This window comes from Neoarius graeffei, chromosome 7 (genome assembly GCF_027579695.1).
Source record: "Neoarius graeffei isolate fNeoGra1 chromosome 7, fNeoGra1.pri, whole genome shotgun sequence".
NCBI lineage: Eukaryota > Metazoa > Chordata > Actinopteri > Siluriformes > Ariidae > Neoarius > Neoarius graeffei.
Window position 1 is genome coordinate 17,476,308 of NC_083575.1, and position 72,089 is coordinate 17,548,396.

The following is a 72,089-nucleotide window of genomic DNA, read 5'->3' on the forward strand; positions in this document are numbered from 1 at the left end:
TGATCGGGTGCGGGTGATTCTAGACACAGTGTGCCCTGCAACTAAACATGCACTGATGGCTTTCCTGGGTCTTATCAATTACTGCAGACAATGGATCCCTGACTGCTCTTTATATGACAAGATTCTCCGTTCTGCAATCTCTCATCACGATCCACTGCAACACCCTTTGACCTGGACTGACACTATGGTGGACGCTTATCACTCCCTCAAAAGCGCTCTTTGTTCCGCCCCGGCCCTGGGTTTACCTGATTACTCCAAGCCCTTCCATCTCTATGCCTGTGAACACCAAGGCACAGCCTCTGCGGTGTTGGCCCAGGAGCATGGGGGGGGGGTGTCCTTGTGTGTTTTTATCTAAAACATTAGACACTGTTGCTCAAGGCTAACATGTCGCCGCATGTGCTCTGATGGTTTTAGATGCGGAAAAATTGGTTTTGTCTCACTCACTGATCTTGCACTCGTCACATCAAGTTAAACAGGTGTTGCAAAATTTACAGACCCAACATATGACTGCGCAGCGCCGCTCCGGATACGAAACCATTCTCTGTTCTACTAACAATCTCGAAATTCATGCAACATCCTCTTTCGATACTGTAGGTCACGCTTTCGCACACCTCCTTAATTCTCAGGATGACACTTTAGATGACGTTGACCATGATTGTCTGTCTGAAATCGTACATACTACAAGTATCAGGTTCGATCTCTCCTCCAGCCCTCTAGGGATGGGGGAAGTACTTTTTTGTTGATGGCTCTTGTTCTAAACCCTCACACGGTGTTTTCCTCTGTGGTTACTCTGTGTGCTCACTGCCTGATATTGTGCATGAAGCATACGCTCTTCCTTTCTCCTCAGCTCAGGCAGCTGAGTTGTGTGCTCTCACGCGTGCCTGTAATTTGTTTCAGAGCAAGGATGTCACAATCTACACAGACTCTCGTTACGCCTTTGGTGTGGCTCATGATTTTGGGAAGATTTGGCAGTCTCAAGGCTTCCACACCACAGACGGGAAGCCCATTTCTCACTCTACCTTAGGACAAAATCTCATTGATTCTTGTCACCTCCCTAGGTCACTTGCCATAGTTAAAACTAAGGCGCATGCCTCGGGAAACACACCTGAAATCATGGGTAATTCTCTTGCTGATCGTATTGCAAAACTTGCTGCTGCCTCTGGTGTCATGTCTCCTGGCCTAGATCCTTCGCCGTGTAATACCTCTTGCCTCGCCAGCGCGCTGATTCCTGACTTAGATCTTTTTTCTTTACAGGCTTCAGCCTCTCCAAATAATTCTGCCTTTTGGCAGTTACAAGGTGCTTATGTTGCCCCTGATGGCCTATGGTACAGTCAGGATGGCTGCCTTTGTCTTCCATCTCATTGCCTTCCCTTCCTTGTGCACGAATTTCATGGCATGACACATCACACACGAAGGGGGGTGAAGGGGGACATGAACAAACTTTTTTGTATAGCCAATTTAAACAGCTCGGTGGACTCAATTCTCGAGAGATGCCTCATCTGTGCACAAAATCATCCCTCTAAAGCAGGCGCGGAACACAAGTGTTTACCCATACCTACGTCTCCGTTCCTAGAATGGCAAATTGACTTCACACACATGCCTCCCTGCGGGCCGTTTAAATATCTCCTGGTGATTGTGGACAAATTCTCTAAATGGGTAGAAGCCTTTCCCTGTTCTCGAGAAAACATGAAGGTAGTTACTCGTATTCTGGCAAAAGAAATAATACCTCGTTATGGGGTTCCAGACGCCATAGACTCAGACAAAGGTACCCCTTTTACTTCGAAAGTCACACAAAACCTTTGCAAGTATCTCTCACTAAACTGGCATTTTCACATTCCGTACCACCCTCAATCCTCTGGTATCGTAGAACGTACTAATCGAACATTGAAAGACAAACTAACTAAGGCCATGCAGGCCACAGGTTCGAAGAATTGGGTAGACTTATTGCCAGTCACTCTGGCTGAAATTCGTATGACACCAAGACCTAGCCTAGGGGGATACTACTCCTACGAAATTATTTTTGGAAGACCTTTCCCTCTCCCCTGGAAGAAGGGAACTCCGTCTCTGGGTACCTCTGATTTGAAAACACATATGGATGAGTATTCTGCAGCCCTTATAGATAAGTTGCATAAAATTTGTACCAAGGTCAATAGTACAATATCGTCTCCACCAGCAGCACCCACACACCCCTTTCACATGGGAGACAAGGTGCTGGTGCGACTTTTTAAATGATTTGGACAATTGGGAGAACCTAGATATAGTGGGCCTGCAGAAATAGTCGCCATTACTCGTACTCAGGGCTCTACAGTGCGCACGTTTCACTCGCATTTGCGAGCGAATTTTTCAGCATGCGAACGACGAAAAAAAACACGCGAATTCGTGCGAGGGCTTCTTGCGGCCAACAATTTAGGATGCACTGAGCACAGACGCGACGAGTTTAACATTCTAAAATGTATCAAACGTTAAACTGCAAAGTATGTAAATCCAGCACTGGATAGCCTACCTAATATAGTGTAACGAGTAACGGCCTGTATTGTTGTAAGTGTGTGTGTTCAGTGTTTTGTGTGTGTGTGTGTTCTGCCTGCGCCTTGCTCCCTGTCTGTAGTTGCGTGCATTGCCCCTGTCTTGCACCTGCGGTGGTTCCCATGGCAGCCGGGGGGGGAGTGAAAAAGTTAAATTTTTTTTTTGCCGTTCTGCCACATCTTTCTGTGATTGCCCCTCTTTCCCACGGTTGTATGTTGTGGGTGTGGCATTAGGTGGGAAAAGTGCTTTTTAGGGATTCATCAGATCATTCAACTGAGAGATAACTGAGAGCTGGTTCAGACCAAGCTGAGAAATATATTCGCTATGTAGAGAATAACGGCATTTTTTAAAAGCAATGATGGTGGAAACAAGAATAAAAGAACGGACGAGGAAGAAAGTGTAGTGAAGAAAGCTAGAATGACGGGAGAAGGTGCGAGAAAATTATATAATGAGATGGAAAGCACACACCCCAGTGCAAACATTTAGATGGGAACATACAACACAGCAGAAAAACAAATAATATACAGTATATACAAATGGTGCATGTCACAACACAGCAGAAAAACAAAGAATATATATATACAACTGGGCGTGTTGAGTTGCAGATGTTAATTGGACATTAGTTATAGAAACTCAGTTCAGCTACAAAACTCAGGATATTGCACTGTATTTGGTATTGCATTGTATTGGGTATGGATGTAAAAGTGTAGAAATATAAATATAAAATATACAAAAGCTATAAAAACTAAGAAGTTGCTCTGTGAGGTTGCACTGTAATAAGTATTGCACTGTATCAGGTAAGTGTGAGAATATTGTCCTTTTAGGTCCTTGTTGGTGCATTGTTGCACCTGCCAGAAGTGGCATCAGTCAGTGCATGTAATTAGCCTTTTTCACATTATGTCACTTGCAGAAGAACCTCACATCTGTTTTCAGCCTTTTGAATGGAAGAAGAGGCGGCATGCTAATCTGCTGGCTAACAAGTAGCAACCATAGAAAGTCAGTAAACTTCCTTTCCAAAACAAGGCAGATAGGTAACTGGAATGGTCGCTAACAATACGGAATGATAAACAACAATGCACAATATTATTATCAGTCTTATCTGTGAATGACACAGTTTTGTTAACATATGTTGCCGCCGTATACCTCTTCTTCCATTCAAAAGGCTGAAAACAGATATGAGTTCCCCTGCAAGTGACGTAATGTGAAAAAGGCTAATTGTTCAAGGTGGTTATGGCCTGTGGGAAAAAACTGTTTTTGAGTCTGTTGGTCCTTGTTTTGATGCACCTGTAACGCCTGCCTGAGGGCAGCAAGTCAAAGAACTCAGAGCCAGGGTGGGAGCTGTCCTTGATGATGTTGTTAGCTCTGCTGAGCTCTGCTCTCTGTTTAGCTACTGTTTGTTCATTCATTCAGTTGTTTGTTATTCATTTGTTTGTTCATTCATTCATTCGTTCATTCATTCTCAAGTGAATTTTGCGTTTTATGTGCTGGTGTGTCTAAGGTTTGCGCTGCAATAAACCTTTAAAATGAAAACCTACTTGTGCTTGTGCCCCCATTTTTTTCCCTGTGCTCCTAAAATTTTTAACTTAGGAGCACATGTGCTCCTGAAAAAAAAAGTTAGTGTAGAGCCCTGCTCGTACTGCTGTTTTAACTGACCTTTTTCCACAGTGGATCCATGCCACGCGATTGAAGAAGGCCCCATAACAAAGATGTGTTACAATGACAAGTTTGCCACTAGCGTTTTCTTTATGTCCCTCTCTAGTCTCTCTCCTCTCTAAACTCTGTACAGGGATCCTGCAGGAGCTGAGGATCTTCCGATCACTTCCTACAAGAAGCTGTGAACAAAGAGGGGAAGAGATCTCGCGCCCTGTCTGGGACCAGTCATCCTCACTACAACCATGAAAATCCTCATCACGAGCTTCGTGGCCATTCTACTGCTGCTCGGAGCAGGGTTACCCGCTCGAGCTGGACCTCAAGACAACATCTTTTGGCAATTCGCTAACTGGACTGCACGAGCGCACACAAATGAAAGTTATGTATGTCATCTGATGCCGTCTTCTACTATTATTACATGTCCACCTTTGCCTCTATGCTCTGAAGCGCTGTATTATGCGTTCTCAGAGAATCACAATCCAATTTTTACTGTTTGGGGCCTCTTCTGTAATTACTCTCTGCACCCCTCTGTGGCAGCAGTGTTAAACCAGACTTCTTCAGTATCTAGCACGGAAACCCCTGCCATTGTCTTACAGGACTCTGTTCTCACTACTCTGCAGGTCGATATGCCCTCTAATTTCATTTTCCCTCGCTGTTTTAGAACAAATTACTCTCAAGGAAGTAGCGTGTATTTGGGACAAATTCCTAATTCTCGATGTAATCACATATATGATCAGAATTCCACCATCTCTCCATGTCCTCGCTGGGTCCCAAATTCATGCCAATGTAACCCTCCGCTAACTAATTGCACACGCAACAGCATCAGGTATGTCAATAATACGTGTAGGGCTCATCCTGCTTGTGTTCCGCCGCACCTTAATAATTATCCTGGTGTTAAATTAGCATTGTACTGGTACTGTGGTAATAGATCTGACCTCTTTGTTTCGTTTCCCACCAATTGGTCAGGCGTTTTTGCTCCCATACAACTCAAGAACGCTATCACTGCTCTCCATCCCCTCTCTGCTCATCACCAGAAACAAGATGTCTATGGTACTTTCCCACCCTCGGCACATCAGCTTACTTCTAAATGGCACCATTTCTGGATGTCGCCGTTTCCTCAGTTTGGCGTATCTGATCTGTGGATAGGATATATAATATGATGAATGTTTTTACCTATACCCCCCCGCGCAATGTATATTATCCTGCTGTTACACAAGATACCGGGGTGTGATACTAGTTGTATCTAATCTAGTATCAAAGAGGGGAATTATAAGGATTTATTCTTAATTGTAAGGATTTATCCTTAATTGTAAAGGATTTATTCTGTGACCCTCTGTTCAGCTAGAAACAGTTAAAAATGACCTTCTGTTCAGCTAGACACAGTATTTTTTGTTTAAAAATTCCATTACTTTGGTAAGGACATATTGCTCTGTGTTATTGTTATCAAGAATATATTGTGCGTAATATTGATATCTTTTGAACATTCTGTCAGAACATTTGCTGATATGAAATGTGTAAGAACATTTGATTGATCCAAGGTTTCACTCACACATACAGAAGATTCAATATGATACTACCAGCATGCATTCCTTTCTCAGTCAACCTTGAGCAGAATTGCTGATAAGTGCTCACAGACTGACCCAGTTACAGATATCAACACACACACACCACATCAAACACACACACACACACACACACACACACAGCATAAAAACTTCTTTGTATTCTGTCGTCTTTGGCGAAGTTGTGAAATAAAGACGGGAAACTAATTTCTGGGTTCTTGTCTGTTTTCACGAATCGCCCCAGAATATTCTGGGTGACACAGAGGGACCTATTTGCGAGAGTGTGATCGCTCCGGTTGGGGGCAAGACCTAACAGTAAACAAAATATTTATTTGGTGGTTTTCCTTCTTTTATTGTTAGCCTGTTTTATTAGCTTGATGATTTGGACAATTACGCTTTCATACTGAACATGTATTTACTTTCTTGGATGAGTTAAAGGCAACTCAGGAGGGACGGTGGCAAGTGGTCAATCCATCCATTATCTGTAGCCACTTATCCTGTACAGGGTCACAGGCAAGTTGGAGCCTATCCCAGCTGACTATGGGCAAGAGGCAGGGTACATCCTGGACAAGTCGCCAGGTTATCGCAGGGCTGACACATAGAGACAAATAACCATTCACACTCATGGTCAATTTAGAGCCACCAATTAGCCTAACCTTTGGATTGTGGAGGAAACCAGAGCAAACCCATGCAGACACGGGAAAAACATGCAAACTCCACACAGAAAGGCCCTTGTCGGCCACTGGGTTTGAACCCAAAACCTTGCTGTGAGGCAACAGTGCTAACCACTACACCACCGTGACGCACACAAGTGCTCAATGAAGAAAAATGGGTCTACCCAGTTAATTCCGTTACTTATTATTTACAGGTCCCCGGGGCCATATTCTGAGTTTCTTTCTGGATTTGCAGATTTTATCTCAGATCTGGTTATTTCCTTAGACAAAGCTTTAGTTTTCAGAGATTTTAATATTCACTTTGATAACCCAGAAGACCCTTTGAAAACAGCGTTTGTGTCCATTTTCGATTCAGTAGGGATTAATCAGAATATCATAGGACTGATCCATAATGGTGGTCACACCCTTGATCTAATACTAATGTTCAGGTTAAACGTAGAAAATATAGTCATACTTCCACAGTCTGAAGTTATCTCAGATCATTATCTCATCTCATTCAAAATATATCTGAGTAATAATATATGCACCTCACCACGCTACTGTATTAAACGTACATTCACATCAACTACTGCACAAAGCTTTATAAATGATCTCCCAGAGTAATCAACTTTGATCTGGTCACTGTCAGCCCCTGCAGAACTTGATCAGGCAAATGAATGCTTAGAGTCAACATTCCACCATACTTTAGATAAGGTAGCTCCTCTTAAAAGGAAAATGGTTAGAGACAAAAAAAATTACCACCCTGGTATAATGATGATACTCGCACTTTAAAACTGACCACTCGAAAATTGGAATGTAAATAACATCAAACAAAATTGGTAGTGTTCAAATTAGCATGGAAGGAGAGCTTCCTGAAGTATAGAAAATTTCTTAGTGCTGCTAGATCAACATATCTCTCCTCCCTAATAGAAGATAACAAAAATAATCCTAGATTCCTATTTAATACTGTAGCAAATTTAACCAGGAATAAGTCCACTATAGACATATGCACACCTGTAGTATGCAGTAGCAATGACTTCATGAATTTTTTTAATGACAAAATTGAGAATATCCGACAAAAAATTCAAATTACTAATTTAAGGTCAGACAATGTAAGTGACCCTGTAGTTAACAATATAACTGTATCAGATCAGCAATTAGAATGTTTTACTCCCCTTAGAGAAATTGAATTACTTTCATTAATCTCCACATCAAAAGCCTCAACTTGTGTACTAGATCCCTTACCTACATGACTATTCAAAGAGATAATACCTGAAGTAATTGAACTGCTTCTAAAAAATAATAAATTCTTCTCTTAGGACTGGCTATGTACCCAAATCCTTTAAACTAGCAGTTATCAAACCCCTGCTTAAAAAACCTGACCTTGATCCCTGTCAGCTGTCCAATTATTATCAAACCTCCCCTTTATCTCCAAGATCCTTGAAAAAGCTGTGGCACAGCAGTTATGCTTATGTTTACATAAGAATAACATCCATGAAATGTATCAGTCAGGATTTAGACCTAATCATAGCACAGAGACAGCTTTGGTTAAAGTAGTAAATGACCTACTGTTGGCGTCTGATCAGGGCTGTGTCTCACTGCTTGTGTTGCTTGACCTGAGTGCAGCATTTGATATCATTGATCATTCCATTCTTCTGGATAGACTAGAAAATGTTGTGGGAGGTAAGGGAACGACCCTCTCCTGGCTCAGGTCTTATTTAACTGATCGCTATCAGTGTATTGATGTAAATGGTGATTTTTCTAGACATACTATGGTAAAGTTTGGTGTTCCACAAGGTTCTGTCTTGGGTCCACTGATTTTTTCTTTATATATGGTACCTCTGGGTGATATTATTCATAAACATTGCATTAGTTTCCACTGTTATGCTGATGACACACAGTTGTATGTTTCTGCAAAACCTGATGAGAGACACCAGCTTAATAGAATTGAGGAATGTGTGAAGGACATTAGACACTGGATGCTTATTAACTTCCTTCTGCTTAATTCTGACAAGACTGAAGTACTTGTACTAGGACCACATGCAGCTAGAAGTAAGTTTTCTGATTACATAGTAACTCTGGATGGCCTTTCTGTTTCTTCACGTGCAACAGTAAAAGACCTCAGAGTGATTATTGACACCAGTCTTTCATTCGAAACTCACATTGATAACATTCCCCAGATAGCTTTCTTTCATCTCAGAAATATTGCTAAGATAAGAAATTTAATGACACTACATGACGCAGAAAATTAATGCTTTCATTATTCCAGGTTGGATTATTGCAATGCCTTACTGTCTGGATGTTTCCAGTAAGTGCATAAACAAGCTCCAGTTATTTCAAAATGCAGCAGCAAGAGTCCTTATTAGAACTAAAAAATATGACATCACCCCTGTCTTATCCACACTGCATTGGCTCCCAATCAAATTTCGTATTGATTATAAAATACTACTATTGACCTTTTAAAGCACTGAATGGTCTCGCACCACAGTACCTGAGTGAACTTCTGGTCCTCTTTGACCCACCATGCCTACTTAGATCAAAAGGTGCAGGCTATCTGCTAGTACCTCGTATAGTGAAGGCTTTCCTTCCTTCAGATGGTCCTCCGCCAACTCGATGGCTCATTCTAATGACGCTGGGCGATGATACTGGACCCATTCTGCCATTCCTTCTGGAAGTCGAGAGGTGAACTGTTCCAGTGCCACCAGATCGATGATCCCATTGGCATCACGGTCTTTCGCCCTCAGCCACCACCAGCAGGCACCCCGGAGTTGCTGGCCAAATGCAAACAACCAGCCGGCCTCCTCTAACATAAGCATCCAGAAGCACTAGCGTTGTTGTTTCGGGTAGCAGCTGACACGCTGCAGGATGGCTTTCTTCAGGTCTGTGTACCTGAGCCAGCTGTCAGCAGGGAGCTGTAATGCTGCGAGCTGCGCCTCACCAGTCAGAACTGGGAGAAGGCGCACTGCATGCTGCTCGAGCGGTCACCCCCACTTTTTGGCCACTTGCTTGAAGAGAGCGAGGAAAGCTTCTGGATCATCCTGGAGGCCCATCTTCGTGAGGGTGATGTGAGGAGGGTCCGCCATGGTGACGGTTGAAGCCCTTGCCGACACGAGCAGATGCCAGAACACCTGGGTGATCTTCCTGCTGAGCCAGCATCAAGGCTGCAAAGCGTTGCTCTTGCTCCTTCCGGAGGGCAGTCAGCGCTTGATGCTGGTTCTGCTGGGCAGTAGTGAGGGCATGGATAAGCTCTTTGAATGGAGAGGACTCCATGTGGTGGTTCCCTTCTGTATCGTCCTGGGTTTCAGCACCACTGTAATACCTCCCTGATGTGGGTGGAGTACAGAAGCACAGCAGGTGGGAGTTGATGTTCACACACACACTTTATTTTACTTGTTTTCATAGCTTTTCAGCTTTACGCACTCACACTCTCACAGTCTGCTCTCTCCCTCCTTTTCTATCCTCTGTCACTGCAACACAGATACACAGCATTAATTAGCCACAGGTGCATTGACTTTGCCACTCTTCCCTGACCCTGCCCTCCATTCACAAACCGAAGCTCGGCCATGCCCCCGCTGCCACACACTGTATGTGGATTAAAGAATTGATGATTCATGATTTTTAGTAAGAGTTGCTCCGGTTTCTCAAGGAATCATTTTAGCTGTAGTTAAATACAGGGTGTGGTTAGGGTTGGATTACATGTTAGGTTAGATGCCTCAGACAGTCTAATGCAGTTAAAATAGAAGAAACTATTATATGTATAAGCTGTGTGACCTTATCTCTTGTCTATTAATTAACAGACACTGTTCTTCAGGAATTTCCACAGACAAGTGTCTCTGATGTGCAAGCAGCCCTCAGACGCAAGTGTAAGAATGAGCAGTTCAGCCAAAAAAGGGACATAATGTGTAGTACATGTGTTTATGTATAGAGGACCAGGGGTCGAAATTAACTTTTTTTCTTTGTGTCCCCCAGTGGTCCCGAATTCTGTGTTGTATTGTCCCGAATGGAAGCAATAGTGTCCCCATTTTTTTCCTCTCTGAAATAACCAGTGGTTAGTATTATCATATGAAGTTACTATTACATTTGTAACTATGCGATTTTGAACCCTTTATATTTTTACAATAAGTCACAAGACACAAGTGACACATGTCCTATACATCATCTACTTCAAAATTACAGTTATTGCATTTTCAGTTTATTAAACTTTGGCGATCTCACTGTATGAATAGATACCTGTTTATTTAAAGGGGCCAACTAGCTCATTCAGAAAATGTTTCAACTCCCTACATCTGCAGTACACTTTAGTTGAAAATAAGACCCCTTTTATGTTCATTTCATCTACTTATACCTTGAATATCTGTTGGCACTTATAAGGCCAACTTATAATTTTCACCATTACCGTTATCCATTTTTATGAACTTTCCGTTATCCATTACCGTTATCCATTTTTATGAACTTTCCGTTATCCATTTTTATGAACTTTCCGTTATCCATTTTATGAACTTTCCGTTATCCATTTTATGAACTTTCGCTGCCGAAACGTGGGTGCAAATGTTAGCAACATCAACATGGTGCCAGGTCCTAGCCTAGTTGTGCTGCTGACTGACTAAACTTTCTGAACGAGAAAGACACCAAGAAAACTCACTTATTCTGTTGAACGGTATCTTCCGTCAATATCATCCACATCATTCCTGTTGTATTTTATAACGTGTCTAACAGTGTTCATTAAGTTCATTCAGTTGCTAGCGTTGCCTGCAGACCAGGCGATGACACTTTGGATCCTGAAGGTCCCGGAGACGTTATGTCTGGGCTTTCAGTTTCTTCCCCGCGGTCGGTCCACTTCAGCCACTTAAGCATTTTTGTTCTGGCAAGAGTCGGCGCAGCGTGTGCGGTAGCAATTCCATTCCAAGTCCATATAATGCGGACTCCGGCCGAAGATTCTAGAACAGAATGCGCTGCTCTGTAGCCTACGGATGCAGGTGCATCGAAAGTGTAGCTACTATGTATTTTTCGCTGTTAATGTTTTAAAATTAAAATTGACAAATTAGGTGAATGTCTACGTATGTGTTACGGCTTTGTAAATAATATTAATGTAGAACTTTTTTCTAGCTCTATTTTTTTCCATTGTCCCGGGATTGTCCCAGACATGATAATTTTGTGTCCCGATGACATTTTTTATGGTCCCCGGGACGTCGGGACACCGTTAGTTTCGAGCGCTGTAGAGGACTAGTAATTATTGCCCGTAAACCTGATTTTCTCTGAATGGTGCTCTCCACAGACTCGGCCCTAGCAAAGTCTCTGGCAAGGAGCGCTGATTGTGAGGTCCCATACAATCAAAACTCTCAGGTGAGTCGGAGAGGGGATTCCCTGCCGAGGCTGCACACAGTGTGTTAGCGTGAGCGTGTAGCCTATGGGAAATTATGGTGTCTTGGATTAGCACAGTGTGTTAATGCAAGCATGCAGCCTATGGGAAATTAATGTGTTGGATTAGCACTAATCCCATGTTTTCAAAAGTTGAAAATTTTGTCTTGGGCCCCTCTGGGGTGTCACCAATCCATATGCAAAGTATAGAGCATTTGTGTCCAGCCATGTCAATCTGCATAGGTGATCAGACAGAGAGGCAGACAGCCTTTCTTTAGTAGTATAGATAGATATAGATAGATAGATAGATAGATAGATAGATAGATAGATAGATAGATAGATAGATAGATAGATGTTGCAATAATGTTGATGTTTGAAATGTTGATGAAACAAGCCTGTGTTTACATTTTTCCAGGCAAAGGTACAGTGAGTAGTGTGTTAGCCAGTTAAAAGGAGGCAGGGTTTTTTCTTTAGATCATTTTATTTTTCATCTCATCTCATTATCTCTAGCCGCTTTATCCTGTTCTACAGGGTCACAGGCAAGCTGGAGCCTATCCCAGCTGACTACGGGCGAAAGGCGGGGTACACCCTGGACAAGTCGCCAGGTCACCACAGGGCTGACACATAGACACAGACAACCATTCACACTCACATGAATGTGAGTGTGAATGGTTGTCTGTGTCTATGTGTCAGCCCTGTGGTGACCTGGCGACTTGTGTAAAATTTGTGTACAGGGTGTACTTTGTTTTTCTAATACTGAACCATGTTAATAAAAAATTATTTTCTCTGCATTAGTGATGGTGTTTGTCATTTATTTGAATGGCTTTTCTACAATTTTAATGACCTGTCACCTACGGTCAATTTAGAGTCACCAGTTAACCTAACCTGCATGTCTTTGGACTGTGGGGGAAACCGGAGCACCCGGAGGAAACCCACGCGGACACGGGGAGAACATGCAAACTCCGCACAGAAAGGCCCTTGCCGGCCACGGGGCTCGAACCCGGACCTTCTTGCTGTGAGGCGACAGCGCTAACCACTACACCACCGTGCCGCCCCCATTTTATTTTTGACCTTATATTTTGTGGTTATAGTGGCCTCCAGAATCAACAGAATATAAAAGTTCTTTGTACTTTGTTTTTCTAATACTGAACCATGTTAATAAAAAATTATTTTCTCTGCATTAGTGATGGTGTTTGTCATTTATTTGAATGGCTTTTCTACAATTTTAATGACCTTGAAAATACATGCAGTCTGCATTGGGAAATAGTCCCATAAGTAATTTAGCCTTTAGTATACTGGTAATGCATTTTCTTACTGTGTAAGAGTATGTAATGTATGAATTAGTACAATAAAATAATGAAGTATATTCATAATTAACTACAAAGTGTACTTTTTTAAAAATTAATTTGTGCAAGCCGAAAGTATAACTGAGTATACTATTACTACACTAAGAATATATTAATGATATATTACCTGTATTTTAGTAGGAGTCTCACAATAAATTGTAATGCACTTATAACACATAGAAAGTAAATTTAAATTTTTTTTATTAGTACATGCACAGCCGTATACTATGTACTAAGTATACTTTGTTGTTCCGCTTTAGCACATAAAAGTACACTAAAAACACTTGTGCTTTTCTACAATTTAATTACAACTTAAGTGTACTTCGTACAAAATTAGTTGTTCCAAAATAGCAAAATTCAAGGTAACTAATCATTAACACACTTGAATACTGATGATTAGTATGACTGCATGTACACTAAAATTTAATATATTTAGCATATTTATTTTTCACCAGGGTATCCCTGGTGTAAAGTAAAGCTTTGCATACTTTCAGGTCCACCTTTACTTAAATTGTAATGACTTCGGGGTTTTTTTTCCCCCTAGTGTGCGTCGGTTTGTGACTTTTATTTTGTAAGTTTTGTTTTCGTTTTGCCAGCCATTTCATTCACAACGCGCATACACGCATTTCCTCTTAATACGCTGCTTATATATATATCTCACGCCGTCTGGCAGACTACATGATATTCTTTACGTGTGCAATAAACATCAGAATCCTTTAAAAACCGATAAACAGTCCATGGATACTGTACGCATATATCAATTGGCTTCACGCACGCGGTAAGAGTAACCTATCACCAGACTATGTTAACATTGCATCAGTTGTTAATCCTAATTAAAGAATCCTGACGTTAATTATTAGTTTTGTTTATTTCTAGACATTGCCCGCAGTAGAGCTCCGTTTTGCTGTAACGAATTTCTCCAAGCAATTTTACTGAAACGCTTCATACAGAGCATCTTGTGCAGAGACTCCGAAAATTTCCAGTATTTTCAGAAACAAATGTATGGACGTATAACGTATTGGACACATTTATTTAATCTACAACATATTTCCTCTCAAGAGAAATGAGTAAAAGAGAAGGTAGGTTTTTAATTTTTCTATCACTCGTTAGCTAACTTGAATAGTCGACCCGTGCTTACCTTAAAATGTGTTTTAATAAACCATGATTTTGATTTCTGTCAGGCGAAGGATGCGCCCGTAAAAGGAAGACAGAATCAGCCCAGAAAACAGAGGAGTATGCGAATACAACGTCTCCTGTGATTGAGACATTCAGAGGTAAAGCTATTAGCACAACCCAACTTTAATTACTAATACTTGAATAAGTCTAACTATGACGGTCAATTATTAGATTTGAGTTCTAAGTGATTTTCAGTGTCAGTATGCGCTAGTGGTTTCAAGACATGAATAAGTTCAATTGCATGCAGACTGAAAGGCAATCTGACTAGAAATAATACAAAACTAGCTTTTAAGCCATTGATTTCTGAAATTCTTGACAAAGTCGGTTCATTAGTTGACAATTTTTGAGGAAGATAAGTAAACGATCTGCACTTGCATCTCTATTTGTGACTGAGTTCAGAGATGTTAATAATAATAATGTTGTTGTTGTTTGTTGTTAAAATTACCTCAGTGTTTCAACAAGAACTTGACGCCAAGCATGACAAATATGAGCGTCTGGTCAAACTGAGTCGAGACATCACAATTGAGAGCAAGAGGACAATATTCCTGCTGCACAGAGTGACGAGGTAAAAGCTGGCTGGGTCAGATATCTGAAAATAAATCTAATTATGTGTCTTGGTTAATCAGAATTATGGTATAGTTCAAGAAAATCATGGACCCAGAACATTTTATTGTTAATTTCAAATTGATTCCAAACAGTTTGCTTGTCCGTCACCTTGGAGTTCTAATCATTCTGTGATTTGGAGTGAACATGGGGTTTGGTTCTGTACAAACTGGACTTAAAACTAACACGTTGCATAAATTGTAATAATGTATTTTTTAAATAATTTTTTTTGAAACTGTCCTGTTTAATTAGTGCTTAATTGAAAAGTTTCAAAGTAACACAATACAACTTATCAGGACTTTCCCCAGAAAAAAACCAAAAAACAAAGTGGTGCTATTGATATGAGGCCCAGCCCGTAAGAAAGAAAGATAGATAAAGTCTTAAGATGGTAGGACTAGAGATGCAAATTAACCTCGTCTGTAAGTCAATATTAGTCATATAATAATAATAATAATAATAATGTCACTGGCAGATGTTCAGTTTCAAGATCGTTTACTGTCAGTACTGGCCAGCTGCTTCACCTGGAACATAATTATTTCTTTTGCACATCAGAATCACACTCCACAGCAACTGTCACTGAGCATAGTGTGCAATGGGAGACTGTACCCCATGTTGTAGTGTGCTATTTTTATCGTCCACGTGCATCTAAACTGACAGCATCAGTAAACACGTGCCAGTTTGCCATCTAATCATGAATGGCTCTAGCATGAAATGGGTCCGTACACTTGTGACAACATCTTAGCTACTGAATACGGCCCTGATACTAAGAGTGTCTTGTGTATTTACTTGAAATGCTCAGTGATTTTGGGCAGCTTCATAGCACGCCTCTTCATTTTCCAAGTCCAGGATGCCAGGAAGGCGGCACGGTGGTGTAGTGGTTAGCGCTGTCGCCTCACAGCAAGAAGGTCCGGGTTTGAGCCCCGTAGCTGGCGAGGGCCTTTCTGTGTGGAGTTTGCATGTTCTCCCTGTGTCTGCGTGGGTTTCCTCCAGGTGCTCCGGTTTCCCCCACAGTCCAAAGACATGCAGGTTAGGTTAACTGGTGACTCTAAATTGACCGTAGGTGTGAATGACTGTTTGTGTCTATGTGTCAGCCCTGTGATGACCTGGCGACTTGTCCAGAGTGTACCCCGCCTTTCGCCCGTAGTCAGCTGGGATAGGCTCCAGCTTGCCTGCGACCCTGTAGAACAGGATAAAGCGGCTAGAGATAATGAGATGAGGATGCCAGGAACAGAATTGAGGTCAAATCATGCAACAGCACCATCTAGTGACCAGTGCCAAGAATGTGGTTTTATGTATGGTTACAAATGGCAGTCAGTGCACACAGCGAAACCCTTCTGGGTTGAGTACCAGGATAGTTTAGACCTATATATTACAATATCTTCCTAGTTCCGTAGTTATTACTCATTTTTAGAGGGGAATGGGAGATATTTAGGTGCGGAAAGTACTCTGCATTGTTCAATTTATGATTTTTTTTTTTGATGTGCAAGTGACAGTGCGGCACCGACGTCGCACAGCGTGGCGTATCCGCACTTTGGGGAAAGCCCTGCTTATTATTGAAAAATCAGTACATTACTCCACAAAGCAAAGTTGATGTGGCTTTAAAAAAGCTCAATTATCATGATTTGTTGGATTTTAATACCTTTTATACTTGTCTTTTTAGAACATGAAAATATACCTTTTTTGGTGGCTGGTAGTTTGACTGAATAACTTGTGTTTTGTTTTTGTATGGAACTGAATCACAGTTTACCCAATGTTGAAGAGGTTTTGAATGAGGCAGACATCCGACTGGATGCTGTGAGGCAGAAGATTGGTCACATAGCTGAGGAGCTTGGAGATGATGATCTCTATCAGTTCCATAAAGCCTTCATGTCAGGTTAGTTTTCACATCATGGAGTCAAAAAATGTTTGATTGTATCTAAAATTTCTAGGTAGTAGAAAGAAGAATTTAGCTTAGCATCAGACTGTTTGGAAGGCCAAAAGTACACTTTTAAAAGTATGTTATAAATGTGTGGTACCACAAAACTAGGGCTGCATTATTGTCATTGTTATGCAAGGTCTTGTGATGACGCAATTATGGAGGGCTGCAAAAAACATTAATTACTTAAGAGTAAGACATAATACCACACTCAAATGTCAGAATGTACATACAGCAGAGCAACACTGCAGATTTAGATTTGGTATGAGGGCTGAAGGTCTAAATTCTGCCTGTCAGAATTTATGGCATTTACCTATTATCCAGAGTAACTTACAGAAGTGCTTTGAAGTTTCTTTCAAAACCTAATTTCATGCTAGTTGAATAGATTGGGGTCTTAAAATAGCATCAACTTAAAACATGTTGGGGGAGGTTAGTACAGCTGGTAAAGAAACTATGCAATTCAAGATGCACAATAAGGAGTTACTTGAACAAAAATGGGCTGCATGGTCAAGGTAACAGAAAAAAGCAGTTACTGTGCCAACACACATGGACTCAGGGTTCTCCACGAGGGGTTTTAGAGGTGCGGGCCGCCCCCCTTTCTGTGATTCCCGCCCCCGTTTAATTTCTGCCGCCCCTTTACAAAAGGAAGAGACGTCCCTTTGTTTTCTTTGTGACAGATAGTAATTATAAAAAGTTATTCATTGTTGATTCAAGAACTTGGGAGATCTTCACAAGGAGTGGACTGAGGCTGGTGTCAGTGTATCAAGACCCATCACGAATAGACATCTTCAAGAAAGGGGATACAACTTTCGCATTCCTAATATCAAGCTACTCCTGAGCCAGAGACAATATCAGAAGTGTCTTATCTGGGCTAAGGAGAGAAAGAAATGGACTGTTGCTCAGTGGTCCAAAGTCCTCTTTTCAGATGAAAGTACATTTTGCATTTAATTTGGAAATCATGGTTCTAGAGTCTGGAGGAAGAGTGGAGAGGCACAGAATCCAAGGTGTTTGAAGCCCAGTGTGAAGTTTCCACTGTTGGAGAACTGACAACGCGACAACACCCGAGTGTGAAACTCATTTACCAGCAATTAGTTTAGTCAGTCTGACGATTATAGTCTAAGAAAAGCGTTTCACACTTCGGTGTTTTTGACACATTGTTCTTGCGCCGGGAGATAACACGCCTTTATAAATAACGTGTGAATCGACACCAAGTTCGAGATAACTGATTATTATTGTCGGCAGAGAAATAAAGGATAAAAACAAAAAGTTCAAAGTTGGTGCGGCAAGCGTGATATTGCCTATAAAACCGTGAGCTGTCAGTGTTACTGTAGCTCTTGAAGACACTCTGTCGAAATGTCTCTCAAGCGATTCGGTTTTACGCGTAAGCTGTACACTGTCGACATCGAGAACATCGATCCAAAACGGCGTAAGATCTCTGGTCAGGCTACTACTAGCGATGCCACAAGCGAAGTTCCTAAGCTGAGTGACAACAAGAAGCATCGTAGAGCCGGATGGTATCCGCAGTGGAGTGAAAAGTACAAATGGCTTTACTACGAAGAGGGTGAAGGTAAGATTTGATCTTTTTAAACAGACTAGTTTGTTAACAATTTCCAGATTACAATTTTGTTTCTTGTTTCTCCATGACCACAACTTCGACGATCATAACGTGTTTTCTCCGTGATGATTCTACTACAAAAATTTTTTTTTTCAGTGGTGCCTGCAATTACATTTCCATTTCAAACAATGTCAGCTTTTGTGGAGCAGTGTGAATATAGTTAATACAAAAACTTTTCTGTACTTTTCTGTTCTTTTTTTGTAGTTTGCTAAATAAAAAAAATATTTTTTCCAGTTCCATTTCAAACAATGTGTCCTGAATATGTGTAAGTGTGTAATGTTTGATGTATGATGTGTTTTGTACCAGTCCAATTGATTCCTCTATTCTAAATGATTACTATTTGAGAGTATTTTATGCAAATGACATATGTAAATTTATGCAAATTTGTTTCAAGGTCATCCGATTGACCCCCACCCCCCTATATTTTCAATCCGTGGAGAACCCTGGGACTGTATTGTCATGTAGTATGCATACACACAGGGGACATGAACTAGCATGAACTAGTTTTTCTGCATCGTGTAGTGACATTATATGTCTTATCTTAGCAATATTTCTGAGATGAAAGAAAGCTATCCAGGTAATGTTATCGATATGCGATTCAGATGAAAGACTAGAGTCAATGATCACACTGAGGTCTTTTACTGCTGCATGTGAAGAAACAGAAAGGCCATCCAGAGTTACTGTGTAATCCGAAAACCTACATCTGTGTCCAAGTACAAGTACTTCTGTCTTGTCAGAGTTAAGCAGTAGGAAGTTAATAAGCATCCAGTGTCTAATGTCCTTAGCACGTCCCAGATAGTGATTTGATCTGAGACGGATCAGCACCGGATGTACCCCAAAGTCCGATCTGAATACAGCAAACGGATCCGTCCCACATAACTTTTGCTCTCCGCCCCGTATCCAGCACAGATACAATTTTTGGATCTGGAACGCATGTGAGCCAGGTCCAGCATGGATCACTAAAAACCTATCTCTGCACTGCCCAAATCAGGTATGGATGTGAGTTGGATCAGGGCCGGATGTAGTCCAGATATGTACAACAACTGTCTGAGGTGAACCCCCAAGTTTGCTTCATTAGCATTAATAAGACAAATGTTAAGAAAAATCTTCAATCACAAAGTGCTTTTATTGACATGTAAACATGTGACTTTGTAGATCAGCTATTTTCACATTGGTAATTGGTATCAGCTCACAAAATTTCTGGCACAGTGCAATAATGAACAGTGCAAAAAAAAAAAAAGTTAAACAATGTCAACAATGTTCAAAGTGCTGAACTGCATCGTATACATCACCATATATGTAAAACATGGATTAAGTGCTGAACTGCATTATAAACACCATACAAGTAAAACATGGATATAAAACAGATGGCTTTCACACCAAAATGTACTCAAGTTCACAGTCCAGGCTTGTAAAGTGAACCTTATGCTTGCTGTCGCTGAGGTAAGAGAGGTTGCTTTCACACCAAAATGTCCTGAAGTTCACACAGGCCCAGCATGTCAAGTGAACCATGGCTTTAAAAATTGGGTTTAAAAAAAAAAAGAGAAAATGGCAGTGTATGGTATTGGTACAAAGTCTTCACACGTGATTTAATCAGCGATCACACCACTACAAACGAACCAAACCAACGGAGGAAACTGACCAAACTTCCCGGTGTGACTGTGCCCTCAGAGAGCACCCCTCTCTACAGTCACACGTCATCATTAGCCTCGTGCTCAGCCCCTTGTACCTGAAGATGAAAAACATTATCAGTTCTCAAAATGGCATGATTCAAACACAAGTATATCGAGCAATCCTTCCCTACATGATTGGTGTAAATGATTTAACCAAAACTTCTGGCAATTAGAGCTGAAACCATTGATTATTTTAGTAATCAATTTCTGTCATTAAGCTAACATTGCTAACTGTGCAGAGTCAGTGACGTTAGCCTAATGCTACTCAGCCTTAGCTCCGGTCTGACAGCTAACGCGGCGGAGTCGGCCTTTTTTCGTCCAATTGTCAGCAGTTTACTTTAATATTGTACATAGAGGAACTCGTCTAAACACAGTGCCTACAACACTATTGTTTTATATTTAACCAATAACTATAACTGTACTGTTTTAATATAAAAACAAGTTTACAAAATAAACCATGTAGAAAATAATCCCATCCATGCCAAAACAGCCTCACACACAAAATAACTTAGCCCAAACAACCTTAGCTTCGTTCCGTAAAATACTATGGTTGTTCCAGTTCCCAAAAAGAATCGGCCCAGCGAGCTGAACGACATCCGACCAGTGGCACTCACTTCACATCTGATGAAGACATTGGAGTGGCTCTTCCTCAGCCTCCTCAGACCCCAGGTACAACATGCCCAGGACTGTCTACAGTTTGCATACCAGGCAGGTGTTGGTGTGGAAGACTCCATCCTCTACCTGCTACACCGAGTCCACTCGCATCTGGATAAGGGAAATGGCACAATGAGGATCCTCTTCTTGGACTTCTCGAGTGCCTTCAACACCATCCAGCCCCTTTTGCTTCAGGACAAATTGAACAGGATGCGAGTGGACCCCTGCCTGGTCACCTGGATCTCCAGCTACCTCACCGACAGGCCGCAGTAAATCAGGCCAAAGGACCTCACATCTGACACTGTGATTAGCGGCACCGGAGCACCCCAGGGCATGGTGCTGGCCCCTCTTCCTTTCACCCTGTACACCACAGACTTCTGCTACAACTCGGAGCTGTGTCACATTCAGAAGCTCGCTGATGATACAGCCATCATTGGGTGTATCAGTGATGACAGGGAGGAGGAGTATAGGAGCCTGGTGAGGGACTTTGCTGTGTGGTGCAACAGGAACCATCTGCAGCTCAATACCTCGAAGACCAAGGAGCTGGTCATTGACTTTGGGAGGTCCAGACCAAGGTCACGACCAGTTCTGATCGAGGGAGTTGAGGTGGAGGCTGTGGATTCCTACAAGTACCTCGGGCTGTGGCTGGACAGCAAGCTGGACTGGACTTGCAACACCAATCACTTATACAGGAAGGGACAGAGCAGGCTATACTTCCTTAGGAGGCTGCGGTCCTTTAACATCTGCAGGAAACTCCTGTGGATGTTCTATCAGTCTGTGGTTGCCAGTATCCTGTTTTACATCGGGGTGTGCTGGGGGACAGCACATCCAAGGAGGACACATCCGTGCTGGACAAACTGATCAGGCGGGCCGGCTCTGTGGTCGGCATGAAGCTGGACACTCTGGTGACGGTGGCAAACTATTGAACATCATGGACAATACCAGTCACCCTCTGCACACCATCATCAGCAACCAGAGGAGCCTGTTCAGTGACAGAATGCTCCTTCCCAAGTGCAGGACAAACAGACTTAAAAACTCCTTTGTCCCTCACGCCATCAGACTGTACAACTCCTTTCTGGGAGGGGGAGGGGTAACAGGAGGACAGAGGACGGGAAGGAGCAGTAGCCTAGCCTAACAATAAGCAATACTGGACAATGTGCAATATTATGTGCAATATAAAGTGCAATATCTCTCCTGCTGGCCCCTTTTTTCCCCTCTCCCCCCTTCCTCTCTTCCCCATATCTTATTCTTTTTATATTTGTATATGTAAATACTTAATTTATCTAGAAGTTTTTTCTCTATTTTCTATTCTCGCTGTAATGATGCTGCTGGAATCTTAATTTCCCTGAGGGAACCCTCCCAAAGGGATCAATAAAGATCGATCGATCTATCTATCTATCTATCTATCTATCTATCTATCTATCTATCTATCTATCTATCTATCTATCTATCTATCTATCTATCTATCATAAAACAACTTAATGTCGAAAAGGCACTTATTGAAAAAGTCTGCCAAGTGCTGCATACACCGAGTGGACTGGACTGAAGTGGTGTCTGTTGAAAGTATTGAAGAGCGCACCTGCACTTTTGAAACTGTTGAAGAAATTGTTGGTGTCTGTTGAAGAGTGCACCCGCGCGGTCCCGCCCCGTGGGTGTATAAAACTGTATCATTCTGCTCACATCCGACACTGATCCGCAGAAAGATCCTAGAAAAAGCTGTGGCACAGCTTTTTCTAGGATGTTCTAAGGTTCGCATTGGCTCCGTGTGAAACCGCCTGTCAGACGGAGCCAATGCGAACCTTAGAACATCAGTCGCGGACTATAATGCTATCTGAGATTCCTCAGTTCTATTAAGCCAGTGTTTCTCATCTGGCTTTGCAGAAACATACAACTATGTGTCATCAGCATAACAGTGGAAATTACCATGCTTACAAATATCACCCAGAGGTAGACTATATAAAGAAAAAAAGCAGTGGGCCTAAGACAGAACTTTGTGGAATGCCAAACTTTACCTCTGTATGCAGAGAAAAATCACCATTTACATCAACAAACTTATAGTGATCAGTGAAATAAGACCTGAGCCAGGAGAGGGTTTATCTCCCACAACATTTTCTAGGCTATCCAGAAGAATGGAATGATCAATGGTGTCAAAGGCTGCCCTAAGGTCAAGCAATACAAAAAGGGAGACACAGCTCTGATCAGATGTCAACAGTAGGTTGTTTACTACTTTAACCAGTGTTCTCTTTGCTATGATGAGGTCTAAATCCTGACTGATGCATTTCATTTCAGTAACATTTACAGATGTTATTCTTATGTAGATATGAACATAACTGCTGTGCCACAGCTTTTTATAGGATCTTGGCGATAAAGGGGAGGTTTGATATTGGCCTATAAATGGACAGCTGACAGAGGTTGAGGTCAGGTTTTTAAATCAGGGGTTTGATACCTGCAAGTTTAAAGGATTTGGGTATATAGCCAATTCTAAGGGAAGAATTGATTATATTTAGAAGGTAAGGGATCTAGTACACAAGTTAAAGATTTTGATGTGGAGATTAATGAAATTAGTTTGAGTTCTCTAAGGGGAGTAAAACATTCTAATTGCTGCTCTGATACAGTTATATTGTTAACTACAGGGTTACTTAAATTAGTAGTTTGAATTTTTGTCAGATATTTTCAATTTTGTGATTGAAAAAAATCATGAAGTCGTTGCTACTACATATTGCAGGTGTGCATGTGTGTATAATGGTCTTTTTCCTAGTTAATTTAAGGTGACAGACATCGGATAAGTTGGGAAAAGAAATCAACAGCAGTTAATGACAGTGAGAGCGCTGTGTCAGTAAAGGCATTGAGAGTGACCGCTCTAGCCAAATTACAAACATGACTACTCAGAACTACAACACCCAAGAAGCACAGCACCCCCTGTCACCAGCTTATTGAACTCAGCTGTTGCTCATTCACAACTCATCAGCCACACTACTTAAGCCTCACTCACACTCCCCCTCATTGTGAAATATCGTTCTGTGTTTTCCAGTCCATACCAAGCCTTTCTATCTCTGCCTGACTCTAGTTATTCTGACCCTCACTATCTCTTTGTCTATGCTTCTTGTCTCATCTGTATTGCCCTGTTTGTCGATCAACTGCCTGCCTTTTGACCACGCTTCTACTTTTGTAATTTGGCTTTGTTACAAGTTTGCTACCCGGCTCTCCCCTGTATATCTGTAAGTGCCTGCACTCTGATAGGATATTTCGCCTACTATGGATACAGCAGAGGAGGTGAAGCAAACTGCACTGAATGCTCAGGGACGTCTCTTAGAACATCAAAAGATGCTTGCAGACCTCAACACCCGGTTGGCGCAGCTTGCAGCTGTGATGTTGTAGGCTCTCCTAACATGCCCTGAGGCTTCTCCAAGTCCCACACTACAGCTCCCCATTCCAGAGAAATATGCCGGGGATGCTCTCGCCTGTAAAGGATTCCTACTTCAGTGCTCCGTGTACTTCTCCATCATGCCTAACGTCTCTGACAAACATAAGATCGCTAAATTTCTTTTGTTTCTCACTGGCAAAGTACTACAGTGGGCTAGCACCGTATAGAAGAATGGAGGAGAGCACACAACTTCCTATGAGCGTTTCCTCGAGTTGTTTAAAAGAGTATTTGATCATGAACCTGAGGGGATTGAAGTCAGCAAGAGCCTTCTCACCATCAAACAGGGTTCAAGAGGAGTCACTGAATATGCCCTAGACTTCAGAACTCTAGCAGCAGCCAGTGCATGGAATGAGCTGGTTCTAAAAGCAGTGTTTCGCCAGGGTCTTCGTCCTGAAATTCTCACTGAACTGGCGTGTCGAGATGAGCAACTCATGTTGGACTCCCTCACTGACCTAGTGATATGGTTGGATCATCTGCTTACCAACCGGCCCTCTCTCAAGGAGAACTCCAAACCAGTCCAGCCCTCTGAGGATTTCACACCTGTCTGAAACGTTCTGAATGTGAAAGGAGGAGGAGAGTGTCTCTGCTTGTACTGTGGGAGTTCAGAGCATCACATCAACCAGTGTCCCATCCATCCATCGTGCACCAGCCCAGTTGAAGCCACAGCTCACTCAGTGAGTCCAGTAAGAAAAGTCAATGCACAGTCATTTAAAGTACCTGTGTTAAAACTGGTATCCTCCACACATGTTCTGTCTGCTTTTGTTGACTCAGGGGCAGAGGGGAATTTCATCAACAGCGTGATGGTCCAGAAGTTCAACCTGCCCACAACCCCTCTGCAGAGTCCACTCAGCATCAGGACCATCAATGGAGGACCAATAGGTGATGGTCTCATCACCAGTCGAGCCACTCCCATTCACATTCAGGTGGGAGCACTCCACTATGAACTCCTTTCCCTGTGTGACCACCACTGTCAATCACATCATTCTTGGGTACCCTTGGTTACAGCTTCATGACCCACTAATCTCTTGGCAGAACAAGGAAATCCTCCAGTGGTCATCCACATGTTTCCAGAACTGTCTCTCACGTCCCCAACTCAGTCTCTCCTCTACTTCAGTAGAGAGTCCATAGCCTGATTCCATGGAGAATGTTCCTGAGTGTTACCTGGACCTGAGAGAGGCCTTTAGCAAGGGTGCGGACTACCATTGCATCGCTCATACGATTGTGCCATCAGTCAAGCAGGGTTACATATGTCCATCTAAGGCACCAGTGTCAATGGCTTTCTTTTTTGTGGAGAAGAGAGGTGGTGGCCTCTGACCCTGCACAGACTCGATCAAGTCCGTCAAGTATCCCTATCCTCTTCCTCTGGTTCCCTCTGCCCTAGAACAACTTCAATCTGTTAAGATCTTCTCCAAGCTAGACCTATGCAGTACCTACAACTTGATCAGAATCAAGGAGGGCAATGAATGGAAGACCGTCTTCAACATGACCGCCAGCCATTTTGAGTACCAGGTAATGCCTCCTCTTCAGCACCAAGCGTGTTCCAGTGCCTCATCAATGACGTGGTACAGGACATGCTAGGCAAGTTTGTGATCGCATATATCGATGATATCTTGATTTACTCTCCCAATGAGAAGAGTCATCTGGAACATGTCAGAGCCGTCCTCCAATGCCTACTAGCTAATCACCTCTGTCAAAGCAGAGACGTGTGAATTCCATTTGAATCTAATCTCCTTTTTGGGGTATGTCATTAGTGTACAAGCAGTCAGCATGGATTCCTCCAAGGTATCTGCGGTCATATCCTGGCCAGTACCCACATCCATAAGGGAGCTTCAATGTTTCTTAGGCTTCGCCAACTTCTACCGTTACTTTATTAGAGGTTTCAGCATGATTGCTGTCCCCCTAATGACCCTGTTCAAGAAGGGGCTCAAACATCTCTACTGGAACCCTTCGGCAGAAAAAGCGTTTAATTGGCTCAAGGGCACCTTCACCTTCGCCCTGGTCCTCTAGCACCCTGACTCAACCAAGCCATTCACGGTTGAAGTCGATGCCTCTTGACACAGGAGCAGGAAGAGTCTTGTCCCAGTGTTTCGGCAAGAGACTCAAACTTCACCCAATGGCATTCTTCTCTAAGAAACTCATGTCTGCAAAGAGGAATTATGATGTTGGGAACAGAGAACTGCTTGCCATCAAACTCGCTCTCGAGGAGTGAAGACATTGGCTGGAGGGAGCCACACATCCCTTTGTGATCCTAACCAACCATAAGATCCTAGAATATCTCAAGAAGGCCAAAAGACTGAACCCATGCCAAGCCAGATGGGCACTCTTTACACATTTTAATTTCACGATCTCGTTCCACCCAGGGCCCAAGAACACCAAGGCAGATGCCCTGTCTCGTACCTTCGACTCGTCACATCATGACCCTGTAACTCACCCCATTCTCTTGCCTAACTGCTTCATCCAATCCATCACTTGGGACCTAGATCAGGAGATAAAGAACTCCCAACTAAGGACAAGCCCAATCAATCTTCTGCCTGGCCTCCTTTACGTCCCAAAACACTTCTGAAGGTGACTCATCACCTGGGCTCATGCATCTCCCACCATGGGACATCTTGGCAGCCAACAAACTTATCAGATGCTTAGGAACAAATACTGGTGGGAGAACATGCTCATTGAAATTAACCAGTTCATTGCTTCCTGCTCTGAGTGTGCCCATGCAAAAGTCCCACAAACCCCTCCCACTGGTAAGCTTTGTCCCCTCCCAGTACCTCAAAGACCCTGGTTCCACCTAGCCATCGATTTCATCACAGGCCTACCTACAGTGGTGCTTGAAAGTTTGTGAACCCTTTAGAATTTTCTATATTTCTGCATAAATATGACCTAAAACAACAGATTTTCGCACAAGTCCTAAAAGTAGATAAAGAGAACCCAGTTAAACAAATGAGACAAAAATATTATACTTGGTCACTTATTTATTGAGGAAAATGATCCAATATTACATATCCGAGAGTGGCAAAAGTATGTGAACCTTTGCTTTCAGTATCTGGTGTGACCCCCTCGTGCAGCAATAACTGCAACTACAACCCCAATTCCAAAAAAGTTGGGACAAAGTACAAATTGTAAATAAAAACGGAATGCAATGATGTGGAAGTTTCAAAATTCCATATTTTATTCAGAATAGAACATAGATGACATATCAAATGTTTAAACTGAGAAAATGTATCATTTAAAGAGAAAAATTAGGTGATTTTAAATTTCATGACAACACCTCAAAAAAGTTGGGACAAGGCCATGTTTACCACTGTGAGACATCCCCTTTTCTCCTTACAACAGTCTATAAACGTCTGGGGACTGAGGAGACAAGTTGCTCAAGTTTAGGGATGGGAATGTTAACCTATTCTTGTCTAATGTAGGGTTCTAGTTGCTCTTAGGTCTTTTTTGTCATATCTTCCATTTTATGATGCGCCAAATGTTTTTTCTATGGGTGAAAGATCTGGACTGCAGGCTGGCCAGTTCAGTACCCGGACCCTTCTTCTACGCAGCCATGATGCTGTAATTGACGTAGTATGTGGTTTGGCATTGTCATGTTGGAAAATGCAAGGGCTTCCCTGAAAGAGACATCATCTGGATGGGAGCATATGTTGCTCTAGAACCTGGATATACATTTCAGCATTGATGGTGTCTCTCCAGATGTGTAAGCTGCCCATGCCACATGCACTAATGCAACCCCATACCATCAGAGATGCAGGCTTCTGAACTGAGCGCTGATAACAACTTGGGTCGTCCTTCTCCTCTTTAGTCCAAATGTCCCTGATTTCCATAAAGAACTTCAAATTTTGATCTGTCTGACCACAGAACAGTTTTCCACTTTGCCACAGTCCATTTTAAATGAGCCTTGGCCCAGAGAAGACGTCTGCGCTTCTGGATCATGTTTAGATACGGCTTCTTCTTTGAACTATAGAGTTTTAGCTGGCAACGGCGGATGGCACGGTGAATTGTGTTCACAGATAATGTTCCCTGGAAATATTCCTGAGCCCGTTTTGTGATTTCCAATACAGAAGCATGCCTGTATGTGATGCAGTGCCGTCTAAGGGCCCGAAGATCATGGGCACCCAGTATGGTTTTCCAGCCTTGACCCTTATGCACAGAGATTCTTCCAGATTCTCTGAATCTTTTGATGATGATATGCACTGTAGATGATATGTTCATACTCTTTGCAATTTTACACTGTCGAACTCCTTTCTGATATTGCTCCATTATTTGTCGGCGCAGAATTAGGAGGATTGGTGATCCTCTTCTCATCTTTACTTCTGAGAGCTGCTGCCACTCCAAGATGCTCTTTTTAAGTCATGTTAATGACCTATTGCCAATTGACCTAATGAGTTGCAATTTGGTCCTCCAGCTGTTCCTTTTTTGTACTTTTAACTTTTCCAGCCTCTTATTGCCCCTGTTCCAACTTTTTTGAGATGTGTTGCTGTCATGAAATTTCAAATGAGCCAATATTTGGCATGAAATTTCAAAATGTCTCACTTTCGACATTTGATATGTTGTCTATGTTCTATTGTGAATACAATATCAGTTTTTGAGATTCGTAAATTATTGCATTCCATTTTTATTTACAATTTGTACTTTGTCCCAACTTTTTTGGAATCGGGGTTGTAATTGGTTCAACAAAAATGCACTTCAGTTCAGCATCATGCTTTGTTAGGGTAGAGGAGAGCAAGGAGACTTGGGACAAGTTCTCAGCATTTGTAGATTGTGTGAAATTCTTTGCAGGTAGCAGTCACATTCACATTGCATTAAAGAGTATTTACCCTCTTGCCACAACATTAGTTGTTCAACTTGTCACATATACTGGCTTTCAGGCTTCACTTTTTCTGTCATTATTTTTTTGTGGGAGAGACATGGAACTTTTTTGAGAGGCTTGGAGCATAGTGAGGAGACATGGGGAAAAAATAAAATACCTAGGCCTATGTAGGTAACACAGTCCGTTTAAGAACTACAGATCCCATCAACCTACTTCTGCGATGACCTACGTCATGCCTGGGTGGGATCACCTACATCACTTCCTCCATGATTCCATAAGTAACTAAGGCACGCTACTCTCTTCCTCTTTTGGGGCTGGGACCACGCGGTAACAGACATAAAGAGGCTCTATCTGGACTGTCCGAAATCACGACTTCTGCCTGGCAAGAAAAGATTCAGTGCGGTTTTTGTTTACCATTGGCCACAGTAAAACTACTTAAATCGTGCTATTTCACTCATTTCGAGTTACAACCGGTTTGTTTGTCTATTATAAGTAACGTTACGACTGCCGCCCAAAGCAGTTAATTTAAAGTTAGAAGCAACCGGATTCCTTCTGACTAAAGCGCTGTGCACATTGTTTGATCAGAGACTTTTCCTCACGAACGCTAAAGTGTCGGACCAAGAATTTTCTGCGCTTCCACGGAATCGACTCTCGTGCTCCTGTGGACTCCAAAAGTCTCGGAACATCTCTATAATCTTGCATAAGCAAGATACTGGAAGTAAGACTGGCATTTTTGGGCACAAAAACTAGTCTTAGGAATTAGCTTTATGAAGTAGTGTGAATTTAAACTCAGCAACTGTTTAAATTGTGCATACTTATTTTTGAGTTCTACATGGCTCTCTGTGTTGTTTTAAAGGATAAGTCATGCATGCTCTCTTCTATCCTTACTAACATCCTTAATTTCTTTATTACACATATTTTGACCTCAAGATTTCAGTGAATTTGGTAATGTTATAGGGAGTGGGTTAGCCACCACGGCTAATTCCTTTGTCTCATTAGCAATATGTGCTAATTCTTTTGTTTCAAGCCACGTGGTGACCCCCACACCTCAGATAATATACACACACACATACCTCAGATAAGATTCCAATCACTCTCTCTCTCTCACACACACACACACACACACACACACACGCGCGCGCACATAACACACACACAGTTTATGCTTGCTTATATATATATATATATATATATATATATATATATATATATATATATATATATCTGCTGACTTTATTGAATGTACATCATTGTTATAATAAATTCAATTATTATTGAAACTGTGTTTATTTGTTGCTCCTAATATTTTTGAAGTCACACAATTTCAAAGAACTCGAAAGTGTACATAAGTGCTATTGGCTGTCTTTGTAATACGGTAAGTTATACATTATTGCTGCATTGGTAGTGATCATAACAAATTGGAATACACCATAATTTAGCTGTTTGGTAATTTATTATTAAGTACCAAAATTAATGGTATTATTAATGGTATTATTTAATGAGACTGATTTAATGAGACTGATTTAATGAGAGTGATCACTTAAGACCAATTGCACCTACACCTACATGGTTTATTTATTATCAAAACTTGGAACATATGCATTGTATGAACACACAATGCTGGTACAGCTATAGAAAAATGTCAGTTTACCCAAACCAGACTAGCCAAAACAATTCCATTCTCAAGAAAACATGAAATAAGCTTAATTATGTAGGTATACACTCACATTTTAAATGAAAAAAAAAATTTAAGCAATTTTATATTTGTAAACCACAAGAAAAAAAAAATATGTAATATGAACTGTCCCAACTCTTCCCATCTGGCCATTAAAAATCCTTTTTTTTTCCTGTGGAATTTGTTTAATGTATTATATATGGTAACTAATATATATCATCACACACACACACACACACACACACACACACACACACACAGTGGTGCTTGAAAGTTTGTGAACCCTTTGGAATTTTCTATATTTCTGCATAAATATGACCTAAAACATGATCAGATTTTCACACAAGTCTTAAAAGGAAATAAAGAGAGCCCAGTTAAATAAATGAGACAAAAATATTATACTTGGTCATTTATTTATTGAGGAAAATGATCCAATATTGCATATCTGTGAGTGGCAAAAGTATGTGAACCTTTGCTTTCAGTATCTGGTGTGACCCACCAGATACTGAAATAACTGCAGCTAAACATTTCCAGTAATTGTTGATCAGTCCTGCACACCAGCTTGGAGGAATTTTAGCCCATTCCTCTGTACAGAACAGCTTCAACTCTGGGATGTTGGTGGGTTTCCTCACATGAACTGCTTGCTTCAGGTCCTTCCACAACATTTCAATTGGATTAAGGTCAGGACTTTGACTTGACAATTCCAAAACATTAACGTTATTATTCTTTAACCATTCTTTGGTAGAACGACTTAGAATAGAAAAGAATATCTTTGTCATTGTAACATGTACAACGAAACTGAAGTTCAATCCTCATCATTACAAAAACAAACTAATAAAAGGATTTAAATTAAGCTAAAACTTGAACTATATAAAAATTATATAAACAGTCAAACTCACAAAGACAAGTAAACTAACAAACTAATATTTAAAAAACATTGCACAAATCCCTTATTGCACAGTATAAAAAGACATGGACACTAAGAACATGTGAACCCTGACCTGATGTATTGAATTTAGAGCTCATATCGCAGTTGGGTAGAAGCTGTTCTTGAGTCTATTTGTTCTAGCTTTGATGACCCTATACCATCTGCCTGATGGTAGTAGCTCAAACAGAGGGTGACCAGGGTGAGATGTGCCCTTTAGGATGTTATCAGCTCTCCTGAGGCAGCGAGAACTGTGTAGCACTTCTAGAGTGGGTAGAGGGCACCCAATGATTTTCTTGACCATTTGGATGACCCTCTGGAGCTCCCTCTTGTTTGCCACAGTGCAGCTGGCATACCACACACAGAGGCAGTAAGTGAGGATGCTCTCTATGGTGGCATGGTAGAATGACACTAGCCATCTCTGGTTGATGTTCTATCTATCTGAGGGTCCTCAGAAATGAGGACCCTCAGATAGTAGAGTCTCTGCTGTGCCTTCTTTACCAGCACTGTGGTATTCACACCCCAGGTCAGTTTCTTCTCAATCTGAACTCCCAGGAAGTGGAAGTCCATGACCCTTTCCACACAGACCCTGCCAATGATTATGGGTTGTATGTCTGTTTTGTCTTTTCTGAAGTCAATGACCAGCTCCTTTGTTTTAGTAGTGTTTAGGAGCGGGTTGTTGTCTCTGCACCACACTGTCAGCCACTCCACCTCATCCCAGTAAGTGGACTCATTTGTCCCCCGAGATGCTACCCGCCACTGTGGTGTTGTCGGCAAATTTGACGACTGTATTACTAGAGTGAACAGGAGTGCAGCCCGATGTATAGAGGGTGTAAAGCAGGGGGCTCAGCACACAGCCCTGAGGGGAGCCAGTGCTGAGGCTGAGAGCTATAGAGATGTGGGGGCCTACTCTGACCCTCTGTGTGCGCTCTGACAAGAAGTCCTTGATCCAGAGACATATTGAGTTAGGTAGTCCCATGTTCAGCAGTTTGCACAGTAGTCCATGGGGGAGGATGGTGTTAAACGCTGAGCTGTAGTCCACAAAAAGAAGTCGAACGTAGCTCCCCTGCTGCTCCAGATGGGTCAGCACTGTGTGGAAAGCTGTGGCTACAGCGTCCTCCATAGACCTATTGGCCTTGTATGCATATTGATGTGGATCAGAGGTGGGGGGTAGAAATGTCATAATGTGACTCCTTACCAGTTTTTCAAAGCACTTCATCACCACCAGCATAACTGCTACTGGCTGGTAATTGTTGAGGCTGGTGATGAAGGATTTTTTGGGTAAGGGGACTATGGTGGAGGTCTTCAGGCAGGGTGGGATGGTAGACTGGGACAAGGCCCTATTCAAAATTTTAGTGAAGATCCCAGCAAGCTGGTCTGCACAGTCTTTCAACATGCGTCCAGAAATGCCATCAGGGCCCGCTGCCTTCCTTGGGTTAAACACCCTCAGCATGCGCCTCATCTCATGCTCTTCCACTGTGAGGGTTAAGTTGCTGCCAGCTGCTGGTAGCGGCATGGCTGCTCCTGATGACTCCACCTCAAAACAAGCAAAGAAGAGATTCAGCTCCTCTGCCAGTGAGGCGTCACCCTCAGCAGCCCCAAGGCCCAGCCTATAATTGGTGAGGTGTTGGACTGCCTGCCACACTTGCCTGCTGTTGTTGCTGTCCAGGTGGTTGTCGATAGTCCTCCTTGGCCTTCCTGATGCCTCTCTTCAGGTTGGCTCAGGGTGTGCTATAGAGAGCCCTGTCTCCAGACCTGAAGGTGGTGTTTCTGTCCTTTAGCAGCTGCTGTACCTCCCTGGTCATCCAGGGTTTCTGATTGGGATAGACCTGGATGCATTTGTCCACTGTGACTATGTCTACACAGTTCTTTATATAGCACCGGACAGTGTCTGTGAACACCTCCAGGTCCTCATGCTCAAAAGTGTCCCAGTCAGTGCTATTAAAGCAGTCCTGCAGCTGCTGAGAGGCTCCATCAGGCCAGGTTTTAACAGTATGCGGGGATTAGTAGCAGGGACATGTGGTCTGACTGGCCCAAGTGGTCTGGCCCTGAAGCCCTGCTTAATGTTTGCGTAGACCTTGTCCAGTGTGTTAGCTCTTCTGGTAGCACACTCTACATGCTGGTGGAGTTTGGGGAGCACCGTTTTTAAATCCACATGGTTGAAGTCCCCCGCTATGATGTGCACAGCATCTGGATACATGCTCTGCTGTAAGCTAACGCTGCTATGTAAAAGTCTGCAAGCTGAGTTCGCATTACCATCTGGTGGAATGTACACAGCAGTAATCATGACCCCAGTAAACTCCCTTGGAAGCTAAAACGGCTAGTATTTAACAGTCATGTACTCCAGGTCTGGGGAGCAGTGGCTGGCTACCATCGCGGTGTTGGTACGCCAGTTGCTATGGATGTACACACACAGTCCCCCTCCTTTGTTCTTACCGGAGTCACCGGTCCTGTTATGGCGCTGTGCTGTGTAGCCTGCTAGCTCGATAGCAGAGTCCGGGATGGATGAGTGTAGCCAGGTCTCAGTGAGGCGTAGCACGCAACTTTCCTTAATTAAATCGTTTGAGGCTGCCTGAAACCTAAGTTCATCCATTTTATTAGCGAGTGATCTTACATTGCTGAGCAAAAGGCTGGGAAGCGGTGGTCTGTGTGGCTGCTTCTGTAGCCTCGTTAGCGCACCAGCCCTGCAGCCTCGCTTGTGCTTTCTCTACCTGCGCCACCTCCGCTTCCCTCTCGCAGGGATGGTAATCCATGGAGAGCCGGGACTCCTCGTTATCTCGTCCGGAATGTCGTGTGAGCAGAGAAACTCTGCTGTAACACTCCTCTTGCTCAAAACTCCTACTTTTTAGGAGCTCGTGCTGACTATAGATGTTGTTAGCCTGACATAATGTAGTTAAAGCAAGAAACAATATGTACACAAACAACCAAACAAAACACTGAAAGTGAGGGCACTGAACCACTGTGCACCGCCATCTTGAACTGACTTGTGCGCTTAGGGTTGTTGTCTTGCTGCATGACCCACCTTTTCTTTTTAGGGCCAGGTAGTGTATAATTACTCACTCTGTTTTCACATTTGATATTGTATCTTTTTTCTAGTTATGTTTATTAATTTCTTTATTCTTTGACACATTCTTTTATTTACAGTACCAGTCAAAAGTTTGGACATACCAGCTCATTCATAGATTTTTCTGTATTTTGACTATTTTCTACACTGTAGAACAATACTGAGGACATCAAAGATATGAAATACCAAATGGAACATGTATGGACTTGTGTGGTAAACAAAACTGTGTTAAAAAAAAATGTTTCATATTTTAGATTCTTCAAAGTAGCCAACATTTACCTTGATAGTTTTGCACACTATTGGCATTATCTTAACTAGCTTCGTGAGGTAGTGACCAAGAATGCTTTTCAGTTAACAGGTGTGCCATACCAAAAGTTATTTAGTGGAATTCCTTGCCTTCTTAATGCGTTTGAGACCATCAAATAGTAAATGATAAAAACAGTAAATGGCCCTTTACAACAGCTGTAGTAATCCACATTATCAAGAACCGCTCAACTTAGGAAACAACAATCCATCATTACTTTAAGACATGAAGTGTCTTTTAATTAATAAAAATAAAGAAAAAATATTGAATTACAAGGTATGTCCAAACTTTTGACTGGTACTGTATACATTTTATCCTTTACTGCATTTATTGATTTCTATCTGATTTCCTATCTGCCATGTTTTCTTTTGGTTGAGTTGCTTCTCTTTCTGTGCAGTGCCATTTACTTGTAAAGCGTCCTTGGGTTGGTGAAAGGTGCTGTACAAATTAAACTTATTTCACTGTTTCCCTGCCCGTATGATAACTTTGGGGTGTGGTTTCAGGCTGTAGCAGCAGAGCCAAGAGAAAGAGGCCTTCACTTTCATTGCATTTCATGTCAAGCTGTCTGACTCGTGTGCACATTGGACTCCTTGATGGGTCAGTTGGCTGGCTGGTATCACTGCAGACCGAGTGCACCCTTGTGTCATGGGCTGGTCCCCACCCTGGATGGTACAGCACAGTCAGACAGTGGTCTGAGGACAGACTAGGCCTTGTCAGTTAAGGCCTGAAGAAGTTTCCATAACTTTGCAGGTGGGATGTAGTCAGAGCCCATCCTGTGCTGCCAGATTGGTTGATACCAATCAACCAATAGGAGTAAGGGGTCAGTGTGAGCACCTCTCATGATAGTCCTTTAATTATCATACTGACAGGGTAGGTAGGTAAATAAATGCTAGTGTGATGGAGTGTGTACAACATATGTCATAAGTATTGCAGACTGCGAGAGGATGCCCATGTTAAACCCTCATACCTCAGGGGGGCCATGTGGGTTTTCTGTGGGCATTTCACTGTTGGCATGCATATAGAAAAGTCACATAGGGGCCCAAAAGGGTAAAACTGCTTCATGCCCTGCATGGGCTAACCTGTGGGTGGGACTATGTGGGCTTTCTGTGGACAAGACCACCATGAGTTGCCTGAAGAAAACCTTCATGGGGAAGCAAAAAACCAAAACTGTTGTGAATCACACATGGGCTAACCCACAGGGGGTCTGTGTGGATTTTCATCAGGCAAACTCAACTTTAGCTTAACCCACACTTTCCCACTTGCTACCTGCACAGGCATGTTTGCTGGGTTAATATCAGATTCTCAGCAGGAACATTATTGAACTGAAGTTCTGAAATACATAGCTTGGTTATCTTGTGAAATGCTTTCAACCCAGTAAAAATGCATGAATCTAAAAGATTGGACAATGCAGACCGGTTCCTTTGACAATTACCACCTAAACCATGCATATTACTTTAAATCAATGCATCTTCAGATTGTAATCTGTTATTTTTGAAAAGAGTATTTGAAATAATTTTGGTTTATTTTTTGTTTTGTTTATGTTCAAGATAACAAAAGCTCAAACCTTTTACTGTTTTCCTTAGTTTAGGGGTGTTTAGTGATTTAGCTAAAAGTGCTGACTGCAAAGTTGAATTCTGGGCAAAATGTTCTATTGCTGTTGGAGTTTTGAGATGTTTCGCTGCTGTGCACACTGTGTATCCTATGTGTAAATGTTTTGCTGTGATAAAATGCATTTTACGATTCCGGAGATTGACAAAGCAACTGAGCAACAATATCACGTCACCACCATGGGGTGGGTTTGACCTACGTTTTTTGTTGGTTGTCCTTCATGTCTGAAGAAGACTTGTGTTGTGTGGTTCATTTGTGGCTTCTCATGTGGCTCTGCAGTCCAAATCTGGAAGCACAAAGTCTTGAACAGATGGAGCACTGGAATTTTGATGATATAACAGCTGTTGAATGTGCTCTGTGGCATCTCTTGTGCCTCGACGAGTCTCTGCCACCGTTTGTCCTCAATTTGTGGAGGCTCCATGGGTCAGTGTGTGCCAGCAACTTCTGTCACTGAAACCTCCAGTTTCCTGGGCTCAATGTCGCACCACTGGAGAGTCCCCTTCAAGGTGTCTTTGTATCACTTACATGGACGGCCTTGCTTCCTTCTGCCATGCACTAACTCACCATACCGCAACTGGTGGAGAATGCGATGGTCTTCCATCCTGATGACGTGCCCCACCCAACAGAGTTGAGATTTGACCAGGGTGGCTTCAATGCTGGTGCAGTCTACCCTTTCCAGGACTTGCAGGTTGATGACTCTGTCTTGTCATTGGATGCCAAGCACGGAGCAAAGGGCATGCATGTGGAAGCTCTCCAGCTGTTTGATATGTCTGCGGTACAGAGCCCAGGTCTCGCAGCCATAGAGGAGGGATGTCAGGACAACAGCTCTGTACACTTTTACCTTTGTGGAGAGCTTGACACCGCGCTAGTTGAGTACCCTGTTGCACAGTCTTCCCAGTGCCTGGCTCACCTTGCTGATCCTGGAGGTTATCTCTCTGTCCAGTGATCCATCATTCGAGATAATGCTTCCCAAGTACTTGAAGTTATGGATGTTTGTTTGTTTGTTTGTTTTGTTTTTAAGCAGTGTGCCGCTGATGCTTGGGTCCAGTGAGACGGAGTCTGGAGCTGGCTGGTGCAGCACCTCTGTCTTACTTAGGTTGATGGTAAGCTTTGGATGCCTCAGAAAACTCGTTAAGCACTGTCTGCAGGTCTCTGTTCTTATGTGCCAGGAGGGCACAGTCATCAGTGAAGAGGACTTCCTGTATGAGTCTTTGGAGGCATTTGGTCTTAGCATTTAGGTGCCTGAGATCAAAGAGTGAGCTATCCAGACGATATGTGATGTAGACACCCTCTTCAATGTTCTGAACAGCATGTGACAGCATGCAGGTGAAGAACAGGTTGAAGAGGACAGGGGCTAGAACACAGCCCTGTTTCATGCCATTTGTGATGGTGAATCCTTGTGATGGGTCACCACTGCAGAGGACCTGCCCTGTCATGTCATCGTGTCCTGTCATGTCATCTTCACGAATCTGGGAGGACAACCATATTTTTCCAGCACTGTCCACACGACCTCTCTGTTAAGTGTCAAAGTCAAGTTTATTTGTATAGTGCTTTTAACAATAAACATTGTTGCAAAGCAGCTTTACAGAATTTGAACTACTTAAAATATGAGCTAATTTTATCCCTAATCTATCCCCAGTGAGCATGCCTGTGGCGATGGTGGCAAGGAAAAACTCCCTCAGACGACATGAGGAAGAAACCTCGAGAGGAACCAGACTCAAAAGGGAACCCATCCCCATCCGGGCAACAACAGACAACATGACTATAACATTAACAGTCCTAACATAAAGCCAGCTTCGTTGAAGCTATAAACCCCCCACCAACGGAAACCCGAGTGCAAAACCGTTCACAACAACTGCAGCCCTAAAGTCAGCTACGGTCCCCAGCCACAAAAGCACCACTGCAAGAGTACAGAGTGTCCTCCAGGCATGACCCCCAACTGTCCACATGGGGCCGCCCTCCACAGGAGCGATGCGATGAGACTCCAACCAGACACAGGGCACCAGGATGGATCAGGCAGGTCCGAGGAGCAGAAGAGGTCAGCATCTTGATCCCAGGACCAACATGTAACTCAGAGGGACAGATTTGGGGGGGAAGAAAGAGAAAGCCCAGTGTCACCTGAATAAGTAGGAACAGTATACATATTGCACTGAGTACAAGCAGGGACTCCGGCAACTAACTATGACAGCATAACTAAAAGGGGAGAGCCAGAAGGTAACACAGGCATGAGGGAGCCCCAGGACATAAAGCAGCCAGCCACTACACAGTCAACAAACTCGAGTGAGCAAGCGAGTGGGGACTGACAGCATCCATACATCCCAGTTTACCAAAACACACTATGTCTGAGGACCCTCCAGATCTACACCTTTACCTCATAAACACCATTAACAAAAGGCTTGACTAAACAGATATGTTTTCAGCCTAGACTTAAACGCTGAGACTGTGTGTCTGATTCCTGAACACTACTTGGAAGGCTGTTCCATAACTATGGGGCTTTGTAAGAAAAGGCTCTGCCCCCTCATGTAGCCTTCACTATACGAGGTACCAGCAGATAGCCTGCACCTTTTGATCTAAGTAGGCGTGTCAAAGGCCTTCATCAGGTCTATAAAGATGGAGTAGAGGGCTTTGTTCTGCTTGATGCATTTCTCCTGCACCTGTCTTACAGTGAAGATCATGTCCACAGTGCTGCGCCCTCATCTAAAGCCACACTGTGCCTCGGAGAGATTTCTTTCGGAGGCAGTGAGTCTGTTTTAGGAGGATGCGAGCGAGGATCTTGCCTGCTATTGAGAGAAGTGATATGCCCCTGTAGTTTCCACAGTCAGCTTTGCTTCCCTTGTTCTTATAGAAGGATACAATAAGAGCATCATGGAAATCCTCAGGCATATTCTCCTCAATTCATATGCTTTGCAGAACATTTTGGAAAGCCTTCAGAGCATTTGGGCCCGCTGCTTTGTAGACCTCAGCTGGAATGTTGTCTTTTCCTGATGCCTCACCAGAGTTCATGGATGATATGGCCTTTTCTGTCTCACTGATTGAAGGCAGCATATCCAGTTCTTCAAGGACAGGCTGTTGAGGGATCTGTTGAAGTGCTGTTGGTTCGACAGTTGAGGGCTGGTTGAGCAAAGTGGAAAAGTGTTCAGCCCAGCGTTTTCAGTCCTTCCTGGTCTTTGATCAGGCACGATCCATCTGAGGACAATAGTGGGGAGCAGCCTGATCTTGTTGGACCAAAGACTTGCTTTAGGGCATTGAAGAACTGCTTTGTGTTGTGGGTGTCGGCATAGAGCTGATCTTCCTCCGCCTTTTCCTGCCACCACTGGTCCTGTATTTCCTTCAGTTCTTTTTGCACCTTGGTCTGCAAGTTTTTAAATTTGTCAATCATGTGCCAATGTTTGGATCTGGGATGCATCCAAATGGTTTTGTACTTGTCTGCAATGCGAAACATGAGGTTAGTGATGCACAGGCCATGCTCTGCACACTTGCTTAGAAGTAGCAGTCCATTGCTGTTCAGTTTTCCCCCACCATGCCTCCCAAGCACACTGTCTCAGCTCTGGTAGTCCTGTTCTACCATTAAAGTCACCGAGGATGACTAGCTTGTCGCTGGCAGGAGTTGAACTGATGATCTGGTCCAGGTCTTCGTAGAACTGCTCCTTGGCATTTTCTGAGCTTGTGAGAGTTGGTGCAAAGGCACTAATGATGGTAATGTGCTGGGACTTTGAGAGCAGGAAGTGAAATTTCATGATGCGCTTATTAAAACCAGATGGTAGAGTAGTGATTGTTTTTCAGTAGTGCTGTTTGTGATTATTACCCAGACTGTACGCTGCAAAAAGTGGAAGGATATAGTATCTCATATAATCAATCTTTACAACCGTGCTGAGCAGAAAAGTATCTCAGAATGCACAGTGCAAAAAACGATAACTGAAAAGTTCTTGCTTTAGGGCATTGAAGAACTACTTTGTGTTGTGGGTGTCCGTTTATCAATATCACGTAACCACCATGGGGCATGTTTTGACCTACGTTTAACCAAAACAAATTGGCATGGGCAAGCATGGTAGACTCCACTCTCCCACCAGCTAAAAGCGAGCAGAAAAAAAGGAAAGCCTGCTTAGTGATTGCAGCTACAAGATAGAGCAAGGTTAGATGTTGTTTTTCTGGACAGATGCACCTAATGTTTTGATCTTACAGAGAAATAAACAATGACACAAAAGCAGTAACTCAGAAAAGATGTATTCATTTCATGGATCTGTTCACAAATGTCAACCACAAATTACTTGTGACTCCAAATTCTCGGAGGTCGATGCAGAGTCATAATGTTTTCTGCACATTGCCATCTTGGTGTGATGCAGTTCCATAATTATACTAATTATTTAAAGCTTCTCATGTTTGGCTGTTTCTGTAGGGCCATACTGTTTACCTCAAGAGATAGGATATTCAGTCCCAAAACGGAGAAAAGCAACCCTCAGCAAATTAAAATGAACAGGATAAAGCGGCTAGAGATAATGAGATGAGATATCTCGTCCGCATGATATTGTTCTTGTGAGACATAGGAAAATGCCATGTACTTGTGTGTGTGTGTGTGTGTGTGTGTGTGTGTGTGTGTATATATAATATTTTTTTTATTTTTTTTTTTATTTCAGATGACTTTGTAATCAGCACCTTTAAATACATGTTTAGTGATGCAACTTTTAGCAAATAACTCTTCTTAACTCTTAAGTTCATTTAACTTTTATTGAAAGGTGTATATTTTAAAGGCACAAATGGATTGAACATGTATCGCCTACAAAATACATGTTATTGCAGAAATATTAGCCTCTGGTGCTAGGAAAGCCTTAAATTAGTTATTTTAGAAAGAGACATGGTTACATTATTAGCACATTTGGTCAGTAGATGAATTGTTCACTTCAATTACAGTCCACAAAACAAGTTTCATTTACAACACCCATTCTAAATTCATTTAGTGGGCTGGACCTTGGCTTTGGATCACAGGCCATGTGTTTCACACCCCTGTCTTAGTTTGTGGTCCTGAATTAGGACACATTTTCATGGCATAATCATGCAACTATAAGTAAAATCATCTCTTTTTCTTTGTAAGGTATTCAGGAGTATGTAGAGGCAGTGTCCTTTCATCATTTCATCAGGTACCGTACCCTGATCAGTCTGGAGGAGATAAACGCCTGTCTTGTATTCATGAGAAATGAGAAGATGGAAACAAAGGTATTTGATTGCTCAAGATGGAAGTGGCATGGAAAGGAGTAGTACAGATGTACTAATGTGCTTTTGATGTGTCTACATGCTGACAGTGATCTGCATAAATACTTATCTAGACTTGATTTATACATATCTATTAGAATGCTGATAATAAAGAGAGAACAAAAAAACAAAATAGATTTTTACATGAATATCATATGCTTTGCCACAAGATTATTGATCTGGGCCATGTTAGTCCAGTTTTATATTTTTCAAACAGCTTCTGGTTGTTCGGGTTACTAATCCTTTTCTGTGTTCTTTATATTGATTTACCCTCATGTGTTTGCATCAGTTATTTTCAAAGTTGGTTTAGGCAAGCAAATGAGCTAAATTACAATATAAATTGTCATACTGCAAGACCATGTCACGCTCTCTGCAAGACCATGTCATGTGGCTCTCTCATTGCCACTTGGATGTTTGCACACTGTACTTCTCATTGCATATTTTATTAGTTTAAATGTGTGTTTGGTCAACACTTGAGACTTACTTAATAGTGTTTTACTACACTTGAAACTTGTGATTTTTGTCTTGTTTTCTATGGCGTGAAATCAAAGTCAGCAGAATCTGAACCTGAATTTGTTTAAGCTTTAAAGAAAAATGTATGTGATGTTATTGGAAAATTTTAATGAGATACTTTGGTTCTGAATTGAATTATTTGAACTTTTTAACCTAAAGTTTGGTTTAAAAAAATTTTTTTTGAAAGTAAATTTGTTAGTACGAAATAAATGTGAATGTCATTCTGAAAGTAAGTGTTAACAATATTGTGATAATAATAATCTTTCATATGATGGACACAAACTACAAAATCTACAAAGTCAAATCCAGGGAAGATATCCAGGCAAGGGTGGCATCAGTTGTTCTGTCCAGCTCATTGAACCCCCAGTGAAACACCATAAGTGGCAGTCATTCACAATATGGTGAATTGTCTGGTCTTGGTGGCCACAGTCACAGGCAGAGCTGTCTGCCATCCCCCATTTATACAGGAGGTGTCCTGTTCTTGCTTGGAGGGTGCATTTGCAGTTCTGCCACTGCTTGCGTGGAAGGCTGAAATAATTTGGCTTCACTGTGGGGTCTGTGATGGTGGTGTGGTTCCAGTTGGAGCTGGTATCTGCCCATGCCCTGCGCCGTTCAGTCTCTGACGTCAGTGTTGTCCAGAGACTAAAGACAACCAGACAGGCTTGCGAGACTTTAAAGCAGATATGCAGAACCTTTTTATTTTTAAATAAATTTGAGTGGATAGTATCTCCATCCTTGACTCTTATATGCTGCATAAATAGGAATAAAAAATATATATATTTTTGAGAGTTAAACTCAACTGCAGAGTTGGCATTTGAGCTGCCCCGCTGAGCTAGCCATGCCTGAGTGCGTGACGTCACTGCGATAACCGGTTTTAAGGTCAAGGCCTTTTACAGCTATAGACCAAAGTCATATAAATAATGTACAACCCCGATTCCAAAAAAGTTGGGACAAAGTACAAATTGTAAATAAAAACGGAATGCAATAATTTACAAATCTCAAAAACTGATATTGTATTCACAATAGAACATAGACAACATATCAAATGTCGAAAGTGAGACATTTTGAAATTTCATGCCAAATATTGGCTCATTTGAAATTTCATGACAGCAACACCTCAAAAAAGTTGGGACAGGGGCAATAAGAGGCTGGAAAAGTTAAAGGTACAAAAAAGGAACAGCTGGAGGACCAAATTGCAACTCATTAGGTCAATTGGCAATAGGTCATTTAACATGACTGGGTATAAAAAGAACATCTTGGAGTGGCAGCGGCTCTCAGAAGTAAAGATGGGGAGAGGATCACCAATCCCCCTAATTCTGCGCCCACAAATAGTGGAGCAATATCAGAAAGGAGTTTGACAATGTAAAATTGCAAAGAGTTTGAACATATCATCATCTACAGTGCATAATATCATCAAAAGATTCAGAGAATCTGGAAGAATCTCTGTGCGTAAGGGTCAAGGCCGGAAAACCATACTGGGTGCCCGTGATCTTCGGGCCCTTAGACAGCACTGCATCACATACAGGCATGCTTCTGTATTGGAAATCACAAAACGGGCTCAGGAATATTTCCAGAGAACATTATCTGTGAACACAATTCACCGTGCCATCCGCTGTTGCCAGCTAAAACTCTATAGTTCAAAGAAGAAGCCGTATCTAAACATGATCCAGAAACGCAGACGTCTTCTCTGGGCCAAGGCTCATTTTAAAATGGACTGTGGCAAAGTGGAAAACTGTTCTGTGGTCAGTCAAATCAAAACTTGAAGTTCTTTATGGAAATCAGGGACGCCGTGTCATTCGGACTAAAGAGGAGAAGGACGACCCAAGTTGTTATCAGAAGCCTCAGTTCAGAAGCCTGCATCTCTGATGGCGTGGGGTTGCATTAGTGCGTGTGGCGTGGGCAGCTTACACATCTGGAAAGACACCATCAATGCTGAAAGGTATATCCAGGTTCTAGAGCAACATATGCTCCCATCCAGATGACGTCTCTTTCAGGGAAGACCTTGCATTTTCCCACATGACAATGCCAAACCATATATTGCATCAATTACAGCATCATGGCTGCGTAGAAGAAGGGTCCGGGTACTGAACTGGCCAGCCTGCAGTCCAGATCTTTCACCCATAGAAAACATTTGGTGCATCATAAAATGGAAGATACGACAAAAAAGACCTAAGACAGTTGAGCAACTAGAATCCTACATTAGACAAGAATGGGTTAACATTCCTATCCCTAAACTTGAGCAACTTGTCTCCTCAGTCCCCAGGCGTTTACAGACTGTTGTAAAGAGAAAAGGGGATGTCTCACAGTGGTAAACATGGCCTTGTCCCAACTTTTTTGAGATGTGGTGTTGTCATGAAATTTAAAATCACCTAATTTTTCTCTTTAAATGATACATTTTCTCAGTTTAAACATTTGATATGTCATCTATGTTCTATTCTGAATAAAATATGGAATTTTGAAACTTCCACATCATTGCATTCCGTTTTTATTTACAATTTGTACTTTGTCCCAACTTTTTTGGAATCGGGGTTGGATGGTGAAAGTAAGAAATCCCATTACCAACTTGCTCAACTAAGACTGATTTGATTTCATTGATTGTGGGTTGACTCTCATTAAAACAGGATAGGTGTTATAACTTATGCAACATGCATGCATTTTCACTGATAAAACATAAAAGGCTAATTAAATAATCAGATGAACTGAGACGATCACATTCTGAAGCAAATTAAATAAATCTTATAGCGGTAACTTATACACAATACAAGTTACATGTCTTAATCTCAATGCAGGTAAACAATGAGGGTTTTTTTTTTTTGTTTGTTTTGTTTTTTATCCAAATGAGAGTTGGAGCTTACCCATCTGTGTTCTCGCTTCTTGAAGGCCAATCTTGTGGCTGATTTGTTTTTAAACAATCTGACTTTCAGTTGTTCATTCAGTTCTCTGTTCATTCACTTCCATGTAAGGGCGAGATGGCAGCAATATCCAGTTTAGAAATCAGATGGCTGGTCCACTCGTCTATTTTGTCCATGCGGAGTACTCCGCCATTACTGCTCGGCTCAGGCAATTACTAAAACCTGGGACAGAATGGGACGTCACTGGTTTTAGCAACAACCACGGGGTTAGCAACAACACTGCCTGAGCGATATATCGTGTCCCGTTCCATCCCGGGTTTTAGCAACAACCCTCAGCTCACTCCTGGAGGACTGGTGCAACTGAACTTTGCTTTTTAAAAAATAATAATAAAATACTTTCCTTTTCTTGTAGTTTTCTTTTTCTTTAATTGTTGGTACTGCACCCTCTTTCAATACAGGCTTATAGCCAACACTCCAACAGATCAGAGGTTTCATACGAGTCTTCAGTAAAATGTGCAGAGCAGAGAGACCACTTCGTAGGTGTCGAATGTGCCCATGAACTTCTCGCAAAATGCATCCAAATCTTTGCAGTTTGAACATTCTTGGACCATGAATGCAACTTAAATCCATCTTCTGTCGTGTTGCTGACACATCTACATGGCATGGCAATAAATTAGCTCAAAATGGAGGATTGGAGTTGCAGTCAGCTCTGTGTTTTAGTATAGCGGAAATGGCGATGAGACCAATTCCTGCTGTGACGTTACGGACGTCAAGGTCATTCACTCAGACCGCTACCTATATGAATCACTTTAATCATAAAAATTATTATATTAGATTTATTGTTCACGCTTAAAACTATTCCTGTGCCATTCTTGAGGTCTCAAGGCATTTATAAACGAAAGTGAGGCCATGGCTCTGCATATATGCTTTAAATGCATGGTCAGCAGGTTATGTCATCATAATGAATGGGAAGGTCAAAGCTGGCCTCAATGGCAATCATGTCCTTTATCATTCTTTCCTTTTTGTGTATGTTGTGGGGGAGTGATGTGAGGGAGGACAGGGAGTCACGGAAGGGGTGTTGATTTCAGTGTCCCTTTGACCACCCGCATTGCAGAGTTCAAGACTGTGTCAACTTGTTTGGTATGGCAGCTGTTGGCCCAGGTTGTTGAGCATTACTCTGCTGTTGAGTAGACTAGGGCTACACTTGCAGTGCGAAGGGTGTTTTGCCTTGGATCCCCAACTGTTGCCTGAAAGCTTCCTGATGTTCACCCTTGACTTCAGCTTGTCAGCTACCCTCTTCAGGTATTCACGATATGTGAGGGTGTGATCAAGCGTGACCCCAAGGTATTTTAGAAGGTCCTCGTTCCTCACCGGCTTGCCACAGAAGGACACTTGTTTGGCATTTGCAAAGTGGTTGCTAAGGTGGAAAGCAGTAATCATTACTGGGGGTGGGGTGGAGTCTCCAGGAGGTGAAGTACTCCTCCATGACTTTCAGGTCTTGGGTCAGCACTCTGCTGATGCCTTTCAAGGAAGTTCCCTGGCAAGCATAAGTAAAGTCATCTGTGTAAGCAAACTTCCTGGATGAGGTTGGTGGTAAATCGCTTACATAGATATTGAAAAGAAGGGGAGCCAAGACAGAGCCTTGGGGGGAGGCTCAAGGTCCTGACAAAGGTCCTGACAGAGCTGGACTGGTTCCCTAGTGATACCTGGAATCTGTTATTACTGAGGATGGATGCAGCACATAAGTAGTTTAGCACTTCAGAATCCTGGTTGCTTTCAGCAGTAGTTCATGTCTCTTACAGTGTCATAGGCTGATAAGACAATAAGAACAAGTCCAGTTTTCTGGGTGTTTTGGAAGCCAGCCTAAATGTTGGTAGTGAGGGCTAGGACTTGATCTGCACAACTTGTGCCAGGTCTGAAGCCAGCTTGTTCTTTTGGCAGGGTGGGCTCTACCAAAAGAGACAGCTGTGCTCAGAGTAGGTGCTCAAATAACTTGTATGTTGTACAAAGGAGGGAAATGGGTTGGTAGCTGGCCATATCTTCCCAGGTTTGAGGAGGGCAGTGATTATGGACTCTGTTCCGACCTGAGGGATGGTTCCAGTGGTGTGGACATACAGTAGGTGAATAAGGCAGCCAGCCAGGTGCAACCCTTTCAGCCAAGATTCTTCAGAAATTCTGGGTAGATCCCATCAACTACTTTATTATTATTATTATTATTATTATTATTATTATTATTATTTGACAGTATATCAACTCATATTTTTGCTATATCTCCATCCATCCATTGTCTGTAGCCGCTTATCCTGTTCAACAGGGTCGCAGGCAAGCTGGAGTCTATCCCAGCTGACTATGGGCAAGAGGCAGGGTACACCCTGGACAAGTCGCCAAGTTATTGCAGGGCTGATACATTTTTATATATCTCATCTCATCTCATTATCTCTAGCCGCTTTATCCTTCTACAGGGTCGCAGGCAAGCTGGAGTCTATCCCAGCTGACTATGGGCAAGAGGCAGGGTACACCCTGGACAAGTCGCCAAGTTATTGCAGGGCTGATACATTTTTATATATAGTGTATAAAATAAATAAAATGGCTATTCCACAAAATTCAGTTGAACATGAGCTGATCGCCGAGTTGGCTATGAGTGGAATAGCTGTTTTTTCTACCCATGTTCATTGGATTTTAAGAGAAACAGCATTTTTTTTCAAATTCAATAAATAAAAATTTCATACAAAACGTTTGACAAAATCATTTCTGCTTAGAATGTAAATGAACCAATGAAATGATTAACGATTTGTGAAAAAAAATGCTATCATAATTCTTGAAAAAAAAAAAGATATGTTCTTACCATCAAATACTTTTATTTCATATTTTTTGCTTTTTTGTATTTTGGGGGTTTTCCTTTTTTTTTTTTTTTTGGCAGTTGGCAAACCAATTTAAAGGTTCATTACTGCCACTGACTGGGCTGGAGTGTGGAACAGGTGATATTGGGGGGAACAAACAAACAAAAACTTGTGTTCTTTTAGCTATTTCTGTTTCTTTTAAATACTTGATTTGATTTACAATTTTTTTTTGGGGGGGGGGGGGGGGAGTTTCGAGTAGTTTTTATTTCATCCATGGTTGGTTCAGCAACACGCTCCTCCATTTTGTTTTTCTCTACTCATGGTATATGAGCTGATATCCTCGTAGTAGAATAGCCAATCAGAGCACGCGATTGATCATATCTAGTGAATATGGATTGTGTGTGTGAGATATATCACTCAATGTCCCACCATGATTATTGCCACCCCTTGTAAAGATTAGTCAAAAGGGTTAGAAAAATCCACCTTTTTGGTGAAGTAACTTCATATTGCATTGAAACAATGAGAAAAGCCCAACCTTTAATTGAAATAAATGTATTCGGAGGTAAGCAAATCCCCCCCCATCAAGAACTTTTCAATAAAAACACATGCCACTGTTATTGGTACCCCTGCATTTAATACTTTGTACAGCTTCCCTTTGCCAGTAAAACAGAACTGAGTCTTCTCTGAATGACATTTTATAAGATTGGAGAATACAGAACAGGGCATCTGGGACTGGTCCTTTTTACAGAATCTCTCCAGATTGTCCAGAGTCCTAGGCCCTGTGCACTGGTGCAGTCTCTTCAGCTTACCCTACAGGTTTTCAGTTGTGTTCTGGTCAGGGGACTGGGGCCATGACAGAAACTTGATTCTGTGGTCAGCTAACCATTTTTGTGTTGATTTGGACATGTGCTTCAGATCATTGTCCTGCTGGAAGCTGGAGAGGTAGACAGATTGATTTAAAATGGCTAGGTACTTCATGGGGTCCATGAGGCCCTGTATCCTAACAAGGTTTCCAGGACCTTTTGGAGGAAAAACGGCCCCCAAATATCACAGAGCTTCCATCATATTTTACAGCTGTGATAGGGTTCTTGTATAGCTATTCTTCTTTTTACTCCAAACCCCCCTCGAGTGTTTACTGCCAAAAAGCTCCATTTTTGTTATATCAGACCATAAAACACAGTTCCCAGTAAATTTGTAGGAGTGTTTCACAGACTTCAGGTGCTTACATTTGCAGTTAACTGACAGAAAAGGTGTTTCTGGCATACCTTTCAAATAATTTGTTGGCATGGAGGTGGCATCTGATTGGTGTTTTTGGAGACTTGGAAACCCTTTTTCTTGTAATTCACTGTAAGACTTTGAGCGGGTGGGTGGAGCACAAATGTACGGCAGGACAGAACTGAATTGAGAACTCTTTATTGTGACACTTTTCAGTTGACACAATCTCCCAGACGCGCGCGCGCGCCCATCACTCATCTGGTTGGGGAGAGAGCTCTCTTCTTCTGTTCTCTCTCTACTTTTATCAGGCGTGGTCACTGGGGAAGACACAAACACAGGTTAATTGACATCAGGTGCAGTGATTCTGCCACTTACCTTCCCTGACTCCGCCCTCCGGTCACAGACCAACGCTTGACCATGCCCCCGCTGCCACATACCCCCACCGCCCGACTCAGGCCAGGCAGCCATCCGGCCTGCAGCAGCCAACTCCCCCCCCCCCCCCCCCCCCCGGACGGGAGAGGAAGTCCGCCATGACCATCTGTGCCCCCGGCCTGTGGATCACCTTGAAGTTGAAGGGTTAGAGTGCCAGATACCAACGGGTGATCCACGCATTGGCATCCTTCATGCGGTGGAGCCACTGGAGGGGCGCGTGGTCCGAAAAGAGGGTGAAAGGGCATCCCAGCAGGTAGTAGCAGAGGGCAAGGACCACCCACTTGATGGCTAGGCACTCCTTCTGTATTGTGCTGTAGCACCCCTTACGCACTGACGGCTTCCTGCTGATGCTGTAGCACGGGGCGATCCTCCACCTCCTGGAACAAAACAGCCCCCAGCCCTCTGTCCAACACGTCCGTCTGCAACATAAAGGGGAGAGAAAAGTCAGGGGAGTGTAACAGTGGCCCCCCCCACACAGTGCAGCCTTCACCTCAGAGAAAGCCCGCTGGCATTGCTCCGTCTACTGGACCGGATCTGGTGCCCCCTTTTTAGTGAGCTCAGTCAGCGGGCTGGTGACGTCCGAATAATTAGGTATAAACCTATGATAGTAGCCAGCCAGCCCCAGGAACTGTCTCACCCCCTTTTTGGTCTTGGGCCTCGGGCAGGCCGCAATCACTGCTGTCTTATTAATTTGGGGATGCACCTGCCCATTGCCCAAGTGGAAGCCTAGATACTGTACTTCCACCCGCCAAATCGCACACTTCTTCGGGTTGGCCGTGAGACCCGCTTGCCTCAGCGACCCAAGGATGGCCCTCAGGTGTTGCAGATGCCGCGGCCAGTCATTACTATAGATTATTATGTCGTCTAAGTATGCGGCCGCGTGGGGGCGGAGGACCCTGTCCATAAGCTGCTGGAACGTAGCGGGCGCCCCAAACAGCCCAAAAGGAAGTGTGACAAATTGGTGTAAGCCAAACGGTGTGGAAAAGGCCGTTTCTTCTCGGGATAGTGGAGTCAAGGGGATCTGCCAATAACCCTTTGTCAAATCCAGTGTCGAATAAAAGCGAGCCGTGCCTAGTCAATCCAGCAACTCGTCAATACGAGGCATTGGGTACGCATCGAATTTAGACACCGCGTTGACTTTTCTATAGTCCACACAGAACCGGACCGATCCGTCGGCCTTGGGAACCAAGACCACTGGGCTGGTGGCTGTGCACTACCACCCCCAGGGGCTTCTCAATGTGGTGTTCTATGAGGTGGGTGCAGCCGGGCAGGGGTGAGAACATGTCTGAAAATTCGGTCTGCAACTGGGCAACCTCCGTGAGTTGGGTCAGGGAGAGGTGGTCTCCACAGGGGACCGGAGAGGTACGCGATGTCAATGTTCCCTTTTGAACCTCTGGCCCCAGCTCTGCCTTCTCCGGAACCAACGACAGCAACACCACGGGGACCTCCTCATTCCAGAGTTTGAGTAGATTGAGGTGGTAAATCTGTAGCGCCCCACCCCTGTCCGTTCGCCTCACCTCATAGTCAACGTCCTCGACTCGCCGTGTGACCTCAAAGGGTCCTTGCCACTTGGTGATCAATTTGGAGCTTGACGTGGGCAACAGTATGAGGACTTTATCTCCCGGTGCAAACTCCCTAAGGCGCGTACCCCTGTCGTACAGGCAGATTTGCCGTTCTTGGGCCTGCCGCAAATTCTCCTGGGTTAGGTATGCGTGTGTGTAGTTTTGCATGCAGGTCAATAACGTATTGGATTTCATTTTTGCTTGGTGAAGGTCCCTCATCCCAATTTTCATCTAGGATGCCGCGCGGCTTACACCCATATAATAATTAGAACAGGGAGAACCCCGTGGAGGCTTGTGGGACCTCTCGCACTGTGAATAACAGGGGTTCGAGCCATTTATCCCAATTGCGTGTGTCCTTGCGTACAAACGTTTTAATTATATTCTTAAGGGTGCAATTGAACCGTTCGACTAAACCGTCCATTTGTGGGTGATGAATGCTGGTGCGGATCGGCTTACTTCCCAGTAACCCATACAGTTCGCGCAGTGTGCGTGACATAAATGAAGTGCCTTGATCAGTCAGAATCTCTTTGGGGATTCCGACTCGGGAGATGACGTGGAAGAGTGCTTCTGCAATACTGCGTGCTGAGATATTGCAAAGAGGTACTGCTTCCGGGTATCGCGTTGCATAGTCCACCAGAACTAAAATAAAGCGATACCCTCGTTGACCGATCTAATGGCCTGACGAGATCCATCCCAATTCTTTCGAACGGGGTCTTGATTAATGGTAGAGGGTGTAAAGGCGCTTTTGGAATAGCCGCTGGATTTACTAACTGGCATTCGCGGCACGCCGTACACCATCTACGGACATCGCCACGAATCCCTGGCCAATAGAACTGGGCCATTATTCGGGCTAGTGTCTTATCCTGCCCCAAGTGTCCAGCCATGGGACACTTCTTCTCTTTCCCATGCTGATGGATAACTAAGGGAATTTTGCCTCTTTGTCACCTCATGTTTGTATCCCAGTTAATCAGGAAGTCATGGATTATAGTTTGAAAGTTCCTTCACACTCCAGTCAACTCAAAAATGTACAAATTAAATGGGGAAATATGCTTGTTGCATTGTGTTCACTGTAATTTCCAGGGGTGCCAATAATTGTGGAACATGTTGGGGTTTTTTATTTTTCTGAAAATTATTTCTTGAGGTATTTATTTTTCTCTGAATAAATTTCTCAATTAAAGGTTGGGTGGCACATTTGTGAGGAAGAGCTGACTGGATAGGTGCTATGTCATCTGGCCTACAAGTCCCTGCTAAACTGTTGCTAGCAGCAAGCATTAGCATATCATCATCTTACAAACTCTCTCTATGACCTTAGAGGTATGTTGTGATTGGCCAGGACTGAGTTAGACTGAGGCTTATTTGCTTTTTCTGAGTGTCCTGAATATTTTTCATAAATTCCAAGACCTGAATTTTTATGATTTTCAATTTTGAACGGCTTAAATTTTTAATACCAGAATTTTTTTTAAACCTAAAATTTCAAGACCTAAATTTAAAATAAATTATTTCAGAACCTAAATATTCAAATAAATTTTTCACATTGAAAATGTTCAATAACATCACATTACACATTTTCTTTCAAATGTTCTCCCATCTCTAATTTCACTCCATAATTTTCCTCTCTTGTTCACCTTCTTTGTCACTGTGTGATGATGGTGTTTTTAGGTACTCTTCAATGTACAAATGCTCATTATGTGACCTCCTCTCTGGTTCAGGTTTGTGGCAGGGGTTTGTGGCCAGGAGCCTGTGTGTTGACTTTCCAAGTTACACCAACCGACTACCTTTTGGGTGTGGCTGATCTGACTGGTGAGCTGATGCGCATGTGTATCAGCAGTGTTGGAAATGGTGATGTGGACACACCCTTTGAGCTCAGTAACTTCCTGCGGCAGATCCATGATGGATTTTCTTATATTGGTAATGTGGGTCCTTATGAGGTTTCTAAAAAGTTGCATACTCTCCGACAGAGCCTTGGTAAGGTGGAGGATGCCTGCTATACACTCAGAGTGCGTGGTTCAGAGATTCCCAAACACATGTTAGCTGATGTTTTTTCAAACAAGGCGACAGTGTTGGAGGAAGATGATGGAGCAGTCTAGAGGTCCTATTTCGCTTATGTCTGAAATATGCATGTTGTTGTTGGTTGAACATTATCTATTACATTATGGGAAAATGTTTGCCTATGTAATTGTTTGATTTTAGAGGTCCCGATTATCGCATGATGTAATTCAACCATGAATTTTTTTTTAAAGCATGTCAGACATATTAAGAGATGCCAATAAAGCTCATTTTTGTTATGAACAGGTGTCTGAGCTGTCCTTCACTTTTCATTGCTTTGAAAATTGCATTTTTATCTGTGAGTTTAAATGTTTTAATCTCTTTCACATTATGTTGAGTGTTCTATATAAGATGCCTATGAGTAATTGTTATGCTTGAGTGACTGACTGTATATTATACATAGGCTGTAGGTATAAATATCATGCAGTATCCCAGACACCAAAGAGGCTTCTGACCTGGTTTAGTACATCATTTGAACTGTCCTGTGATGCATAGAAAAAGGTTTTAGTTCTTATTGCTTTCTCTTAGTGGCAGCAGCCTTGAAACTTGACTAACTTGAATTCAAGTTCTTTATTCTCACAAGCAACTGGTTGTGTGAATAAATAACTTGGATTCAAGTTAATTTATTGTTTGCACAGTATGCCAAGAGAGGAGTTAATGTTGGCAACATCCCTATTTGGGCATTTTAATAGTATAGGGTCCCTTTACCAACATCACAGATTTTTGTTTATCACATGGCGTCTGCTATATTGCTGGGCAAACAAAGAAACATGTGGAGGTCGTGTGCCGGGGCTTTGCTGGGCGGTTGCTCTGGAGAGCCCTTGGGCTGCTAGGGATCGAAGGGCTCGCTAGGAAGTGGCTGGTAGCCAACACCAGTAAACAAACAGAGGCAGCATCAAGATGGATTTGGATACAGTGGGAGGTGCGGTGGGAGAGCCAACTGGTGAAAAATTAACATCATAGAGTTGGGTGGTGTTCAGCAGGGGCAGATCCAGGATTCTGGACCTGCTGTCGAGCCCCCCCGAGGTGTCGTGGGCTTAAATATGATGAAACACCAAGGAAGGGTGGTGCCCACCTGAAGATCTGCTGATGCCACCTGGCTTATGATCTGCGGTCAAGTTTCGGCTCAGGGAGGAGGACGGCCCTGCCATGCAGAGTCCCGAAGGTGCCTGGAAGGGAGGAAGGACAGACAGAGAGAGAGTGTGATGCCACTGGCTCACAGATGGCGCAGGGGTGAGTACCTGTGAAGGCGAGCCAGTCACGATAAACCCTTATCGTATTCCGCATATTATTCTCTGGAAGACCCAGTGACCATTTGGAAAGATGAGTTGGCGACCGAGGAAGAATGGTGACAGCGAGGAAAGACTGCTGACATTTGGGAAAGACCAGAGCCAGGGTGTGGAGGCTTGGCAAGCCGAAGCACATCCTTTGTGTGGAGGAATCCACTACAATCTGCTATGGAAAGTACATTACAAGATACCCCCGGGGTCGGGCGAGAGCGGGGGAGGATGATCAACCCACAGGACAGACTAATGTTACGACCACCCATGACGGACAATCGACTATGAAACAGCTTACCAATGAATCCCGGGTCTGCAGATGTGGGGAGAAATACAAAAATGAGAGGGGTCTGAAAATTCATCAGAGCATGATGACATGCCTACAAAATGAAAATAATGTGCAATGCACAGGACAACCTGGTAAGACAGAGGAGAGGCCAGGGCAGGACGCAAACCACAGTCCCCAGAAGCTCCAGGCATATGACGATGAGGGGGGTAGGAGCAGCATCTCTGATGTGACAGAAGAGACAGGTCACCAGAGTGAGAAGTCAGTCAGGACACTGGACGAGCTGGGCAGCATGCCTGTGCAGAAGGTGTCCGGAAAGAATGAGTGAACTGGCCAGCCGCAGCTTCAAGGAAGGAATGGGAGAAGTTTGCTTGTGATGTGGACCAAGTGCTGGAAGCAGCGATTGCAGGAGATGTGGGGAGGAAGCTCAAGGCCATGGCGACAATCATCTGGAGCACAGGGGAATGAAAGAGCGGAAAGGCTGAGGAAACATCCAGCCCAAGGAAAACAGACGCCTGAAGGAGATGGGAATCCTGAGAGTGGATCTGTGGAGAGTGAAGAAGGCCTTTCGCGAAGCAACAGCAGAGGAGAAACCAGCACTCTCAGAAATTCAAGACGACTTTTGAGGGAGCGCATTAAGATCTTGCGACGAGCGGAGTGTCATCGCAGGGCCAGGAAGAGGCGGTTGAACGAAAGGGTAGATTTCACCAAGAACCCATTCAAGTACTTGTCGAAACTCCTGGGAGACAAAAGATCTGGGGAGTTGCAAGCAACAAAAGAAGAGGTGGAGGAGTATCTTCGTCAGGCCCATAGCAACCCTAGAAGGGAAGACAGCCTGGAAGAGATGGAGAAGCTGTTTCGGCTCAGGGAGGAGGATGTCCCTGCCATGCAGAGTCCCAAAAGTGCCTGGAAGGGAGGAAAGACAGACAGAGAGAAAGAGAGAGTGATGCCACTGGCTCGCAGATGGCGCGGGGTGAGTACCTGTAAAGGCGAGCCAGTCATGATAAACCCTTATCGTATTCCGCATATTATTCTCTGGAAGACCCAGTGACCACTTGGAAAGATGAGTTGGCGACCGAGGAAGAATGGTGACTGGTGCTGAACCAACCTTTCCCTTCAAGGTAGAGGAACCAAGCTGGCAGGACGTCAACAACTTCTTCCTCAAGATGGCCAGAGGGAAATCAGTTCCAGGGCCCAACACCATTCTGTACAAGGTGTACAAATGTTGCAAAAGGCTCAGGAAGTGACTCTGGAAGCTACTAAAGGCAGCATGGAGGAAGAACTTCCTCGCTGATGAGTGGTTGGTTGCTGAGGGATGTTTCATTCCTAAAGAAGAAAACTCTACTGGGATTAAACGGTTCCGGACCATCTTGTTTCTTAATGTGGAAGCTAAGATCTTCCTAGGGATTCTGGTGAAGAGGTTGACCACCTTTATGTTGGATAATGGGTACATGGACACTTCAGTCCAAAAAGGTGGAGTCCCAGGGGTATCTGGCTGCCTCGAGCACACTAGCATAATCTCTAAGATAATTGAGGACGCAAAGAGGAACAACGGTGACCTGGCAGTTCTATGGCTCGATCTAACAAATGCCTATGGAACGATATCCCACAAGCTAGTGGAATTGACCCTGAAGACCTACCATATCCCAGAGCGGTTCCAGAAGCTCTTGCAGTGTTACTTCGACAGGTTCAACATGCGTTTCACCTGTGGAGATTTCACCACCGACTGGCAGAGGCTAGAGGTTGGCATGGTCACTGGGTGCATAATCTCGGTCATCCTGTTTTCTGCGGCAATGAACCTTCTCGTAAAGTCAGCAGAGAAGTTGCATCGAGGTGCAGTACTGGCAAGTGGCATCTAAATGGTGCCAATTAGAGCTTTCATGGATGACCTCACCATTACAAATGGATCAGTGCCTGAGGGAAGATGGATTTTGGAGGACTTGATTGAGGTCACTAATTGGGCAAGGATGGAGTTCAAGCCAACAAAATACAAAAGCCTGGTACAGAAGAAGGGATGTGTCCAGGACCGGTTCCACTTCAAAATAGGAGAGAACATCATTCCAACTATCAGAGAAAAACCTGTGAAGAGTTTGGGGAAGTGGTACAAGGCAGACCTTAATGAAAGGCAGATTGTGAAGGGAGATGCTTGTCCAGGCAAAAACCTGGATGAAATCTCTGGAGAAGAGTAGCCTGCCTGGCAAGTATAAGGCCTGGGGGTACCAGCACGGCGTACTCCCCAGACTGCTCTGGCCACTTCTCGTCTATGGAGGTACCCATCTCTACTGTTGAAGGGCTGGAGAGGAAAATGAACACCTACCTGAGAAGATGATTGGGCATCCCAAGAAGCTTCTGCTCCATTGGTGTGTACAGCAGAGGCAGCAAGCTGCAGCTGCCCATAATATCGGTGGTGGAAGAGTACAAGGCAACAAAAACACGCCAGGCTTTGTGCTAAAGATGAGAGAGTGCGCCAGGCAGACATTGTCGTTCGGACAGGTCGCAAGTGTCCAGCCAGCAGAGCACTGAGGGAGGCAGAGGACTGGCTGCATCATGCTGACATCATTGGGTCAGTCGCCCAGGGAAGGCTTGGTCTGGGCTGCTCCACTAGATCAAGCTAGAAGAAAGCTGGCCCAAAGGAGAAAAAGAAAGACAGAAAGAAAGCACAACTTTATTCATCACACACTTGTGAAATTTCCTCTGTGTTTAACCCAGCTGAAGCAGTGAACACACAAATGCGCGCGCGCACACGTGAGCAATGAGCACACACACACCCAGAGCAGTGGGCAGCCATGCTAACAGCACCCGGGGAGCAGTTGGGAGTTAGGTGCCTCACTCAAGGGCACCTCAGCCCAAGGCCATCCCATATTAACCTAACCTGCATGTCTTTGGATTGTGGGGGAAACCGGAGCACCTGGAGGAAACCCACGCAGACACGGGGAGAACATGCAAACTCCACACAGAAAGGTCCTTGCCGGCTGCTGGGTCTGAACCCAGAACCTTCTTGCTGTGAGGTGATCGTACTAACCACTGAGAGGTCTGAAAGGCAGAAGAAAGCCGGCACGTCAAGGCTGCTGGATGAGGTGGGAGAGTGTGAAAGAGAGGGCCCTGACTTGGCAGGACATCTGGAGCATGGAAGGCCATTGGATAAAGTTCTTGCTGTGTTCCACTTACGATATCCTGCCCACTCCATCAAATCTCCATACATGGGGATTGGCAGAGAGCCCGAGCTGCACACACTGTGGAAGGCCAGCCAACTTTGAACATGTTCTCTCCTCATGTCCCTCAAGCTTGGCAGATGGCAAGTACCGGTGGTGACACAAGATCCTGCCACAGTTGGCGGAAGGGGTGGAGCAGGCCAGGAAGAAGGCAAGGCAGCTTTCTCGTGGACCCCAGTTCATCCATTTCATCAGGGTGGGGGAAAGTGCAGTGGCAGAGGTGAGGAGTAAAGGGGTGCTGGCCACAGCAAGCAACTGGGAGATGCAGGCCGACCTGAAGAAGCAGCTCAAATTCCTGGAGGAGATCACCCACACTTGCCTCAGACCAGATATCGTCTTCTGGTCGAAAGGAACCAAACAGGTGGTGCTCATCGAGCTGACAGTACCCTGGGAAGAAAGGATGGAGGAGGCCCATGAGCGTAAGCTCAAGAAATATCAAGCCCTTATCGTCAAGAGCCAGCAGAATGGATGGAAGGCCTGGAACCTGCCGGTGAAGGTCGGCTGCCAGGGCTTTGCTGGGCAGTTGCTCGGAAGAGCCCTTGGGCTGCTAGGGATCGAAGGGCTCGCTAGGAAGCGGCTGGTAGCCAACACCAGTAAACAAGCAGAGGCAGCATCAAGATGGATTTGGATACAGCGGGAGGTATGGTGGGAGAGCCAACCAGTGAAGAATTAACATCTTCATAGAGTCGGGTGGTGTTCAGCAGGGGCAGATCCAGGATGCTGGACCTGCCGTTGAGCCCCCCCCCCCCCCCCCCCCCCCCCCCCCGAGATGTCGTGGGCTTAAATATGACGAAACACCAAGGAAGGGGTGGTGCCCACCTGAAGATCTGCTGATGCCACCTGGCTTATGGTATGCAGCCAAGTCTCAGCTCAGGGAGGAGGACAGCCCTGCCATGCAGAGTCCCGAAAGTGCCTGGAAGGGAGGAAAGACAGCGAGAGAAAGCGAGGGCGATGCCACTGGGTCGCAGATGGCGCAGGGGTGAGTACCTGTAAAGGCAAGCCAGTCGCGATAAACCCTTATCATATTCCACATATAAACATAGCCATGACAGTTAATAATGAAACTCGAGATGACTGCAGTCAGTACAATCTCTCTGAAACAATGAAAAAAATGTATATTTTACCAGATGGTCATGTTGCATCCAAAAGCTGAAACGTGGGCAGCACAAATCCATATAATTTACCCCCAAAATGTATGTATTTATTCTGCCCACTGCACTCACTCTCTGTGTCTGTGCATGTGCGCAGTCACTGCTTCAGATAGGTTAAATGCAGAGGAGGAATTTCGCCATGTTTGAGTGTACATTTGACAAAAATAAAGGCTGCTTCTTTACCCACAAATGTATTTTTTCCACTTGAAAAGTGTATAGCCAACCAGATACTAGATTTGGGACATGACGACATCCTGATCTATTTCGTATTTGGGATTTCTAAATACACTAGAGAGATGCTAATAGCATGTGGAAGTACAGATGCCTACTAATATTTCGAGGCAGGTTTTGTGCATGCTATAGTTTTTGTGCATGTTATAGGAAATTCCCAATAAAGTAAAATACCATATCATGACAAGAGTAAGCTCAAACATAGACTTCTAATAGAAGTAAACAAGCCAGGGTCTATATCTAGAAGAACAACTTTATCACATGTACACTTAAGCACAGTGAAATGCCTCTCTGCATTTAACCCATCTGAAGCAGTGAACACATGCATATGCGCACACACCCAGAGCAGTAGGCAGCTATACTACAGTGTCCAGGGAGCAGCTGGGGTTTAGATGCCTTGCTGAAGAGCACTTCAGCCTAAGGTCACCTGCATGTCTTTGAACTGTGGGGGAAACCGGAGCACCTGGAGGAAACCCACGCAGCTACGGGGAGAACATGCAAACTCTACACACAAATGCCCCCATCGGCCGCTGGGCTCAAACCCAGAACCTTCTTGCTGTGCGGTGTCAGTGCTAACCACTACACCAACATACCGCCCATCTAGTATATCTTATGGTGTTTAGCCTAGTCTACGCTATCCGTACATAACAAACATGCTGCTAGTCTAGCCATGGATTAAGTCTAATAAAATATATCTCAATCTTGCAACCTGTTAAAAGATTTATCATGTAGACCAAAGTTCTGTCCATGTTATGCCAACTTATAGACTTGGTAATTGTTGAGTATGCCTAGGGTAGATCTAGATCTATGGGATTTTTATGGCCTTGAACTAGAAAAAGTGCTAGGAGAAATAACAGGCGTACAGAGCTTTCATACAAACCTGACATAAAATGTTCTCCATGCACACGGGAATGCTTTGTTGGCATCCAATCTTCCCATTTAAATGCAGCTCACCATTTGTCTCGTCTTTCTTGGTTCACCAGGAAGCAGTGAAATGTTAAACCAGGTTTATCTCCACATCTGTTATTACATCCAAAAGCACTACAGGTCTCTGGCATTGTTCTTTTAAATGAACTGAATTGGGCTACAATCACTCGTACACTTCTGCCAGTCGTTGTCAAACAAAGTTTGCCCAGCAATATGTCTGGAAAAACAAATCTGCAGTTATGATGTCATGTGAAAGGCCCCTATAGGACTTTCCCAGCACATTATAAATGTTTGTAGCAGGTCTTGTTTTAGTCCGAGAGGAATGTTCCTAAACAAATGTTCAGAGGATGTCTACAAACGTCCCAGCATTGTCCTGTCTGAAACTTTATGCTTTCTATAAGGAACATTTGAAAATGTCAGGATTTGTTACCCTACCTGGCAGTCATTTGTCACTGCATCCAATAAGCGCATAATATCCCTGCTGATGCTGATTAGACATTTACGTTTAATCTGCTGATGCTGAGATGTGACATTTTGTTTATATGTGACAAGATTTAGTGTTTTATTTTATGTAATTTTATTTTCTATTGTTTACTGTTTTGCTTTTACCTCTGTAAAGCACATTGAACTGCCACTGTGTATGAAATGCGCTATATAAATAAACTTGCCTTGCCTATAAATCATGGCTCAATAACTAATAACATTTAAAACAGCCTATATACAGGCATATCTTTTTAATTATTGTAAAGCATGGAATAGTTCTTATAGTTATTAATGGCCACACATACAACCCCGATTCCAAAAAAGTTGGGACGAAGTATCTCATCTCATTATCTCTAGCCACTTTATCCTGTTCTACAGGGTCGCAGGCAAGCTGGAGCCTATCCCAGCTGACTACGGGCAAAAGGTGGGGTACACCCTGGACAAGTCGCCAGGTCATCACAGGGCTGACACATAGACACAGACAACCATTCACACTCATACCTACGGTCAATTTAGAGCAGACCTGGGCATTTTACGGCCTGCGGGCCGCATCCGGCCCTTTGGTTCATTCTGACCGGCCCGCGTAAGGTTAATTAGAAATTACAAAATAAATGTGTTTTCTAATTTTACCTCATGCATGGACTGAATGTGCATTGCTTTTATTTTGAAGTTGTGTTCAACAAAAACGCAATGCGCGCGACATGAACATGACATGAAATCCCACGAAACCTAATCCCGCGATAACTACTTCCGTAATTTGTCCAGACCAACCACAAACTTGTACGTCATCCTTCAAACGGTCCAGCCAATCACATATTGTGACGTCACCATCAGGCGCCGGAGCCGATCTGATACCTACACCCTATGCCTACACCCATAGACATATAAACATAGACGCCGCATTCTGCGTAGAATCATACGTCATCCTCGCCGCCATATTGGATGTGGCAAAGTGGAGATTCTTCAATAGCATCTAGACAGTAGCCGAGAATAAAGATGCCTCGTTCATGTGCTGCGTTTAACTGTACCAACAGGTTTCCCGTCCAATCGAGATCACATGGGATTACCTTTCACAGGTGAGACTGGAAAAATACTCTTCAATACTGTTCCTTCAGTCTTCAGTTTCCCAGCTCATCTCCACCGGGTAGGTGTATAGTTATAAGCAGTGAGAATTAGATGATGAACGTTTTTGAACATATGATGAATGTTTTTAACCTTTCTGAATGTGAAGGAATCAGTGACGTATTTTGTTTTGGTATGATGTTAGAACCTGGCCGAACTCAGTTTGGCGGTCATTCAGCTCACTTTATTCAATGAGAGTAGGTCTGTGTGGTGACTCAAATAAAACAGTAAATTTTTTTCATTCACTATTTCCAGTTTTTCCACTATTTCCATCATTTATCATATTCAGTCTTGTAGGTTGGTTATTGTGGCCTCAGGTTTTGGTAGCTTGCTACGGTATGCTGACTGATTAGCTTACCTGAGCTATCTATCGCGTATCTGTCGCTAGTTTGCAGTGTACAGGGTATTTCGCACACTATTTGTAACAATCACATTAAAAGTTTTATTTTGATGCCTGTTTGTTTCCCAAATATATACGTGTGTCTTAACGGGTGAATAAAAGGCATCGAGTTAAATATTATTGTAGAAAGGGGCTTTATGAAGTTCAGTCCATTTTACTTGCATTGGTTTACGGGGAAGATTTGCCACATCAAATATGGCGGACACTCTGACGTATCCCAGCAATGGGGCCACCAGCTCAATGCGGCGTCTATGTTTATATGTCTATGCCTACACCGAATCGACTGATTATCATCTATCAGCTGTGCTTCGCATCTCCACTTCAGACATTCAACCTGACTTTGATGCACTCGTTAAAGACCAACAGAGACTAGATTTCTCTCACTGAACAAATAAAAAATACCAAATGAGGTGATTTAGACTACAAATGTGGGCATCATTATTATAATATGATGTATCTTGCTTGATATTTGGAGTAGAAAGACAATATTGTGATGTCTTTATTGTGTTTTGGGGTGAATGTAACTGAAAAATGGTACAAACGTTCACATTTTGTTAACCATTGTTTTGGGAAATTTGATTGAATAAAAATTTTTTGTAAGGCAACCTCATTTTTTCCATACTCTTACCAGTCTTAGCAGCTTGTAAAAACAATTATTTATTGCTTTATATAAAGAAATACAATTAATATTATGCAGAATTTAGTTCAGCCTTTTGGTCCGGCCTTCCACAAAATTTTGTGTTTCTCATGTGGCCCCATGGCAAAAATAATTGCCCACCCCTGATTTAGAGTCACCAGTCAACCTAACCTGCATGCCTTTGGACTGTGGGGGAAACCGGAGCACCCGGAGGAAACCCACGCGGACACGGGGAGAACATGCAAACTCCACACAGAAAGGCCCTCGCCGGCCACAGGGCTCAAACCCGGACCTTCTTGCTGTGAGGCGACAGCGCTAACCACTACACCACCATGCCGCCCTGTTGGGACAAAGTACAAATTGTAAATAAAAACGGAATGCAATAATTTACAAATCTCAAAAACTGATATTGTATTCACAGTAGAACATAGACAATGTTGAAAGTGAGATATTTTGAAATTTCATGACAGCAACACATCTCAAAAAAGGTGGGACGGGGCAATAAGAGGCTGGAAAAGTTAAAGGTACAAAAAAAGGAAAAAACGTACAAAAAAAGGAACAGCTGGAGGACCAAATTGCAACTCATTAGGTCAATTGGCAATAGGTCATTAACATGACTGGGTATAAAAAGAGCATCTTGGCGTGGCAGCGGCTCTCAGAAGTAAAGATGGGAAGAGGATCACCAATCCCCCTAATTCTGCGCCGACAAATAGTGGAGCAATATCAGAAAGGAGTTCGACAGTGTAAAATTGCAAAGAGTCTGAACATATCATCTACAGTGCATAATATCATCAAAAGATTCAGAGAATCTGGAAGAATCTCTGTGCGTAAGGGTCAAGGCCGGAAAACCATACCGGGTGCCCATGATTTTCGGACCCTTAGACGGCACTACATCACATACAGGCATGCTTCTGTATTGGAAATCACAAAATGGGCTCAGGAATATTTTCAGAGAACATTATCTGTGAACACAATTCACCGTGCCATCCGCCGTTGCCAGCTAAACCTCTATAGTTCAAAGAAGAAGCCGTATCTAAACATGATCCAGAAGCGCAGACATCTTCTCTGGGCCAAGGCTCATTTAAAATGGACTGTGGCAAAGTGGAAAACTGTTCTGTGGTCAGACGAATCAAAATTTGAAGTTCTTTATGGAAATCAGGGACGCCGTGTCATTCGGACTAAAGAGGAGAAGGACGACTCAAGTTGTTATCAACGCTCAGTTCAGAAGTCTGCATCTCTGATGGTATGGGGTTGCATTAGTGCGTGTGGCATGGGCAACTTACACATCTGGAAAGACACCATCAATGCTGAAAGGTATATCCAGGTTCTAGAGCAACATATGCTCCCATCCAGACGACGTCTCTTTCAGGGAAGACCTTGCATTTTCCAACATGACAATGCCAAACCACATACTGCATCAATTACAGCATCATGGCTGCGTAGAAGTGGTGTCCGGGTACTGAACTGGCCAGCCTGCAGTCCAGATCTTTCACCCATAGAAAACATTTGGCGCGTCATAAACGGAAGATATGACAAAAAAGACCTAAGACAGTTGAGCAACCAGAATCCTACATTAGACAGGAATGGGTTAACATTCCTATCCCTAAACTTGAGCAACTTGTCTCCTCAGTCCCCAGACGTTTACAGACTGTTGTAAAGAGAAAAGGTGATGTCTCACAGTGGTAAACATGGCCTTGTCCCAACTTTTTTGAGATGTGGTGTTGTCATGAAATTTAAAATCACCTAATTTTTCTCTTTAAATGATACATTTTCTCAGTTTAAACATTTGATATGTCATCTATGTTCTATTCTGAATAAAATATGGAATTTTGAAACTTCCACATCATTGCATTCCGTTTTTATTTACAATTTGTATTTTGTCCCAACTTTTTTGGAATCGGGGTTGTACATAATAGGCCTAAACATTACCCATTAAGGAATCTATTATCAGTGTTACAAATTCTTGCAAAAGCTTTCCTTTTCTTCTGATGCAAGTCTCATAGAACAGGACCTAGCAGCTACACAACACAGAAGACTCTCCAAAATACTGAGCATCACATTACATAAAGTTTATACACTCACATAAAAGCCCACCTCCTTATTGCCAATACTAGTGCATCTCAAACAATTAGAATATCGTGAAAAAATTCAATATTTTCCATCAGTTATTTAAGAAAGTGAAAATTTCATATATTCTTGACTCATTACACATAAACTAAAATGGTTCAATTTTTCTTTTGCATTTTTCTATTTTAATTTTGATAATTATGGCCTACAGTGCAAAAAAATCTGAAAATATTAGAGTATTTCATTTTCATTTTTCATTTTCAGTTTGAGTAAAACAGTATAAATACCGTGTATCTCGCAGTCTAATTCAGTACATGGAACCACAATCATAGGGAAGACCTATGACTTGACCATTGTCCAGAAGACGATCATTGACACCCTCCACAAGGAGGGTAAGTCACAAAAGGTCATTGCTGAAAAGGCTGGCTGGAAAAGGTGTACAGGCAACAGGTATGACCACAGCCCTAAGAGGATTGTCAAGAAAAGTTCTTGAATAGTCAAGAATTTGGGAGAGCTTCACAAGGAGTGGACTGAGGCTGGTATCAGTCCATCAAGTGCCACCACACACAGATGTCTTCAGGAAAGGGACTACAACTGTTCTGACTACAACATAGATAATGTCAGAATTTTACCAAGGCTAAGGAGAGAAAGAACTGGACTGTTGCTCAGTCATATGTTTTATCAGCTGAAAGTAAATTTTGCATTTCATTTGGAAATCCAGGTCCTAGAGGCTGGAGGAAGAGTAGAGAGGCACAGAAACCAAGTGTTGGTCGACTATGTTTTATCAAGTCCAACGTCAACACAGCCATCTACGAGGAGATTTTGGAGTACTTCATGCTTCCATTTACTGACGAGCTTTATGGAGATGCCGATTTCCTTTTCCAGCAGGACTTAGCATCTGCCCACAGTGCCAAAACTACTACCAAATGGTTTGCTGACAATGTTATTACCGTGCTTAATTGGGCAGGCAACTCGCCTGACCTGAACCCCATAGAAAATCTATGGGGTATTGTCAAGAACCAAAAATACAGATGAGCTGAAGGTCACTATCAAATCAACCTGGGCTTCAGTAACACCTCAGTAGTGCCATAGACTGACTGCCTCCATGCCACACTGCATTGATGCTGTAATTCATGGTAAAGGAGCCCCAACTAAGTGTTGAGTGTATAAATGAACATACAGAAATGTCCAACTTCTGAAATGTATTGTAAATCCTTTTTTGATTGATTTTATTAAATATTCTAATAATCTGTGGCACTGAATTTCTGATTTTCATGAACTATAAGCCATAATAATCAGAAAATTAAAAAAAGGATTGAAACATTTCACTTTACATGTAATGAATATATAGACTATAGGAAAGTTTACGGGCGGCACGGTGGTGTAGTGGTTAGCGCTGTCGCCTCACAGCAAGAAGGTCCGGGTTCGAGCCCCGTGGCCGGCGGGGGCCTTTCTGTGCGGAGTTTGCATGTTCTCCCCGTGTCCGCATGGGTTTCCTCCGGGTGCTCCGGTTTCCCCCACAGTCCAAAGACATGCAGGTTAGGTTAACTGGTGACTCTAAATTGACCGTAGGTGTGAATGAGAGTGTGAATGGTTGTCTGTGTCTATGTGTCAGCCCTGTGATGACCTGGCGACTTGTCCAGGGTGTACCCCGCCTTTCGCCTGTAGTAAGCTGGGATAGGCTCCAGCTTGCCTGTGACCTTGTAGAAGGATAAAGCGGCTAGAGATAATGAGATGAGATGAGGAAAGTTTACCATTTTGAATTAAATTATGGGAAAAAATTTACTTTGATCATTTGCAAAATTAATTGCTTGAAATGCATTAGTAATCTGTCAATTTAGCATTTCATTTGGCTAGGGCTGCCAGTGACATTCTAACATTTTTCGAAATGAAGCAAAAAAAAAAAAAGCAGCATTTAAAAAATATATATTTTAAGTGTTCTTATATAAAGGAAACGTGGATATATTTTTGCCAGAAACTCCAACAAAATGCTAACATTTCAGTGTCACTTTCATTATCTAAGTAGTATGAACCAGTAATGGCCCTATCATGGTTTCTTTCCATTAATGTGTCGGGTACGTACAGGATAACTCATGGTGTATTGCTTCAGATGGGCTACAGACAATAATTTTATACAACTCCAAATCAGAAAAAAATTGGGACAGCATTTTGCAAATGAAATTCAAACTGGAAACAATGATTTGTAAATAAAATTTGACCTCTATTGCATTCAAAACAATATAATAGCATGTTATTTGATGTTTACATTAAGTTTTCTTTTCGTTTTTCAAAAATAAACACATTTCAAAAAAACTTGGGACAGTAAAGCAATTACCACTTTGTAATATTGCCATTCCTTCTCACAACACTTAAAAGATGTTTAGGGACTGAAGACACCAAGTGATGATTCATTTCAGGTCTTTTGTTCTTCTTGCAAACACGTCTTAAGGTGGACAACAGTACAGAGTTTTTATTATATTTTGTTATATGTAGCAAAGTGGTCATAGATCTAAATACAGAGTAAATAACTTGTGTAGAGGAAGAGATAGGGAATTCAAAAGAAAGCACCTAGCTTATCAAAATTGCATGGAAGTTTTGTTACTTGCATCTCTGCTTTTCTCTGAATCTGTGGTTAGATGAGAGGACTAGAGTCAATCTGAGGAAGTGTTCAAGTCTTCTTAATGTTTTAGAATTTCTGTTTGCTCTGGCAAGGTCTCTTGGTCAAGTGTGGTGATAGCCCTTAAAAGGTGAATCTTGGAGTTTGCAGATAGAAAGCAGTACAGTTAGCAGTTTTTGTAAACATTTACCTGAGCAAACAGCTTAAAGTTTCTTGCTGCATTTGGATTTCCTAGGAAGCCATTCATGCGTATTTAATTATTCAAAACAGCGGTTTGCCAATAGGCATTATTAGTTGTTGGCATAAGCATAGCTATTAGATTAAAATATGCAATACATTTCCATTGATAACACAAGATTGTCCTAACCTTGAGACAAACACACATAAATAAAACACTTTGGTTCAAGTAACAAATACAATACTTACACATTTTCTCCTAAGACAGAAAATCTTTTCAGCATATGGTGTAGATTGTGTGTGTGCTTCCTGAATGTTTTATTATTCATTTGGTTGAACATTCATTGTGAATACAATAACATTCAAAACACCCACAGTGGAAAAGTCCATAAAAAGGCAGCAAAAAAAAAAAAAAAGGTTCATTGACTCAATTGGGTGGTCATTTTATAAAATTTTCAGTGTTCCTTGTTATATGGGAGACTCATCTCCTTGGGGGGAGGGGGGGGTCAGTTTGAGGTCAGGAATAGTAATTCATCTTGTCTAGGCAGACTGGCTTTAACATTAATATTTTGTGCATATCAGCATCTTCCCAGGGTTGAAAATTGCCTTGATAATGATAAGATAGCAGAAATCTGTGTGGTGTTTGAAACAAAGGAGTTCTTCAAGTTACCAGTTATCTTTGTCCAAGAGATATTTTATTTCAGTCTCTTGAAATAAAAAGAATCTGTAGCCCATCCTTGATGAAGGCTCCTGAAGGAGTTGAAAGCTTGGGTATGTCCAATAATTTTATCCTGTAAAAAAGTTTTAAAACCTTTCTATGGAATTGAGTGCTGTATAGATGAAAATATTCAACATAAGAACCAGTAGATTTGAGAGTGATTGATGATAAAATAAATATTTCTGGTAAATATTTTGTCATGGCTATGTTTTGATTTTACAATTGTTTGGGGCTGTTTTTCAGGGATTTTCAGCTTCTGTAGTCAAGGAACCACATCACTTTCCAAGGTTGGATCGTCATTACCCCACAGTTGCCATGGCTAAGCTGCGAGTTATAGGAAATGCAGTCTTTCCTCCTCAGTTGTGCAATATAAAATAATTAAGTGCTAAGATATTTTCAACTACATTTCCCAGAATGCACTGCAGCCAGGAAGCATGTGACTGTTGTGCTTCCAGGACACAATGGGAGATGAATGGATTAACCACACAGTTTTGCTTATCCATGTCCTCTTTGTTGCCTTAGCAAGATCAGTTTCCTGTCACTTTCAGTGTGTGGAATCTTCTCATTTGCCCAAATATCTCTGATCAAAAAGTGACATTTTTTGTCGTCTTGTTATTTATCGACCTTCCTGCTTCCCATGATTCCTTGGACAGACTATGGATATGACTATGGTCGTTATCCAGTCGGCACTGGCGAACGTAGCGGTGATTTTGAACATATTAATCATTGGTGCTGAGGAAAATAATGTCAGAGCACTATCAAGTCAAGTTTATTTGTATAGCACTTTTAACAATAAACATTGTCGCAAAGCAGCTTTACAGAATTTGAACAACTTAAAACATGAGCTAATTTTCTCCCTAATCTATCCCCAATGAGCAAGCCTGTGGCGATGGTGGCAAGGAAAAACTCCCTCAGACGACATGAGGAAGAAACCTCGAGAGGAACCAGACTCAAAAGGGAACCCATCCTCATTTGGGCGACAACAGACAGCCTGACTATAATATTAACAGTTTTAACATGAGGACAGTTTCGTTGATGTTATAACTCTTCATTGATGGAAACTTGAGTGCAAAACTGTTCATGATAACTGCAGTCCTAAACTTAGCAAGACAACTGTAGTCCTCAGCCATAAAAGCATGACTGTAAGAGTCCAGAGCATCCTCCAGGTATAACCCTCAACTGTCCTCATGGGGCCGTCCTTCACAGGAGCGGTGCGATAAAACTCCGACCAGACACAGGGCACCATGATGGATCAAGCAGGTCCGAGGGGCAGAAGAGGCCAGCATCTCAATCCCAGGACCAACATGTAACTCAGAGGGACAGATTGGGGGGGGGGGGGGGGAAAGAGAGAGAGAAAGAAAACACATGTTGTTAGGTATGCCCTAAAAATGACAAGTATTAAATCTGTGTGGTAGGCTCGCAGAGACGAGAGTCTTTACATCAGGCATAACACACAACAATGGCATGTTAATATGGTAAAAAATATATCATGACCTGCTCTGGCTGGATGCTTGATTGGGTGATGGGAGCACACTCCTCAGCAATGATGAGATGCAGATGGGACCCTTAGGGCTGGCCAAGACAATTCAGTTACATTTCACCGGGACATGCGACAGAAAGTCTGACGGCCGATTCCCTGCAGGCTACGATAGCCAGTCGAGGTCTCCACCCTCTCCACCAAAAGATTTCCTGTTGACTCCATGTAACTCAGAGGGACAGATTTGGGGGGGGAGGGAAAGAAAACACAGGTTGTTAGCTATGCCCAATGTCACCTGAATAAGTAGGAGCAGTATACATATTGCACCGAGTACAAGCAGAGACTCTGGCAACTAACTATGACAGCATAACTAAAAGGAGAGAGCCAGAAGGTAACACAGGCATGAGGGAGCCCCGGGACATAAAGCAGCCAGCCACTACACCGTCAACAAACTCGAGTGAGCAAGCAAGTGGGGACTGACAGCATCCATACATCCCAGTTTACCAAAACACTCTATGTCTGAGGACCCTCTAGATCTACACCTTTACCTCAAACACCATTAACAAAAGGCTTGACTAAACAGATATGTTTTCAGCCTAGACTTAAATGCTGAGACTGTGTCTGATTCCTGAACATTACTTGGAAGGCTGTTCCATAACTGTGGGGCTTTGTAAGAAAAGGCTCTGCCCCCTGATGTAGCCTTCACTATACGAGGTACCAGCAGATAGCCTGCACCTTTTGATCTAAGTAGGCGTGGTGGGTCATAGAGGAGCAGAAGTTCACTCAGGTACTGTGGTGCGAGACCATTTAGTGCTTTAAAGGTCAATAGTAGTATTTTATAATCAATATGAAATTTGATTGGGAGCCAATGCAGTGTGGATAAGACAGGCGTGATGTGGTCATATTTTCTAGTTCTAGTAAGGACTCTTGCTGCTGCATTTTGAACTAACTGGAGCTTATTTATGCGCTTATTGGAACATCCAGACAGTAAGGCATTACAATAATCCAACCTGGAGGTAACGAAAGCATGGACTAGTTTTTCTGCGTCACGCAATGACATTAAATTTCTTATCTTTGTAATATTTCTGAGATGAAAGAAAGCTATCCGGGTGATGTTATCAATGTGAGTTTCGAATGAAAGACTGGGGTCAATAATCACTCCGAGGTCTTTTACTGCTGCACGTGAAGAAACAGAAAGGCCATCCAGAGTCACTGTGTAATCAGAAAACTTACTTCTAGCCGTATGTGGTCCTAGTACAAGTACTTCAGTCTTGTCAGAGTTAAGCAGAAGGAAATTAATAAGCATCCAGTGTCTAATGTCCTTAACACATTCCTCAATTCTATTAAGCTGGTGTCTCTCATCAGGTTTTGCAGAGACATACAACTGTGTGTCATCAGCATAACAGTGGAAACTAATACAATGTTTACAAATAATATCACCCAGAGGTAACATATATAGAGAAAAAAGCAGTGGACCCAAGACAGAACCTTGTGGAACACCAAACTTTACCTCAGTACGTCTAGAAATATCACTATTTATATCAACATACTGATAACGATCAGTTAGATAAGACCTGAGCCAAGAGAGGGCCATTCCCTTAACTCCCACAACATTTTCTAGTCTATCCAGAAAAATGGAATGATCAATGGTATCAAATGCTGCACTAAGGTCAAGCAACACAAGTAGCGAGACACAGCCCTGATCAGACGCCAACAGTAGGTCGTTTACTACTTTAACCAGTGCTGTCTCTGTGCTATGATGAGGTCTAAATCCTGACTGATACATTTCATGGACGTTATTCCTATGTGAATATGAGCATAACTGCTGTGCCACAGCTTTTTCAAGGATCTTGGAGATAAAGGGGAGGTTTGATATTGGCCGATAATTGGACAGCTGACAGGGATCAAGGTCAGGTTTTTTAATCAGGGGTTTGATAACTGCTAGTTTAAAGGATTTGGGTACATAGCCAATCGTAAGAAAAGAATTTATTATTTTTACAAGCGGTTCAATTACTCCAGGCATTATCTGTTTGAATAGATGTGTAGGTAAGGGATCTAGTACGCA

The 72,089-nt window shown here is 42.9% G+C and overlaps 1 protein-coding gene across 1 annotated transcript; it reads left to right on the forward strand.

Annotated features, from left to right (window-relative positions):
- Nucleotides 1-13,679: 13,679 nt before the first annotated feature.
- Nucleotides 13,680-58,766, forward strand: tsnax (translin-associated factor X). Its single transcript, XM_060925342.1, has 7 exons — nt 13,680-13,870; nt 13,969-14,171; nt 14,274-14,366; nt 14,719-14,833; nt 16,614-16,744; nt 41,622-41,743; nt 52,903-58,766. Exons 2-7 carry the CDS (start codon nt 14,156-14,158, stop codon nt 53,278-53,280), a joined length of 855 nt encoding a protein of 284 aa, XP_060781325.1. The 5' UTR covers nt 13,680-13,870; nt 13,969-14,155; the 3' UTR covers nt 53,281-58,766.
- Nucleotides 58,767-72,089: the final 13,323 nt, after the last annotated feature.

Excerpts from the sequence above, each read along its gene's own strand:
- tsnax (XM_060925342.1), top strand. Across the intron at positions 14,834-16,613 it reads CTGCTGCACAGAGTGACGAG|TTTACCCAATGTTGAAGAGG; the intron begins GTAAAAGCTGGC and ends ACTGAATCACAG. Across the intron at positions 41,744-52,902 it reads ATGAGAAGATGGAAACAAAG|GTTTGTGGCAGGGGTTTGTG; the intron begins GTATTTGATTGC and ends TCTCTGGTTCAG.